Here is a 66368-nt window from a genome sequence, read left to right as displayed (position 1 = left end):
GACTTAAATGATGCTTTCAAGTGGTATTTGATTAAAGTGTGTTAAACATACTAGACTCTTATATGACCTCTATTTTGTATGGTAGATAAAAGTATTTATTTTTATTTGTACAGTTTCACTTTGACAGTGCAAAATGAAACTTATATCTTAAGTGAAACAAATTTTTAGTGTCAGGCAAAACTTATTTTATATAAATTTTGAGGTGCTAAATTGAAATGTAATTTGAGATTACTTGAATGGTTCTTCAGTACTAAGATCCTAAAAAAAAATTTCATGTTGCAAATGACAGAAAAATATTGTTATTACTCTACGGAAAAAAACGGAATCATTTGCTTAAGAGGCTTAAACTGGCAGTCATTAGCCAATTTTGCTCATTATTTTAAAATCACCCTAATTATTAATAAATTAAATTATTTCAAGAATAGTTACAATTCTTTTATTTATTCTTGAATTTTTTAAGTGTAACAACAAAATTTCATTTCGAACGAAAATTTATTTCTTGAAAATTTTGGAGCACTAAATTGGAATATGTTATTCATTTTGAGGCTCACTTAAAAGTTCATCTTTTAAAAAATATTTTATGCTACCTATAACAAACAGAAAAAAATTGCCATTGCGCTGATGGCGCAACTGAAAAACGCACGTATCTCTCATTCGAGAGGTCATGGTTTCAAACAGTTGGTTATAATACTTTTATTAGAAATATTTTTTCTTCTTATACTTTAAATAAGTCCATTGGCAGCTTACAAGGAAATTATTACCCAAGTGCTATGGTAAAAATTACCGTAATTTTGGTGCTTCCTGAGAGCTGGAAAAGACTTGAATTTTGCCATATTCTGGAAGTTTTTACCGGATTTTTTTCCTCAGTGTATGCTCGAAGTAAAAAAAAAAATTAATGAATAAAATTAGCACCCTGAATAACTATTGATCTAAGGATCGGATTTTTATGTACTAACTGAATTTTAATGGTTGGGAGAATTCAACCTTAAATATGCTTATTAATTAGTGCAGACGATATTTTTAATTATGAAATAAGAGATACGAGTCGAAAATTTTTTAAATCAAATATCAGATATGAAAACGTACTTCCTTTAAATAAATGTATTTTTTTTACATTGGGATTTTTAACTGTGAAAAGAACAAAAAATATATATGAGGGTTAATAGTAATATAAATCTGGAAAATATTATTCCAATAGTTTCGTCAACAGAGGTATCGAAATTTAAAGCTTTTGAATATTCATTTTACTTTGCATATGTCTCTGAAACTATTTAAGTTAATCAAAATTTTTTTGCCTGCAGTTATAAAATTCGTTTATTCATAGACAATTTGAGGCAAAAAATGAATCTACAAATTGAAAAATTAATTTATTTTTACTATCGAAAATCTTTTGAATTGTGAGGTACACAAATTCTTACATTATTTTTAAATATTCAGTTTTAAATGACGAAATCCATTACCAGAGGAATTAGTCGAACTGTATTCTCCAAAATTAAAATTCAAAAATAGACTTTTTTCAACGTTTCTTACAGGGTTGTTCAATATTAGGAGAAATTTTACATAAATAATTTGCATTTTACGAGAATACGAGGAAAATCAATAAGTTTTGTTTACTGCGCATAAGCCGCAAGAATATAGAACTCATAAAATAAGTTCAAAATGTAGAGAAAACATAAAAAAAATTACAGAATAAGGAAAAAAGAGAAGAAGAAAATTATTTTTAAAAAATCGATAATAATTAATAAAAATCCGGAAAAAAAGATATAATCTCTTCATCAGCTTACACGATTGTACTCGCAAAAAGGAGTGCTTTCTAATATTGTATCAATATAGTCAAAGCAAAATATATCAATACAATAGTATGAGGAGCACTCAAAAAATATTTTTTGAAACAAAATCGAATAGAACATATTAAGTAATTAATATCACGTTAAAAACAGAACATAAAATGTAAAAAGACACTCATGTACTCGTCTGTGATCAGCTAAGAGCTGAAACTTACTCAAACGAGACTAACCAAAATTCCTCGTAGACTTAACATGGATTTGATGCACAAGTATCTTTACTTGGAGGATTCTAAAAATTAAAGAGCTGCATTCGTCTTTCTTGCTTAATAAATGTTCTGAGCGTATCTAAATTTCCCTACGTTTAGTGAAACAAAGAGCTTCAAAAACTTTCCTAACTAAGCGGAGATTAAGCTAAAATAGAACGGATTAAACTAAACAAACAGAAAGCTTAAACTTCACAGAACAGAACGTTGATCTGAAGAGAGATTATCATCCTTGTATCGAAAACACAATACATAGACTTTTTTTTTTTTAAAGGTAGAAAGAAATTTGGTTTGATATTCAAAAGGTCAAAAATTGTGATTTAATATGAAATAAAACATGTTTTCTTTTCTCGTTTATTAAGAATTCTTGTTTACCTTTTCCCAATTTGATTAATGACACCTGTTAATTTTTCATATTTAGGTAACATTTCGAAATTTTTAGCATCACGGGGATTTTCGAAATTGTTTTTAAATCAATGTAGGCCAAAATTACTGAAAATGCTCTCCTAACTTTTTGCTTTATAATATGAGGTTAGTTATTTTGGATTCATTCATAAAATTCCATTAATGTCGTCAATTGAAAAACCTTATCAAGCAGCGGACATTTGGAGAAAGATTTCTCCCCGTCTCCATATTTTTCCCTCATAAAATATTTGGCAGGTAGGAAAAATTTCTAAAATTGTTCAATCCTTTATATTTCAAATTTTTTTCAAATCAGTATCTTTATTTTATTTTATAACCGTCGTTGAACAGCCGACCCAATTTCATGGATTTACGACTACTAATGTTCAACTCCGTAGCCTTGTAATTTTGAACCAATCCAGAAGACAAGGAAACTCCTGGATCAGTACCCCCAGAGGTATTGATTTGTTGTGGGAACATGGAGGACTTTGAGACTCGACAGATTTAACGTGCATCAGTCACCATTTACTACACGGGGAGTCTTCGGCCGGCGAGGATCGAACCCACAACCTCTTGGATATGGGCCCAGCTCCCTACCGACCAGGCTATCCCGGCCCATTTCAAATCAGTATCATAAAAAAAGGGGGATTCGAAAATCCGGTGCAAAGTCTAATCTGAAAATAACCTTAAAATATCTAGTAATGCCATTTGAGAAGAGCCCATTTGAGTAGAGTCCATTTTTCTATAACTCTAGGAGAAAAAGAATTATAGCATGTCACATAAATTTGGGGTAAGAATTTTTTCCCCCTTAACCGTTTTCCTGTTATAAATTTTTAAAGATCGCCAGTATCTTCATATCTATTCGTTTAAATGGGGGGACGCAAGACACAACAGGGTAGATGGACCAAGACCAACATCTTACTGTTTTACTACAGTAGCCATATTAGTAAGGATCTCTTGAGCACTGGTGTACGTAGTTTTCGTTTTGTAATTTATGGCTCCCGTGTTGTAACTTCTGGCAATTTTGTTACCAAAGGTGAGCATGCACATATATTTTAGCATTACAAATGCAATAGTGCATGCTTAAATGCTAAACCATGTCGCTAAATGGAAAGTATCAAATTCAGCCTATATTTATATTTATAATAAAGCAACTGTGATTTCATTTTAAACTTAAAATAACTACTAAGAGACAAAAAAGGTAGCTTGGTTTAAGCATGGGTTAAAGTAAATATAATACCAGCTTTTTACTCATTGTAAATATTTTACCCGTACTGTCCAACAAATTCGGTCTTAAGGAATTAGTCCCTATGAAGTTCAAACTTTAATACTTAAAACTACATAATTAAACAAAAAAATTATTTATTTTCCGTGTTTTCAGTAGATTTATGCTTTCGTTTTTATTTAATTTTCTTTACCATCCCGCCATGCTCCGTATCTGGAGCTGGATGCAGTATATAATTTTTTTTCTGATTACAGAAATATTTAATCATTTTTTTCCTTAAAATATAATTGCATTTTTAGAAATGGGAAAGTATTATGTGTGCAGCCGATCATTTATATAAACTAATTTGATCTTGAAATTTTCCTTTGAAATAAAAAATATGAGTGGATATAAACGTGAATTTTTATCTCATAAGACATAATGCCAATGAAGTAAGTACATGTCGCACACATGCAACGCTTATAGGTCCCACTGTAGACTGATCGTTAAGACACGGTTCCCAGCAGATCACCGAAATCAAGCATCATTGGCTGCGGTTAGTGTGCGGGTGGGTGACCACTTGGATCAGTCTGCGTAGGGACCGAGGGTGTGCGGTATGGGTCCTCGTTAAACTGTTCTACCGTAAAGTGCTCGACTTCGCGTGCAGGTCGTCGGGCTACCGAAGCGGGGGTGCCATCCCCTCCGCAGAGGATCAAAATTGTGATGGCATGTCTTCGGATCATCCTCAGGGATGTTTCCCAGACCGTCGCCAATAGCCCATTGTGCAGCTCTAGTGCAACGTAAATGAACAACAACAACAGCAACACTTACTAAGGGGTTATTTTCACAGCATCCGATTTACGTATGTGATCTCATGTTTAATTTTTACGATGAGTAAGCAGTTTCACAGCAATTAAAGGCAATTCTCACTGCATGCGAATTACGCGCCTGCGATCGGAAGTGCTAGAACAACATTCAATGTGAATAACACTTCAAAGCTTATGGGGTTTGTTTAAACTCAGCAAATGTTCTCATCATTCTATGTTTTTCACTGTAAAATTCTCCTTTTCCAATCAGTACAATACTTGTAATAGTTCATGGTACTCGCGTGGTTGTCTGCTTATTATACAGACTCCAAACTGTTATTTTAAGTCAAACAATAATGGATGGTATTTTCTGCACTAGAGCGCACTGCAAGCTCTTGAAAGCTGTAGCGTATCTACCACTACAAAATTACAACTACAATTCATTAGTATATAAGACATGTTAACTCGACTTTATGTCGGGGTACCTTTTCATAGATGACGGTTGACATGGTCTAATACTCCTCTCCCCACAAAGCCTATACTTCCGGGTTAATGTTTCCTGTGTATTTTGAAACCATTTGGCTCTCAAATAAAAGGATCGTTATAAGAATCATCATTTGAATACCTGTCATTTCAAGACATAAGAATCGTCACTTGAAAAAAATAATCGTTATAAAACGTCTCTTACCATGTGAACAATATGACAACTTCGAAATTTAAATCTAAATGATTATTTATAAAATGAACTGAATCTCACTGCTGGAACGATATGCTAATATTAAAGTATGATGGTGCATGGCTTGCAACAAGAACAAACGGAAATAAATAAGTAAAAAGAGCCAAATCAGGACTGGAAAAAAAGCGAGTTCTGTCTAAATCTAGATCTCATATCGGTGATCTCAACAGATGGCGTATTTGAACGTTGCTATCGCGAATTGCTTTCGTCTTTCTACCAGACTGATCTACTTTATGACATATAACTTCCGAAGAACAATTGATATAACAATTAATTTGCATTACACAAAAAATATTTCTAACAGTTCAAAGTTCTTAGTTGAAACAAAACATGATTTACACTGCATCCTATACGCACGTAGAAATATTTAGAAACAACACAGGAGACTTCACATTCGCATGAATCACAAATGTGTGTGATCACTATAGACAATCGCAACGCTCGAATATGCCATCTGGGGAGAAGACTGATTCCATGCCTTTAGCCCTTCCCTCTTCTCCTCTTTTCAGTTGTATAGGAATGTACTACGAAATTTTTCCATTTCTCAATACTATTTTTCATATTTAATTGTTCAAAATATTTTTTAAAATTTCCATGACGCTCTCTTTTAGAACTATGTTTATTGTAGTTTTCAGTTCCATATAGTTTATTAACTTAAAAGATTTTAATTTATTTGAAAATCAAGACAAACTAGCGTAATTCCTTCTTTTATGACTCTACACACGCTAATGGCAAAGCATGTGTAGTATTGCCATAAGTAGATAGTTCTGCTCTACGCCAACTGTAGCCCATTTCGATCGTCAATCGCGAATTGCATGCAGTGAAAGGCTTTTCTCACCACATGCATGCCATTCGATTATCATCACCCTCGATCATTATCAAAGTAGAATCAAAATTTGATAGTCGAAATATATTCTTCCTCGGAAAAACTCAGTAATCAGGTTTAGAATTTCTCTGAACGGCAATTCAAGTTTGCGTGAATCGCATTTAGTGAGAATGGTCCTTCAATTCAGATCCCTTTCGAAGGAGCATTCTCTTCAACACATGCGATACGCGATCGCATGTCAATGCAATTCGTGATGCGCTCCCATTTCATCTTACTCATGTAGTTACAAAACATTTACACTCGCATCCAGTTCAACCACATGCAGTGCGAATGCTTCTGAATGAGAACCTTATTGGTGAAACATATATGAGCAGCAGGTTCTTCTTCCCCCACGATATCGTATGGAAATTGTCAATTACGTGCAGCGAGAACGGCCCTAAAAGGAGCTTCAAGACTGCAAGTAAAAGTGCCGTTCACACTAAATGGACTTTTGCCGCTTGTGAAAAAAATTGCAAACAAACTGGAACTTGACTGGGGAGTTCTTTGCGGATAAATATTTTTCACCAATCCGGTGCTTGTAATTTTTTCACAATCTAAAAAAAAAAAAAAAAAAGAAAAANAAATGAAAAAAAAAAAAAAAAAAAAAGGAAAAGGAAAAAAAAAATGAAAAAACTGCATCCAGTACTGAACAGAAATAGGTAGCAAAAAACTATTATTATTTTATCTGAAACTTTATCTGTACTCTCATCGATATAAACAAATAAACTGTCAGTAAAATTTTTAAATTTTCTTATTTAAAAAAAAAAAAATATAATTTCTGGTTGAAAACATGGAACTCTAAAGTTAAAATTTTGGAATATTTCTGAACTAAGATGACTTTTTTGTGTAATTTTAATCGATTGTTAGGCTTCATTTTGAAGTTTATGACATTTTAAAGAAATTCTAGCTTAAAACTACATAATTAANTTTTATCTACATAAAAGAACTATAAATTGGCACAATAATCAGTCTTTGCTTAATTTTATTAGTGTTCGAAAACACAAATTACTTTTGTAACAATTTTTTCACAAAATTTTGACTAATCCCCAAAGCCGTCTGAACCCATGAATTACCAGGCCTCTAAAGGGCCCCGCACCAGTTATATTAAGAAATTTTTTTTGATAATTGGCAATGCATAGTTTTTATTTTAATAATGTGGATAAAAATATATTGGTGAACTTGGGACCCCGCAGAAAGAGAAGATTAAAAGGGCTCTGACAATTTTTAGCAGTCTTTTAGGTAATTTCTGAAAATTTATATCAAACTTTCATTATCATTAATGAAATTTTGAGACATAGGAGTGAAAAAAAAATATTTGATAAAATATCTTGAGCTAGTTGACATAAAATTACCAATAAAAGAATTATAATATCTTTAAAAACTATTTTACTCATAAAAATGTCAATATTAAATGGCATATAAAAATTTTCTTTATATTTTAGTCAAAAGTATTTTATCAAAAAATTGATAACTTTTAAGATTTCATGTTTCTTAATACAATTTTTTTCTAAACTGGATATCAGAGATTTATTTAGAATAAATAGAACCTTTTCGTTAACATATTGCAAAGTTTGAAAAATTATTTTCATCAGTGACGCAGATGAGTTTTAAATTGGAGGTTTCTCATATTAATAATTTATAATATCAAGAATAGAATTTTGTTCTTGAGTTGAATTTTTTTTTTTCACAAATGAAGTTTTTTTCATTACTGTTGTTTCTTTATATTAATTTACAATTGTCCTCTAACATTACTAGTGTTATTTTAAGCTATATTTTCTTTTTTTACTGACTTCTTTCTATACGAACATTGTTTATGCTAGACAAAAGTTAACATATATATTTATTTTGTTGGATTTTTTATAGACTGATTTCTAAAAATCTAAAGTAATTGTTTTATTTCTTATGGCCAACACAGGTAAAGCTAACACAGGTTGATGGTAAAGATGCAATTTTTTTATTGATATTGTAAATATTGCTTTTGATCCCAATAAAACTTATTAATTATTAAATCTGTTTTCCAAAATTAGTTTATATAAATTAGAGATGAGTTAAACGAAAATTTTAATTATAAATTATGAAGAAATGTTTATTACCTATTAATAAGCATTTTTTTTTTCATTTTTAATATTAGCAATAATAGTCTAGTCCAGTTGTCTGGTTGCTAATCCTGAATTATGAAATAGTATGATTTCATAAATAGTTTAGAATTGGCAATTTGATGATTTGCACCATAGATTTGACTTTTACAAAAACTATTTCTCAAATATTATATTTTTGAAATTATTGTTATTAGCATTTAAAAATTATTCTGCACAGTGTTTTTGTTGAAGCATTAATTTAAAATAACTTTTAGTTTTTAGAAACTACTAGTTTGATTTGATTGAAATGTTATACGGGAAATAGCTTTGGCTCTGATTCCCTTGATGATGCATGGTAATTATAATATTCTACAAAGAGCTATCAAATATTTGAAGTATAAGTTATAGATTTTATATGGTTTTGTTCAACTTCGTTTCAATATTTTCCTTAAGAATTTAATTTGTACCATTCTTCCATAGTTAAGTACTGTTTAAATTATAAATACAACATTTAGAGGAAAATATGGTTGAGATAGGAACTATTTGAGTTGTTACTTGGATCTGATAGTTGAACCATTTGATCACTGAGAAGTTTTAATTTCTGATGTTCTGTTAAGTGTCATTGTTTGTAATGTTGCAGATGTTTATTTTCTTGGGAGGTGGGGCGAAATTAATGGACACAGATGCAATAGCTTTCCAAACTTCTTATGTTAAAAAAAAAAAAAATGTTTCAAATGCTAAATATTTGCAAATGATAATTTTATTTAATGTAGGGAATTCTACTTTTCAACTACTATTTTCTACTAAATTTCTTCTTTTAATTTAGTTGAATTTAAATTGGTGATAACTTATGTAAATTTTGAATGTTTTCAATAATTTGGAGGGTGTGTTTGGTACTTTAAATGATTTTTAAATTATTAAGGAGACATATGCCTCACCAATGATGTTAATGCTATTTAACTGGTCTAGCATTTTATATTTCTTCTGATTCCCTAAAAATGTCTCCTTTTATAAGCATTTATGTGCATTTTTTACAACCGCAAATTTTGCACTTACCTTCAAAATATGCTTTTTGAGTTTGAACCGGCAGATTTCCTTTTCATTGAGGGGTATAATTACTATTTTTTAATCTGTGCGAGTCTGAAAGAATTGGTTTTATTCTCTGAAAAAAAGTATAGTGACTTGAGCAGTAAAAGTTCAACAAAGTTCTTCCTTGTTCACCTTTTTTCTTCGTTGAAGGCACTAGGCCACTAAACACATACTATATTGTTTCCGGAATAAAATGCAATTCTAAAGCTGTATACAGTTTTTCCCATGTTGGACAAGCGTATTCTAATTGAGTAATTTATGGGATCATTACAACATTTATTAAGTATTAATTTTCATTATTAGTTAAGAGATGTTTGTTAGCAAATAATACTGTACCTTAATGGAATTTGAAATCTTTTGAATTTTCAGGATTTTAATATTTGGATACTTAATGCCTTCTTTCCATGTTTTGTGTTCTAAGGCTTATGGACAATTAGAGCTAGCAGAATTCTATGATTTTGAAGAAATAGTAGATTTTGAGTTGTAAAATTTGAGGCATATTATTTGAAGTCTTCAAATGTGTATTGAAGGAGACTGATCAGTCCTTTAAGTAAGTGTTTTTTTAGTATTCCGTTAAAATATTTCCACCCTATATTACAAAGGATATATCATTTATTATTCTTGCATGACATTCTGTAGAAAAATTGCTGGTTTAAAAATAGCTGCTAATTGACGTGGAGGAGGAGGTGGAATCATGTTTCATCATTTTCAGAATCATTAGAGAAATTACAAACTAGCACTTCTTGATTGTGTTTCATACTTAAAATATTAAGAATGCAAAAAGGTCTTAAGTTTTTTTAAAAAAATAATTTTTTCTCAAAAATGTAAATTAAGTAGATTAAATTATAGTGATATTTAAAAAAAAAACCCTACTTTACAATGTCTTAAGAATTTATTTGTTGTACAGAGGCATTTGTAGCTATACAGATTGTTCTGTTATTAATGTGCTTACTATTTATTCATAGAACCCTTGTAAATAATTAATAGCAACAAACATAAGTTGCAAACTTATGTAAAAGTAAAAGAAAACTAAACACTATTGTAATCTGATGAATCATTGAAGATGCAGAGATTAANGAGGAGGAGGAATCATGTTTCATCATTTTCAGAATCATTAGAGAAATTACAAACTAGCACTTCTTGATTGTGTTTCATACTTAAAATATTAAAAATGCAAAAAGGTCTTAAGTTTTTTTAAAAAAATAATTTTTCTCAAAAATGTAAATTAAGTAGATTAAATTATAGTGATATTTAAAAAAAAACCCTACTTTACAATGTCTTAAGAATTTATTTGTCGTACAGAGGCATTTGTAGCTATACAGATTATTCTGTTATTACTGTGCTTAATATTTATTCATAGAACCCTTGTAAATAATTAATAGCAACAAACATAAGTTGCAAACTTATGTAAAAGTAAAAGAAAACTAAACACTATTGTAATCTAATGAATCATTGAAGATGCAGAGATTAAAAACTTCTAAATTTATTTGATTGTTTGACGAAACTTGAAGGTGTTATTAATAAAGACTTTTCTTAATTTTCCTTGGTAATTAAATTATCTTTTTCCCTCAATTATTTGATAAATGTTAATGAAGTGTTTCTTTTTCCTCTTTGAATAATAAATTAAGATTTTTGTCAAGTATTCAAAAAATTCATATTACAGGAGATTACATATTACAGGAGTAATTACAGGAGACCTTGTGTATAAATAGACTTGTTTTTTAAACATATGCTGTTTGTAAGCTTAAAATATTTCAAATAAGCACTAATTAAACATTACATTGAATTTTCTTAATAAATACATTAAACCGCATGTTTCTTATCTTAAAAAAATATTGTCATCAATGTGTATATTAAATTCTCAATAACATTATAAATAAATAATCTATCTAAAATAACAAGCTTTTATCACTTTCCTTTAATAGGTAATTCTTCCATTTTTTATCTCATATTCCTTAAGTTTCCCTTATTCATTTTACCACTTGAACAAAAATCTTTACCCATAGCAATTTCTTTTATTTATCATTTTTCCCTATAAATTAATCTTTCCCCCACGTTTAACAGGGTTCCCATGATCTCAAAAAAAAAAAAAGTAAATGAGTGGTAGTTGTGATTATTCAAGACTACTGAAAAATTTTTAAATTTATCTTTCACTTGTTAATAATGAAATTATTCCAGAGTTATCTTTTGCATCCATATATATTTCTTTTAAATTAAATATTTATTGTGATAGCTTGAAATAGGGATGCATAACCTTTTGGAGTAAAGGGCCACTTGCACAGCAGGTTGACTAACAAAGGACCACATATGTGTTTAGACATGTTGATGGCAAATATAGTAATATTTATTTAAACATTAGTGTTCTTTTATCATATTTATTTAAACATAGTGTTCTTTTTGTCAATAAACTTAGCAATACATTTGTAAAAAATTAAAGCCGTTTAAATATTAGAATTCATTAAAAAAATGAGAAAACTAATAATTTTTTTAAAAAATAATTCCACTTTTATCACATTAAAAATAGATTCATCAAAATAAATGAATAAATAAACGTTGGAGAAAATAAATGTTTTTTTTTATTACGTAATACAAAAGTTCATTTTAAAATAAATTCTAATGAAAAAAATAAAAAAACTACAATGCTCACACAATAAAAGTAGGAAGAAATTTAATACATATTCAGTAATATAAATTCAAATTGAATATTTTACTTGAAGAAAATTTATAAGGTTTAAACAAAAGCCTAAAATAAGAACGAAACTGTTTTAGTTCAAAGTGAAATTCAATATTTATTTGGTATTGTATTTTATTATTTCTTTTTATTGATTATTAGATTTTTTTATTTAGTAATTTATTATTTTCGTATTTTTATGAGTCGTATGTTTAACTATGAGTTGTATTTTTAACTATTTATGAGTCGTATTTTTAACTATATTATAGTATTGTTTATTATAAGGAATAGTTAATCCACAAATTTGTCAAATTTTAAAATCCATGTTTTGGAACTTGACTGGCAAATTTACATTCTGGAAGACAAATGGAAAAACGAACTTTGAAGAATTGAAACTAGATTACTTTATACTGAACCACAAGTTTTTGTATTTCTACTTTTTTTTAAAAAAACATGTGTATTCAGACAAGTCAATTTCGTCATTTTTTCCGTACTTTTAGCTCTAAGAACTGAGAAGTATTTTATTTTCATTTTTGCTGTTTCTTTTATAAAGCAGCATTTTAATGGAACATTAAAATGCTGCTTACTATTAATTTATCATACTATTAATTTATTGTCACTTTTTCCCTGTACGGTAATATAGATAACCGGTAACATGGTAAACTGTGATTTTCAGTGTCAAGTTTTGTTTTAGGAACTAAGAATAATTTTTTGTTCGTTTTTCTTTTGTTTTTCTTAATTAACTTTTGTTTTTATAGGCATTTTAATAATGATGAAGCATTTTTTTAATTAATATTTCTAGCAAACTTTATTTTATAGCAATTTTTTTTCTTTTAAAAAATATGGCAATGTGAAAAAGTTAAATTGAGATTTTCATCATTAGATTTTCATTTAAAAAAATAAAAAATGTTTCTTGTTTTTGTTTCTCTCTAGCTTTTTCGTTTGATTTTTTAAAAAAAAAATCTCTTTTTATAGACGTTTTTATTATTCTGCGTCAATTTTTAAGATCATTTCTGTTCGACTTAATTCTTATTTCTTAACTTTTTCTTGAATATATGGTAATTAGAAAACTGAGATATTCAGCTTTAAAAGTTTCTTTCAAGAATTAAGATAAATTTTAATTATTTTGGTTTCAGTGTTGCTATGTTGCTAAAAAATGCTGCTATTTGGCCTCAAATAGTATTTGGCCAAAGTATAGCAATAATTGAAAAAGTAGTGCAACAATTGAAAAACAAAATCACTTATGCTGAACCCAGCACGAATAAAGCATGTCAAATGCTCGATTTAAAAGTCGCGTGCTTATATAAAATTATCGTTTTTTTTTACTACGAGGAAATGCATAGGGGGAAATGCTGCCAAAAAATGGTTGAAAAAAAGAAAGAAATAATTGCAAAAAAACCCATAAAAAATCACTTAGATTTATGATGAAATCGGCACAAATAAAGTGCAACAAAAAGTGATTATTTCAATGGGCGATCTGAAACCCATGTGTCGTAATAATAGTGTAACAAAAATTCATGATTTTTGAAATCACGTTGAAAAGCAGAAATAAATGTTTATAAAATCATTCAGATTTACAATAAAATCGGTTTCTAGAAAGCACGCTCTGATAGAATCTGTAAAAATTAAGCGTGTCAAAACGGCATGACTCAAAAGTGCAATTAAAAATTTTTTTCCGTTTTTTAAAATTTTTGTTTATTTTTACTGTGTTTAGAAGCGCAGGTGAACCGCACTTCAGTAGTTGACAGGCTGCAGGTTGTGCACTTCTAGCATAAAATATCTAGATATATCTCATTTTTACTACTAATTTAAAAAAATTTCCAGGCAGTGGGAACCTTGTTTAAGTAATTCACTACTATCTTATACAGGACTAAGAATCCCCCTAAAAAACATCAGCTCTACATAAATAATTTCCCTGTAAATTCTAATTCTAAAAATCCTTCTAAATAATAATCCTTCTAATTCAGCTCTTCTTAAAAATTTCACTACAAATTCTACATTTATCTTGCTCATTTCATCTTTTCCTTTTTTGATTCATCTTTCCTTTTTTGTGTTAAAAAGTATCACTTCTAATTTGATAAAACTTAAAAAATTCAATTATTGGTTGCTCTTATTCTCATCATTGTATATATTTTATAGTTAACTGATTCCTTTTTATAAAATTGTTTTGAAATTTTATTTATTAAATATCTTTTTTCCTTCTCTTTCCCTCCCTTTTTTTTGAAATAACTTCTTACAATATGTTAATATTTAATTCTTAGTTTCGTAATGTATTGAATTTTGGGACTTTTTAATTTACTAACTGCAATTAGTGTTTTTATTAAATATAACTTTTTCTTTGCTTGTTTGCTTCCTGATTAAATGTAGTTCTAAGACTAATATATCATATAGATCAATGATAGTTACTTATTTCTATACCTTTTTCAATTATTATTCAATTTGAGATAATTATTTGTAAAATATTTGTTTGAAGTATCATTTAATTTCAAAATTGTTCAACTGTTCTTTTTTCATTTGTTTCAAAATTATTCTCAGAGTTCAAGCATTCTACATGCATTTATTGAGTTTAAAACGCATGCATTTAAAATATTATTGGTCCGTAACTTTTGCATTTTAATTTTCAATACACTGTGGTCAAATATTTTTATTTATAATCTGTGCTAAAACAAAATGATTAAAGACAATAATTTTACTTAACATGCAGATTTTTTGTAAAAAAGTATTAAGGGTACAATGCCCGCTGCTAATAAAATCACCGGATAATAAAATCAGCCTCTTTATAAAATCAAATCGGCAAGAACCGAATCATTATAATATTAATGCAAGTTAGAAACATCTTTTAATAAAATCAATGCCGTCGCTTTTTAAAATCAAAATTTTGACTACATAATAAATCAAAGGTGCAATATTTCAGCTTTTTTTGTTCTTATTTATAAAATTTTATTTTTTCGAAGTTTAAAGATTTTTTTAGAAGAAGCAACAGTTACTCACAAACCTGTGAAACAGGTGTGGTTAGCACTTTCCTGCGATATACATAGTGTAAGAGTTAAGGAAAAATGTGGGTGGTAAGCGGCGAGTTCATAGAAATCAATTTATCAATGTTAATTCCTTGACTTGAATGAAGTTTGGAGAAACCTATCTCACTCAACAGGGGGTCGAATTCTTATCTTACTTTTTATTGAATGAACCATAGAAGGGAGAGAAGTTTCTTTTGTTATCTATCTTAACAGAGAACATGAATAGATTTCCAAAAACTGTCTGTGCACATGTTCCATATTATTTAAGCCGTTTGAGTAAATTATAGTTAGAGCCCATATCATTTTTAAGTTTGTTTGATATTTTTATCAGCATGCCGAAACTGTTGTATCAGCATGCCGAAAAGGAAGGATTTGAGTGTTAAAGATAAATTCGAAGTGTTGCAAAACTATGATAAGCTTCCTAAATGTAGTCAACATGAAGCTTCAATTAAATTAGGGATTTCCCAAACTGCTCTTTTCATTCTGAAACAAAGGATAAATATTTCCGAGGAAATTAAAAAGAATGGAAATCTGTCAAGAAAGCATAAACGTAATGGAAAATCGTAGGAAATTGAAATGGCTCTGTTAGAATGGTTCAAAAATGCACGCGAATGAAGAATTCCAATTTCGAGTGGAATTTTATTTCACAAAGCACAGGACTTTGCTAACTTATTTGGTGATTCTGATTTTAAAGCTACAAATGGGTGGCTAACCCGATGGAAAGACCGCAACAACATTGTCTATTATAAATTGCATGGTGAAAAGCAAGCTGTTGATTTTAGCTCTGCCGCCGATTGGGTAAATGACTTGTGGCCAACACTCATCAAAGACTATAAACCAGAGCAAATTTTCAACAGAGATGAAACAGGATTATTTTTCCGAGCACTTCCTGAACATCCACTGCTGTTTAAAAATGAATTGACTGGTGGATGTAAAAAAATAAAGGAAAGACTAACCGTGCTGCTAACATGCAACATGACAGGAACTGTGAAAAAAAACCTTTAGTGATAGAAAAGAGTTTAAAACCTTGATGTTTTAAAAGAGTAAAACACCTGCCCACCAGTTATGCCAACAGCTATAACGCATGGATGACATCCAGCATCTTCACAAAATTTCTTCTCGAATGGGACAAGGAGCCAAAAAATGAAAAGGTCGTCTTACTTTTAGACAATTGTTCTGTGCATCCTGCTGATGAGGTCTTGCGTTTGAAAAACATTAAATTAGTGTTTTTGCCACCCAACACTACAGCTATTATTCAACCCCTTGATCAGGGAATCATAAGATCATTCAAGTTTCATTACAGAAAAATGGTTGTTCAAAATATCATTAGTGACATAGACTGTGACAGCTCTTCGGAACTCTTAACTGCAAGCAAACTATCGAAATCCCTTACTATTTTGGAATCAATGCATTTGATTTGTAACTCATGGGACATTGTTTCAACCCAAACAATATCAAATTGCTTTAAAAAGTGTGGATTAAGCACTGGCGATGGAGCTGATAACTGTTTCGAAGAAATGCTCAGCAATGAAGAAAATGAAATGGACAAGAATTTTTCATGTTACGTAGCTATTAACGATAACCTGCAAACCTGCGATAACCTGCAGGAGAAAAATCTGATTCTGAAATTGTCACAGACATCAAAAATTGCAAAGTTATTTCCAATCAAGAAATGGAGGAATCAGACTCAGAAGATGAAATAAACTCATCAGTGCCATCTTCAATGGAAGTCAGANGTAATTTTTTTCGTTTTCTATATTTATTTTTAAAATAGCAATAATTATTTTTTTTTCTAATATTTTGTTTATGATTGATTAGATATCATTCTAATGCTAAAACATTATTGCCCGAAAAATAATGTTTATTTATTTTCTGCTTCTTAGATTCAGATCATTTTAAGCTTTGTTTACCTTGGAGGTCAATTATACGGAAAAATCAAATATACGGACTTCGGGAAGTTCCGCCAATTCCGGATACGTGACTTTCCACTGTAATTTAGAAAATTTTCCAAGCAGTGGGAACCTTGTTTAAGTAATTCACTACTATCTTATACAATACTAAGAATCCCCCTAAAAAACATCAGCTCTACATGAATAATTTCCCTGTAATTTCTAATTCTAAAAATCCTTCTAAATAATAATCCTTCTAATTCAGCTCTTCTTAAAAATTTCACTACAAATTCTACATTTATCTTGCTCATTTCATCTTTTCCTTTTTTGATTCATCTTTCCTTTTTTGTGTTAAAAAGTATCACTTCTAATTTGATAAAACTTAAAAAATTCAATTATTGGTTGCTCTTATTCTCATCATTGTATATATTTTATAGTTAACTGATTCCTTTTTATAAAATTGTTTTGAAATTTTATTTATTAAATATCTTTTTTCCTTCTCTTCCCCCCCCTTTTTTTTTGAAATAACTTCTTACAATATGTTAATATTTAATTCTTTGTTTTGTAATGTATTGAATTTTGAAACTAATATTCACTGTCATTTTAATTTACTAACTGTAATTAGTGTTTTTATTAAATATAACTTTTTCTTTGTTTGTTTGCTTCCTGATTAAATGTAGTTCTAAGACTAATATATCATATAGATCAATGATAGTTACTTATTTCTACACCCTTTTCAATTATTATTCAATTTGAGATAATTATTTGTAAAATATTTGTTTGAAGTATCATTTAATTTCAAAATTGTTCAACTGTTCTTTTTTCATTTGTTTCAAAATTATTCTCAGAGTTCAAGCATTCTACACGCATTTATTGAGTTTAAAACACATGCATTTAAAATATTATTGGTAGGTAACTTTTGCATTTTAATTTTCAATACACTGTGGTCAAATATTTTTATTTATAATCTGTGCTGAAACAAAATGATTAAAGACAATAATTTTACCTAACATGCAGATGTTTTGTAAAAAAGTATTAAGGGTACAGTGCCCGCCGCTAATAAAATCACCGGATAATAAAATCAGCCGCTTTATAAAATTGTCAAGAACCGAATCGTTATAATATTAATACAAGTTAGAAACATCTTTTAATAAATGCCGCCGCTTTTTAAAATAAAAATTTTGACTACATAATAAATCAAAAGTGTAATATTTCAGCTTTTTTTGTTCTTATTTATAAAATTTTATTTTTTCGAAGCTTAAAGATTTTTTTAGAAGAAGCAACAGTTACTCACAAACCTGTGAAACAGGTGTGGTTAGTACTTTCCTGCGATATACATAGTGTCAGAGTTAAGGGAAAATGTGGGTGGTAAGCAGCGAGTTCATAGAAATCAATTTATCGATGTCTATTCCTTGACTTGAATGAAGTTTGGAGAAACCTATCTCACTCAACAAGGGGTCGAATTCTTATCTTACTTTTTTTGAATGAACCATAGAAGGGAGAGAAGTTTCTTTTGTTATCCATCTTAACAGAGAACATGAATAGATTTCCGAAAACTGTCTGTGCTCATGTTCCATATTATTTAAGCCGTTTGAGTAAATTATAGTTAGAGCCCATATCATTAAGTTTGTTTGATATTAAATTTTATCAGCATGCCGAAAAGGAAGGATTTGAGTGTTAAAGATGAATTCGAAGTGTTGCAAAACTATGATAAGCTTCCTAAATGTAGTCAACATGAAGCTTCAATTAAATTAGGGATTTCCCAAACTGCTTTTTTCATTCTGAAACAAAGGATAAATATTTCCGAGGAAATTAAAAAGAATGGAAATCTGTCAAGAAAGCGTAAACGTGAGGGAAAGTCGGAGGAAATTGAAATGGCTCTGTTAGAATGGTTCAAAAATGCACGCGAACGAAGAATTCCAATTTCCCGTGGAATTTTATTTCACAAAGCGCTGAACTTTGCTAACTTATTTGGTTATTCTGATTTTAAAGCTACAGATGGGTGACTAACCCGATGGAAAGACCGCAACAACATTGTCTATTGTAAATTGCATGGTGAAAAGCAAGCTGTTGATTTTAGCCCTGCCGCCGATTGGGTAAATGACTTGTGGCCAACACTCATCAAAGAATATAAACCAGAGCAAATTGTCAACAGAGATGAAACAGGATTATTTTTCCGAGCACTTCCTGAACACCCACTGCTGTTTAAAAATGAATCGACTGGTGGATGTAAAAAAATAAAGGAAAGACTAACCGTGCTGCTTACATGCAACATGACAGGAACTGTGAAAAAAAACCTTTAGTGATAGGAAAGAGTTTAAAACCTCGATGTTTTAAAGGAGTAAAACACCTGCCCACCAGTTATGCCAACAGCTATAACACATGGATGACATCCAGCATCTTTAAAAAAATTTCTTCTCAAATGGGACAAGGAGCCAAAAAATGAAAAGGTCGTCTTACTTTTAGATAATTGTTCTGCGCATTCTGCTGATGAGGTCTTGCGTTTGAAAAACATTAAATTAGTGTTTTTGCCACCCAACACTACAGCTATTATTCAACCCCTTGATCAGGGAATCGTAAGATCATTCAAGTTTCATTACAGAAAAATGGTTGTTCAAAAAATCATTAGTGACATAGACTGTGACAGCTCTTCGGAACTCTTAACTGCAAACAAACTATCGAAATCCCTTACTATTTTGGAATCAATGCATTTGATTTGTAACTCATGGGACATTGTTTCAACCCAAACAATATCAAATTGCTTTAAAAAGTGTGGATTAAGCACTGGCGATAGTGCTGATAACTGTTTTGAAGAAATGCTCAGCAATGAAGAAAATGAAATGGACAAGAATTTTTCACGTTACGTAGCTATTAACGATAACCTGCAGGAGAAAAATCTGATTCTGAAATTGTTCAAAAATTCAAACATCAGACAAACATTCAGACATCAAAAATTGCAAAGTTATTTCCAATCAAGAAATGGAGGAATCAGACTCAGAAGATGAAATAAACTCATCAGTGCCATCTTCAATGGAAGTCAGAAAAGTACTTAATGTATTGCAGCAAGCTTTAGAATAAAGAGGAGGAAATATCGAAAACTATAAAAACTTCTATAAACTCTCAAATGATGTTGAAAAGTTAATTTTAAATACTGCAACTCAAGCGACCATTGATTGGTTTTTTGCAAAAATTTTGTAAATTTAATCTTATGTAGGATTTTACTTTATTAAAATGATTAAATTAGTTAAAATAAAGCATTAATGTTGTCATTATTTCAGCTTTTAAAGTGTGTGCATTTAGAATATATCGTAAATATTTGATTTTTTTTCTTCAAATGTTGAATCGCCTCTTAATAAAATCAGCTGCTTAATAAAATCAAAAGAGCATAAAACGAAAGCGATTTTAATAAACGGCAGGCACTGTATTAGTTATTTCTCCTTTGTTAAAAAGGGTTTTTCTTTCTGTTATTTATAATTATTTGTTTACTCTTTTTATGAGTATAGAATGCTTTCTTAAAATTTTTTAATAAAGGCATTTTATAGTTGATAAAACTAATGTACTTTTATTCTAGCAATACGGGGGTAAACAAACTGCAACTCTGACTAAGAAGTAAGCAAGATTTATTTTATGCAGTTTATACTTATCTTTGTTGTTTATGTATATAAGTAAATAAACTAGATTGTTTTTAATAAGATTGATTATAAGTATATTAACATTTGGATGACCTATTTGAATGGCAATTTTGTTGGAGAAGGCTTAGTCTATTTTATTTTGGTTGTATTTTACCTTTCTAACTACAAGGAAGAATAATTCTATTTAAATAATTGTCAATAAATACTCATATTCGATTTTCAGTCTAGTAGTGTTTTGGATGAAAATTGCAATACTACAATAGCAAATAAAGTGCTCAGCACTTTAAATACATTTAAAGTGCTCAGTGCAAAATACATTATTTTCTAAACTGTATGATTATAGCGAGTGGTAAAAAGCTTTTTACATACTAATGAAATAAAATCCTGTAAGTTGGGGTGATAAACCTGTGGTTCTCTTACTTTAGATGTGCGGCCCCCTGTAGCATCCGAACAAAATAAAAAATAATAATTTTTCTTTTTTGAAAAATTCGGAAATTTGAAATTGCGCATTTAAGTTGACACATCCACTCTTTACCAATGTAGTTTTTCAATAATCTTTTTTATGGTTCATATTACAAATGTACGCATAGTTTTAAGAATCCCAATCTTTTTAATACAATATTATTATGATACGTGAATTTAAAATTTCAATTCCCACTTTTGACACTCTTCATGTTTGTCAATTTAATTATATAGTCAATGACTTTTTGATTGTTTTTTTTTAAAGTGATTGCAACGCATTTCCACATAGTTTCTAAAATTGCAATTTTTTTTAGTACGTTCATTTAAATCATAGGTTCTCAACCTTTTTAACGTTGCCGCCCCCTTAAGGAGCAAAAAACATTTCAACGCCCCCTTTTGTTATTTAGAGTATGGGGACGGAGGAACGTGTGCTGAATTATAAGAGACAAAATTTTTAAGCGATTTTTTTACGCTTTAAATTTGTTTGGTTTTTTTAAAAAAGAATAAATTAACTCTATAATTTTCTCATGGCAGGTAATCGCAGTCTATTTGTTATGATCAAAATAAATAAGTTTAATGAAAAAAAATACAACAAAGAAACCTATACTTAAAAATAATAATTTTTTCTTAATTAAGATAATTAAAAAAACACCCAAAATAATTTTTTACTCTAAAAAGTAGTATCAACGAAACATTCAAGTAACTACATATGTTAGTGGGATGATTGTACTTAATGGTTCAGACAGTAATTCCTTAATGCTCGGTTCAGCACTTTTAGTGAGATGAAGACGCAAATACCCTCGTTGCACATTTTCGAGTCGATTTTTCCTTTTTGTGACAAGATCCGTAACAGCACTGAATCCATGTTCGACAAATTAGGAGGCAGGGATGACAATTAAAAAAAAAAATTAACGATTGTCTACAGTCCAGGATAGAGACTACTGATGTTACCTTTTAGCAGAAATTCTGTGAGACAATCACCATTTTAAAGTTTCATTTGTTAAAAGTTCGACCAATTCCTCGTAAATCTAAACCTCTGCTGTTTCAATCTTTACAAAAGGGTTCAAAACCCATAAACCCATTGAGGGACTTCTAGGGAACAAAATGTCTTTAAAGGGGTAAAAAAAGTTCATGTGCAAAGAGTCAAGGTTTTGACAATATTCTTATGCGTCATCAGAGAGAATTTCGCCTGCTTGGCTGAACTCTTTCCAACCAAAATACCCTTCCACAAAATGTTTTTTTTTAGAAAGGCAGAAATAACTGATTTTGTAAGGATCAAATTGAGTTTGTCGTTGTCGCCTTGAAATCTTAAATTAACTGCCATTAAATTTTACAGATAAATCAGCCAAAGTCTTTCATAAATTCTAGCAATCTGTCTCTTAGAGCTACATTTCTGTTTTCGAGGAACTCAAGCACACAGTCGAAAAGATTCCAATACCTATTGAGACAGAGGCTTTTGGAAAGCCAGTGAATCTCGGTGTATAGTCACAAGCGTCTGAATAATCAATGGTAGACAGCATTACTGTGGATTTTGTTCACAGCAGATATGGCATATTGCAATGATAGATGCAAACGGTCACTGCGATTTTTTCCTACTAAATGCTGTCTGTCAATCACGCAGTGAACAGTTAAAATATCTGGTCCCACCCTTTCCAAAAGGGCGATAAACCCACGATGTTGACCCACCATTGCAGGAGCCAATCAGTGGCAATGGACTTAATATTCACAACAGAAATGTTTTTCTCTTTAAAATAATCTTTGTCAATATATCACGTTTCAATATATCACCTTTGTCAATATGTCAATAGATTTACCTTTGATATCTATGTAATCAAGCTTCTTGCAAAAAGCATATCTTGAATAATGTTTTCTACCTTTACAAACTGAACCTATGCCTACAGTAGAGCTTACATTACCTGGCAAGGTTGAACTTGGAGGAAAAATTCGATGGATATCAAAAATTTGCATAAAGAAATTTGAACGTCTTCTGCCATCTCATCATTTCGTCACCGTACTGAATCGTTGCTTGTGGGATGTTTTTTTTATTAAATTGGATGCGGCTGGCTGGGGTAAAACTTCCTTGACAACCGGCAGTATCAACTCTACTTCGATGGTATGAGCTTTCCCAGATTTAGCAATAAATTTTGATATATTATAAGGAGCTATCAAACCATTGTCGCATTCTTGTGATGAGGTTGCTAGTAACCCTGAGACCGAAGATGCCTTCAGAAACGTGAAACAAGATGTGTTTGGGAAAAATGACAAATCTATATTTTGTTTATCAGGATAAGTTTTTTTGCAAATGCTGCTGCTAACGGTATGATTTCATTACCTCATTCGATAAAACGTTATTACAAAGTAAACACATAGGTAATTAAAAGTTTAACAATGATTGAACAAATCCCAACTTCAAGCACGTGGCACTGTATTGATGACACTTCTTTTTGTCAACCGACATTGTTAGTGTAAGCAAAATACAAATGATGTAAGAAAATCAACTATTTCTCAAAATTAATAAATAATTTATGATAAAGAACTAATTCGCGCACGTACTTGGCGGCTAATCGAAATTGGGCAAAAAGCCGCAAGGAAGCTTAAGAAACACGGGTCCAGTCAAACATTCATACTCAAAGTGCATGCACTTCAATTTCCACCAAATGGCTTGAATGAGTCAGAGGCAAAAACTACTGACTCGTGCGCTGAGCTGTGTTGGTTCGGATCGAAGAATAGGTGTCTTTTAAGTTCGTTTTATAGCTGGTACAACGGTGTATCGGATAATCCTTATTTATTATATTAATTTAATCTTTTTTTCTTTAATATTAATTTTAGATTAATTTTATTTATTAAATAAATCTTAATTTAATAACTTTTTTTGTTTTAAAATTGAATTTAAATGACAAAACATGCNGTCTGTACATCTGTCTTTATTTCCAGGCAGATATATTAATTTTATTTTTGTAAATACAGTAGAATATCACATCCGTTATTTTAAATAAAGTGTTTTTATTTACAATTTTATGTATTTACAATTAGTATTTCTCAGTTACTGCTGCCATAATGAAACAATTCATGAAATCTTTAAATTAAAAAGCACTCTTTTTATTGCTTAACTATTATAGTATTGACCATTTTATTTCAGTAACAGACTTTTTGTTATTGGATGAAGTTAGTTCTTTAGCTTAACTTTGCAAATCTACTACAGTACAGAACCCGTTATCCGGAAATCAGAAAACCGGAAAACCAAAAAACCGGAACGAAATTCGAGAAATTTTCCCGCCATTTTTTTTGAAAGATATTTTTTTTCCTCATAAGATTTTAGGATTTTTCTTTCTTTTTTGAAGGATGTTTACCTTACATCACTTTGGTAATAATCATTAGTGTATTACTTCATCGTTTTTTCCTCTTTTTAAGATTATTTCCATAATTTTTTTTTTTAGTTGGGTTTAACAATAAAAAAAACGGCTTTTTGTAGTGATTCAGAAAACCGGAAAAATCAGTTATCCGGAATAGCGATGGTCCCGATCGTTCCGGATAATCGGTTCCCTACTGTACTTGCAAATTTTGCCACACGAAACTGTATTGATGGCGCTGGCATAGCTACTGACTTTGAAACACAAATAACTACAAACAGTAATTTCGTATACTAACGTGTTTGTGCAAGCTTAAGATTGATATTTGTTGCGTTGATATTTGTTGAGTTTTAGAAGATATATATATGCTATGTATAAAGATCTGCTCTTACCGAATTTCATCACTGAAGCTACAGCGTGGTACGAAATGTGGTGGAATAGAGAAAATTCTTATGAATCCCTCAAATACGTCGATTTAGTTATTGAGGCCACACCATTTTATCCAGCTGTAGCGGAGGCAATCAAAATTGACCTAACTCTTCCAGCTACTATGTGCACTGTTGAACGCACTTTTAGTACAATGCGACACATCAAAGCATGGAATCGGTCTACAATGTCTCACATGAGATTAAGTAGTTTATGCATGCTTAGTGTGCATAAGAAAAGAGTCAAAGATGACTCAGAATTAATTAAAAAAGTTATAAACAGATTAGGACAGCAAGCAAGAAGATTACAATTCTTGTTTGATTAAACTATTTTTTAATTGTTATGTATCAATAATTACTTAATTATTTGTTTTTGAATAAAAATATTTTTAATAAAAATTTTTTGTAACGAAATTGTTTTTCTGTATCTTTTAAATTGTTTAAAAAAATGCCAGGGGGTGTAAGTGCACCCCCCTGCCGGCGCCCTTGTCAACATATCTGTCTAAATATTCGGGCATGTGCCCTTTTATTGATCAATCTGCTGTGCATGTGGTCCTTCACTCAAAAAGTTAATACACCCTACTGTAAGTAAAAATGCAACAGAAACATCCATTACAATTTCTAAATTTATAAAGTTTTTATAGTTTTTTTTTATTTTCTAAAGTTCTTATAAGTTTTTATTGAAAAGTAAGTCAACAGAGATAAGGCAAAAAATCTTAAATTTGTGAAGATTGGATTATAAATATATGGCATAAAAAAATAATCGTCTTAAGGACAAATTGCTTCAAGTTGTGGAGTTTTGAGAAAAGGGAACTTTTGGATGAGTATATATGATTCTGATAGATATGAGTCTGATAAATGAGCCTAATGGTATCGTAGTGATATGATCACTATCAATTTTAATTTTTTTAAACTAAGTCATTATTTTAGGTGGGGTAGCAAGTCTGGGAATTTCCTGTTAGCAATTAGAGTGTCGCTAGTAAGGGTTGGTGATAGACATTTTTTGATCCGGTATCTTTGGATACGTTTTGTGGGAGTATGAAGTCCCTGATTTCTCACCATTGGTTTCAATGTAGGGAAAGTGTTTAAAGATGGTTTGCCACTGGGTCAATGCTTGGAAGAATTCATTAGAAGTGGTAAAGAAGAGGAATTGGTCGATGGTTTTTGAAAATGTGGTTGTGAGATCTACATTTATTTATTATGTGTTTAGTGTTGATATTTGGTTAATGAAATCTATGTGAAATGTCTAAAGATAGAGATATAAAATGGTAATATCTATCTGAAATTTGATGAACGATTATAAATGTCTCATGTTGTTCAAAGAGCAGTTTTATTCCTTCTTAAAAACATACAGCGCAGACTCCATACTTCCAATTGGGTGTCGCTGGGGAGATAATTTTTTACTCCTTTACGGATTATGTTAAATATTAATGCGATACAATTTATTTTTAAAAATTGTTTCACTGTATGTTTTTTCTACTTATTTACTTTTATTAGAAGAAATAAAATGTTTACCTCAACTTTCTTTCATTTAAAGTGCTAGGTGATTAAATAAATATTTTTATTAATAAAACTGATTTATTTACAGAGATATATAAATTATTATTTATACAATTTTTACTTGCATATATTTTTGAGGGAAACTCAGTTAAAATTCAATCCTATATTTCAGAACTAGATTGGACATTTAATAGTGATGAGGTATGAATTTTTATAAAAATTGTTATGCTTATTTTAAACAGATCGTTAAGTTAATGAAGTCTTAATTTATTCTCTTCAATTGCAGTCATGGCAACATAACATCATATTTTCTGCATGAAAATAATCTAATCATATAAGATAATTGATCATTTGAAGGAATTTAGAAGCAAGAGTATAATTAAGAGATGTTAAATTGTTAGCACTGATTTCTATGTAAAATACTTAAACTTAACTCTGTAATAACGAAAACCTTTATTGCCATTCCACAAAATGTAATTATTAAGGGAAAAAATACTCAATAACTTCAATTTTTTTTTTTTTTTTTTTTTTTAATATTAAGAAAAGTTTGTTAGGGAAGAGAAAAGTTTGCAATAAAAGTTTAAAGAATTTTTTATAGCTTTCAGAATTTTCATATGATTTTCTGACATGTAATAAAAGCTATGCATGTTAGTCTTAGACAAAATATATACTTAATGTACTTTGCATTGTTTGTTGCTAACTGATTTGTAAAAATATTTTTTAACTTCAAACTTTGTTTTGAAATGTAAAATTTATACTGTAGGGAATTACAAAAACATTGTAAATTTTAGCCTCAGAGATCTTTTTTTCTTCTTATTATTTTATCTACATTAAAGATTTTCTTCGATTATTTTTATATATTTGTTTACATATAAGCTAAAAATAGGGAATAAAAAAGAAGAAATGTTTTTTTTGTTGATTACTCTTTGCGTTTTAAATTTCTCAGTCCAAAATATCAGAGTGACTCACATGGTATTTGTTTCTTATATTTGCAGAGCTATTCTCAACTAATACCATAAAAATGTTAAGTGATAAGTTAGGTTATATGTACAACCAAATTTCTTTAATATTTCTGTGCATAGTTGCAAGTTATCACTAAAATTTTATTAAAAAAATTATGTATGTATGGCAAAAAGTAATATTTATTTTTACTAAAGCTCTCAGCATGACAATGACTATGTTTTAATGTAAATATCTTCTTTCTCGCAAAATCTCTATAGCATAAACTTCTGCCTTTCATATGACTAAAAAATAGAGCTGATTGTCATATTTAATAGACGATTCACACTGTTTTAAGGAAGAAAAGAAGCCTAAAATTTTATCATAAAAGGTTTTAACATTTCGCTGCATATTTCAATATTTTCAGCGGGGTTGACATTTTTTCTCGAAGAAATCTATTTCTTCCAGAGCAGTGGAAGAGAGTGAAGAAATTTGTAGAAATGGAAGAAACTAGAGGAAATGGCATAAACTAAAATTGACCAATACAATTCTGTAATGATTGCTATTAAAAAAAACTGTACAAATTTAAGAAAAATTAAATTTAATATTGTACAAAAAAAATAAATTTAATTTTTTTAAAAAAATAACTATTTTCATGCCTTTTTAAAATTTTTTTATTTAATTTTAAAATTTATATAACTTGTTACATTAATTTATTGTGAATTTTGATTTATATTATCTAAATAAATATGTTCCTAAATAATTCCTATATTTTCCTAAATAAATGTATTCACGTATATCTAAATAAATATATACACTTGTATCTAGATTAATAATGAGTACTTATATAATTTTCAGTTTATTGAATATTTTATTTAAAGATCGGAAGTATTTAAGAAAAAATATTATTTTGTAAAATATTCATTAAAAAATTATTACTTTGTTAAAGTTTATTTAATTTGTTAAGTTTTTATTGCAAATTTTTAAGGTATATGTATTTTTTTAATTAATTTTAAATATTAATTTTGTTTCCAATAAATTTTCTTTAAAAAAAACCCTAATTTATTTAAAAGTAAAATGCAAACTAGTTTTCTTCCTAAATTAGTAATCTTAGTAAATCTGAAGAAAATACTTTAAAGCTATTAAAATGTGAAAAAAACCTTAGCTACAACATTTATGTTTTAAAACTTGCAAGTTTTTACTGTTTGAAATAAATAATTTTTAGATAAATTATTATCTTTAAAGCAAATTTGTGGACATCATTTTAGCTCAAATAATACAAAAAATATAAAGTTGCTTACCTCTTAATCAAATTTCTTAAAGTTTAAAAATTCTTGATTTGACTAGAAAAATTCAGAAATTTGTGAACAAAAATTAAGTTACAAATTCTTAAGTTTCTGTTATATATCATGATTGATTTATAATTTTATGACGAGGCATAAAAAATACAATTTTATTAAAAATATTTAATTATAAATACCTTTCCTTTAGCATACTATGTAACAATTATTTTACATATTCATACTTACCAGCATTTAGTTATTATACTTAGTATGCTGTTAATAATTATGAATACAGTGTGCGATTTATAGTCTAATACAATAATACATAATTTGATGACAGCATTTTAAAAGTTCTTTATGCAATTTTTAAATATTATACTTTTATGTAAAACAGTGGAGGAAATTACAGTTGTTTTAATTTCTTAATAAATTAATTAAATTTATTTTTCTTTTCAATTTTTGCTTTATTATTTTCACTTACTTAAAAATAATTAATTAAATGCCTTGAAATAATATTATTTAAACTGGATTGCATTTAAAAACTGTTTAAAATTTTATTTATTATTGCAGTTTTTTTCCACATATATAATTTAGGTTGGAAGAAACCTATTTCTTCCAGAGCTGTTTTTTCTGTGTTTTTTCCACTATGAAAGTTGATAACCCTGATTTTCAGTCAAAATTGTCTATAATTTTGTTATATTTTAATAATTAATGATGTTTTTTTTAATCAATACTACATCAATCAAGCTACTCTAAATTCATTCTGCAATAAATTGCATTCTGATGTCTCATTTTTTTTATATCACAAGATTTCAATTGTTTATTTTTCTTTGCTTATTTATATTTTTTAAATTAAGATTCAACATTTAGAAATTGAAGTGCTGGATATTTAAACTTTACATTTCATCATGAACTTTAAACAGTTCTGAGATACTCATTTTTTATTTACTCCTTTACTTTAAAGGCCCATTTAATATGCTTTCCAGGTATTTTATATTATCAGTTTAATGAAATGATATGTAGACTAATGGAGCGTTTATATGAATTAAAGTTCTATAAATGTGTTACTCTACCTATAAAAAGTGTCAAATTTAGGAAGCGATCTCGTATAAAAAATAAAAATGGATGATCTGCTGTAAAAAGAGGCACTAGTGGGCCTCCAGTTCGAACTCCTGCTGATACACCGGTAACCACAGTTGCTTCACCACCTTCTTCATCCACTTGAATTGCACATTTATGAAGTACTTTGGAAACATAAAGAGATTCTGTTGAGCTTATGCCTCCAAGGTCAACAGATGAAGCATTAAAAAGTGTTTGAATACCAAGATTTTTTAGAATCGGTATAAGATTATATTCTGCTGTGTAACTAAACCTAGGAAGAGTCACTTGAATTGGTAAGCTTCGAAGATTAGAAGAAATATTTGTTATAACTTCTTCTGAAAGTAATTTTTCCATATCTGCTAAGCCATCTCTTTTCTCTGGCAAAAGTAGGAGCATATATATACGATCTCCAGAATAAGGCAACTCCAAAGCTTCTCCTTGTATTTTGCTATTGAATCCATAACGTAACTTTCTTTTTTGCCTCATCATAGCAACAGTTTTTGGAATACGGCCATCATTGTAAAATGTATCTGGGGTTGTTAATCTCTGATCGAATTTTAATTTCCATGTTCCTTTAAAATACACAACATTCATAAGAAATAATTTAGTTAAAGGTTCCAGGGGTTTGTCCAATAATTTTGGAATCTTATTCCTGGTTTTCCACGCGACCCAACCATTTACAGATTCAACTGCTGCTTCAGGATGTAATGAAAAACTTACACTTTCAACAGCAGCATCAAAATATGTTCTACTTTGTTCTTTGTATGAAGATAAAATATTGAATGATTTATCTACAAGCATGGCGTTTGCCATTTCCAGTTGATAAGGTTGAAATGTTTTTACTGGTTTTTCTTTTGAAATTTGAATTATATCCAATAAGATTTTGAAGCGTTCTGCCACTTCAGGTGGATAGTTTAGGGCTCTCTGAATTTCAGTAGCTGTAGCATTTTTTGAGCCAGAATAAACTAATCCCATTAACATAGATATACTAATAGGTGAAAAAAATGTATTTCCTTGTTCTTGAGATAAAGTTTTGATAATTTTAAAACCAAGTTCATTTCCAGCTTGTACAATCTCTTGTAAATCATCTTCCTCTCTAGAATATTTTACTCTTCCATTAGCAGTTGCTATTGCTAAACTCAATGCTACATATATTACGAAACTTTTCATTTTGGAAACCTGAAAGGAAAGATAAATGAACTTTATTAATTTTACAGTAGAATATTTACAAAAATAAATGTATTTTATTATAAATTGATATGATTAAAAAAATATATTTTTTTGTAAGTATAATTATGTTTTTTTTATTATCAGGTAGCGACCGATAGTCAATAACTTTTCTGTTTTTTTTAATAAAAGAAATATAGTAGTAAAGTTATTTGATTGAAAAAAAACAAAACAGAAGATGAGTTTTAAAGATCTTCGTCAGACAGAAGAGAAATTCTACTTTCTTCTAACCGACAGAGAATTATTTTAACAAAATTTTCTTATTTAAGTAACCAATTAATATTTTACGATATTTTTTTGTTTAATTTTTAGAGAAATGTGAAAGTTTTTAAATTTTTTATGATAATTTGGAAAAATTCTGAGAAATACTTTCACTAAAAAAACCCAACAATTTAAAAAAAAAGATAACTTTCCCCCAAGAAACATTAGATATTTTCAATTAAAATATTTATAATTGTTGAATTTGACATTTTTATCTTTGTCTAAAAAAAAAGCCACAATATTAATCTGCAGTATTGCTTTTTTTTCTTTTCTTTAATATAAGGTAAACTATTAATTATAAGGATTCATAATGCAACTTTAAATAAAAATAGAGTTTTAGATTAAAAAACTTTATTTTTTTGTCATTACCTGCAACTACTTTACAAAAGTAGTTAATTACAGTCATTTTTATTAAATGCAATGATTAAAAACTGCAAAATGTAGTAACTACTTAACTACATTTAAGACATGAATTTTGTTGGAGGATGTAATTTGTAATCATGTTTAAAATTAAAAAAAGTTGGTTATTGAATTAAAAACTTTGTTTAGAATAAAAAATTTATTTTTTACAATTTTTCCCCCAACTTCTTATAGCTTTCTTGATAGAGAATATTAAATTTGAAGACATGCTATGAAATTAAATATTTGTGACTTTGTTAAGTGCTTTAAAACTTAACTGAAAAAAACTAAGTGAAGTTCATCAGGGTAATTCTCATTACATCTACTGATAGACTCACAAAAAAGCTATACCAGATTTGAAAAATTAGTTGATATTAAATCTTGTTTTGTTTCTAAAATAAGGGAATCGCCACAAACTAAACTTTAAAAAAGTAGAGCATTAATCTATAAACTAAAAAAAAGTTGTGACTGCAGTAGCTTTGTTACTTGTAGCACCTTAGTTCTCGCCATAGCCTTTGTTTTTATAATAAGATTCCTATTAATCCTAAAACAATTTTTTAAGTGGGTATCAACTTCAAAAGGATTTCTCCAAATTTAAAGGAAAAAACAGTTAAATTTTTATACTAAATATGTAAGTGGCAAGCAATTTTTGTTTATTTAATCCTGTGATCAATTCTGATTATAACTTTGTTAAATAGGCTATAATTTTTAACTATTTCAAATGTTTTTGGCGCGTTTCATATAAGTTAAACGAATTACACACACACTGCGGTTTATCAGTCTGGGTAGCCCAGTGATAATATGCTTCAACTTGGAAGCCTGTGAACTTTGTTAGATAGCAATAAACTGTTTAAAAAACTAAAAAACATGTATTATGTGTTTTAATTTCGTTTTTTTCTTTACTTAATTCGAATTTGTTTTAAGTATAACTTTAAAACTAAGAAGGCTTAACTATTTTTTATTTTATTCGAAGTGAAAGGGCTGAAAACGTGTAATTTTACTCATTGCAAATTTTTAATTTTATCAAACAATGAAGGTACATATAAAGTCAATCTTAGTTAATAAGAGAACACTGAGAACTCTATTTCCAGAGAGCTATGGAATTATTTTCCCATGTCCTGAACTAGTTCCAATGTCATGATATTGAAATGAGTTGATTATAATGCAATGTATAGATTTTATATGAGGGAAAAAAATTAACTTTGTAGATAGACACAGTCTACATTGTCTACAATAAAAAATATACAAAGTGTAACAGGAAAGTTAATTTTCTATAACCGATAAAAAGGAAAAGAAAAAAATTATCAAAAAGAATTTATTGCAAAAGATATATTAGCTTTTTCTTAACATAAAAACCATCAAAATTCTAACCTTGGTCATATTGTTGGTCTATTATTATAGAAGTCTGCACGCTTGATAGGAAGTCAGTGTGCTGAATGTTTTTGTCTGTGGAGGCTTGATGCCAAGAAAGGAATTTCTTCTGGCAAAAAATCAGGTAGAGCAAGATCAAGATTCTGAAGTGCAGGGTCAAACACTTTCCACTGACTTTTCCACTACAGATTTTTTGTGAAATTTTCCTTTTGCAAGTCGCCTATGGAACAACATAATACCAGCACTGAGCATTCCATTTTTCGTATTCTAATTGGTTTATCACAAGTTCTCTATTGTGATGTAGTAACAATTAGTGCTGCAAGAAGTTAATGAGCAGAATTTCTTTCCTTTTCCAAAAGACCATGCTTGTTAAATTCCATGGGGATAGAGTCTACCTAAATTTAGTCTGTTATTCCATTACATTGACTGTTGCTAGGATTCTAGGCCTGAAGTGAGATACCCATTTCTCATCAATGTGAAGAAAGTTGTAACACCCTGGCTCTATTCCTAGGAAGCAGACTTCTTTAAAACTAGACAGCAAAAACTTATCCCATACTATACAAATGTTACAATTCCGGTGGTTTTTATGTTGAGAGGTAGATGAAATGTCATTGTATCTTTAGTTATAAATTTTTCCACATAATTATGTTTGGTTTCTTTTTTTTGAGCTGTAAGAAACTTTCTGAATATTATTTGGGTAAGTAAAAAAAAACAGAAGCAAAAAATGAACATATGTTGAAACAAATTAGGGGCAAGCTCAATTTTTATCAGTTGCTTGAACTTATAAGTACAGTAAGTCTCTGCTCCTTTCCCATATGCTTCCTCCCCACCCCTTTTAAACACCCATTGTGACAGCCATTTTTTATCCTTCATATCTTTATCACTAATAATACTAAAGTTATAAACTTTAAGCTGTTTTCATCCTTAAAATCTATTCTTTAAGAAAGCCAACTAAAGTTTTTCTGTAAATAGTTTTGCTGGAATTCACCTAAATAGGCAAAAAATTGGATTTATGTTATGTGATTTGGGATGTTTTAAAATATTTCTTTTTATACTTTGTTAAAACACCTTTGCTGGATAAACAATTGAAAAAAAGTGTTTTGTTCTATGAGGTTATTTTAAAAAAAAGTTGAAAATGTACCCCTTCCCCGCAATGGCATTTGTTTTATAGATTTTGGTCATAGTCTATAAATTTGATATGATGAATTTCATTCTTATCAAATAATTATTGGTATATTCTTTATTGCAGAATCCCTCATCTTAATGATAAACATCCAGTGAAATTTTCATCATTTCTCCAGAGCAAAATCCATTAATAAATTCAACATGTCTCTTATTGTATGATACAACAATCAAAACTTGAAGCTTCCATACAGCTTTTTTAAAGTAAATAAAATATTTAATATTCTACAAAAGTATGTCTTTAAATTTCAAGTTAGATAATTTTCTTTCATTCTTTTCTCGAAGTACATGCTTGCTTGTTACACACTTGCCGATTGTTTGTCTTATTTCCAATGTTTATCTTTAGTATTATATTTTTTATTTTTAATAATTGAATTCCCTTGGTGTCCTTTCTCCACCAAAATTGAGAATACTATTACAATCATAGTTGAATATAATTAATTCACAATATTTCTTCACATTAAATTGGCTATTGATACATACTAAACTAATGACATCAAATGTTTCTATGAAATAAAAAAGCTTTTTCACTAGTTCTTCATTAGTTGAATAGTTTAATCAGCTTCCAAGTTGATTGTCTCTCTAGCACAAATTCAGCATCACAAGCATAAATATGGTTTTAAAATACATTTTTAGATTTTTCCATCTATTGCAATTTCATTTATTTATAGACTCACATATAGCTAAATCTGGATGATCGTCTAGAAAATGTATGATATGCATTCTGTTTTAGTTTTATATGACTCTCGCAAATATTTCAGTTTATCTTTGAAATCTGCAGCTATAATTATAACTTTTAATCAAAACATTTAAGTTCCATGGCTGTACCTGAATTTACACTTTTGTTCTGTTTGTGTAAATGTAATTCAATGAAATTTCTTTATTGTTCTTACAAATCATTGTAATTCCTACTTCATAAGCCGAATCATAATTTATTAATTACCTCAGATGACAATTCTAAAAGTTCTTCAAAATGTTTCTTTTTTAACCAATAATACTATGAAATACTATAATACTATGATTTATATGAACATAATGAGTAGATTTTTATTTTTAAAACCCAGCTGTGCTAAATGCAGGAGTGGATTTGAGAGAAAGGGATTTTCAGTGAGGAATGGGAATTTAAAGCATTTAATGCATCAATTCAGCTTGTGGAATCTCTTAAAACTTGTGTTGTCCTGATACCACTAACCAAAATATTTCAGGTGCATAGTATCATGTTCTCTTTCTTTGCAAAGATAAAGAAAGATGAAAGGAGAAAGATTTATTCTTTAGTAGTCAACAGATTAATATTTTTAGTTATAGATAGGGCAAAAAAATTTACATTCTTTAAAAATTGTGGAGACTTGTATATTTTGTTTTTGTTGGAAATCAAAGCAAAAAAAATTTTTTCCCTTCAAATTGTGAAAAATTAGTGTCCGGTTTGAAGAGATAGAAAATATAATTTTTGGAGCATAAATGACTGTCCGCATCCGTTTATGGGAGTGTCTGCTTTGTGGAGATGGTACATAATAGTTTATTCTTAAATGATTAATAGGGAATTAAAAATTTGTCTAAAATGAGAGGCATCTTTTTAATAATAATATCCGTAAGGTGAGGTTTCACTGTATATAATGATGGAAATATTACCTGAATATTGTTTTTTTTTTATTTATAATTTAATATAATTTCACTTTTAAATTTGTATTTTTTTTATAGGTTAAATATCTTGAATGGTGTGAAGGTCAAGATCTCATTTAGGTTGCCAGGAAAATATTGTTTTAACCCCTGACAAATTCATTCATTTCTAGAATCAATTAGGATGGAGGGAATAGAAAAGGTGGGTTCGAAAATGTAGTAATGGTTTCTTCTATTGATCTGGTGTAATTGTCTTTAGGTTTCATTAAAAATAAGGATCTTTTAAAGTTTTTTAGAGAAAAGTATTATTTTCCTAAATAGGTGAAAATTAGATTGGAAATCAATTATTGCCTATGAGTCCTGCTTTGCAAATTTGTACTGAACAAAGAATTTTAGAAGCAATGTTCCAATGCACTTATTTTTTCACGAATTCTTTATTTCTGGTTTTATTTTTTCCGATTTTTTATTTTTTTAGAAGAAAACGTTCTGTAATATAAAATGTGTTCCATTTTGATACTCCAGTCATTAGTGATATTTAACCACAAACAATTTTATAATTAGTTTTTGTAAAGGTTAATATGATATTAGTGGGTTGTATCATATTGAACAAGATGAAGGAGAAAAACAAATATCAAAGGACTGTCTTTTGAAGTATTATTGACAAAGCAAGGTGCGTCTAAGTATTTGATATGTAGATATAAAGTTACTGAATGTTAAGATTAACAGTAACACTACAATGCTGTTTTTCATAATTTTATAGAATTTTATTCGTATTAAAATTTTACACATAAAATAAAGAAGAAAAATATCAAGATAATTGCTCTTTTTACTAAACCTTGTCTCTCTTAAATATTCTTATTTATTGGATAATTAAAAATATGAGTTAATAAACTAATTAATAAGATTATACTTGAAGAATATTGTTCAGTGATACAGTTTTGGGGTTGCAGTTAGTGAGAAATGTGTAATAGCACACACAAATTGATGCGAGATAATCTGATAATTCAGAACTTGTGCTGGGGATGCAAAGTCTTCTTAATTGGAGCCAAAATTATGTATTTAACAGTTTTCTAGTAAGTTTTGCTGGTTATGATTAAATATTACTGATAATTGGAAAATTTTAGCCTTACTTCCATTCTAATTGTTCAAATAGTTTTATTTTAAATTACATTTATTTTTTAAATTTTCCAATTCGAAATTGAAAAAAAGAAAAATCGCATTTCTTCTACCTGAGAGTTTTCTATTTTTATGTCTATATTGTCAACAATGCATTGATCTGTTACATATTAAAATTATTTCTATTGGAACTTATTATTTTTTTAGATTTCTTCCACTACCGCAAATCCATTTTCCAAGAAGGTTTAAACTTGGTAATGCCCAGCCACACAAATATATATATATATGAAAAACACCAAGATGCAAACAGTGGCACTACTTTCTTTTTCTTCTAAGAGGACATTTCTTTTTGTTGCATATCACTTTATTTTTTGAAAAGCTAGGAATATGTTGTCAGATCTAATTATATTTATTCATATTATAATTATACTATCGTAGATAGAACTATTTAATTTCAGCAAAATAAGTAATAATAAAACACATATGCTACCATTTTTTAATTTTTTTTTGTAAAAAAGAATGGAAGGATGTTAAGCATGAATGGGTTCAGCTTGATGGTCTGAAAGATGTAGCTTAGTACAATATAAAAATAACTTTCTAGCACACTTGAAAACTCAACTGGAAGACTGGCAAACTAAATACTTCCATTAAGAAGGGATGGTTTTTCATTGATATGCTGTGGAAGCAAAGCTTGCAAACCAAAAGCTCATTGTAACATTTAAACATCATTGGCAGAAATGGTTTTATGGCAATTGGTGCCAAAAAGTAACCATATTGCTAATTCTGTAAAAAAAAAAAGGACAATGTCATTTTTGTTCTTTTTTTCCTATCCATCACTGGTTTCAATGAATGCCCGTATTATTAAATATTTTAATATTGAAACATTATTTTGACTCATTAAAATGCATAAATTTTAAATTGTTCGAGAATGCTATGAAAACATTTGTGATTATTTTTAACTGAATATGTTAATGTATTTTTTTTTTATAGTTGCTGTGAGGAAACCAAAGGATGTTATGGAAATCATTAAAAAGTAAGTAAGAATGGTCTCAGGCAGGGATGCAGGCTGTTCCAGTTGAAATTTGCTCTAAGCAAAGTGTCTAAAGACCCTAAATGTTTAAAATTTTCAAAATAAATTTTATTTTTTAAAATGTGGCCTTTTATTTATTCATACTTAGCACATTAGTAACACAACAATTGACATTTTTTAATTCGTTAAAAGTTCCTAATATTTTAAAATTGCTTTCGTGTGGTATTATATCAATTTAACAAGTCACAGCAATTTTTTTTAAAAAAGTTAAAAAAATTTTATATGAAATTGAATGTCTATTTTTGAGTTGACTTTTACTAATAAAAACTTTAAAAATGTCTTTTTTGATGCAATTTATTTCTTTTTTCATCTCACAGCAGACATTGTTCCCAGTAGAACACTGAAGTCAAGCAGCAGTCAGTGAGCGGGTGGGTGACCTCTTTAATCAGTCCGCAAAGGCACTTCGGGTGCGCGGTATTAGTCCTCGTTAAACTGCTCTTCTGTAAAGGGCTAGACTTCTCGCGTAGGTCGTTGGGCTACGAAAACGCAGCCATCCTCTCTGCAAAGAATCAATATTGTGATGGCAGGTCTTGCCTTTTGTGCAGAACTAGTGCAAAGTAAATAATGTACTACTACTATTTGTTTAATTTTTTTTATTTCGGTAGTGGACAAGACTTTTTTGACCTGTCTGATTACGCTATTGGTTGGGAAACAAGGTATGTTTATCTAGATAAAATACATTTTTTTCATCTGATTTCGCAACTTTTAAATTATTGCCTTCAAAAACTAGGCTTTCCGTTCTATTAAGGTCCCGCAGTGGACTGATCATTAAGACACGGTTTCCAGCAGATCATCGAAGTCAAGCATCACTGGCTGCGGTCAGTGTGCGAGTGAGTGACCACTTGGTTCAGTCTGCTTAGGGATCGAGGGTGTGCGGTATTGGTCCTCGTTAAACTGTTCTACCTAAAGTGTTTCACATCGCGTGCAGGTAGTGGGCTACCGAATCAGGTGTGTCATCCTCTCTGCAGAGAAACAAAATTGTGATGGCATGTCTTCGGATCATCCTCGGGGATGTTTCCCAGGCCGTCGCCAATAGCCCATTGTGCAGCTCTAGTGCGACGTAAATTAACTACAACTACAATTAAAATTGCATGCAATTATAAAGCGTTTTCATTCNCGGGTAACTGGTTTTTTCGACTTGAAAAATTTCTTTCAGACTTGTTGAAAACCTGTTGTGTAAATTAAAAATGTTGATAAAGGGCCAGCATTGTAATATATGAATTCATGAAGCACTCGAACTTTTGTGTTTGTTTTAAGAATTGCTTGGTTGCTATTCACGTAATGAAAAATGGGACGAAATGCACAAAAGTACTGAAAAAAAAAAGAACTTTATAAATTTGGATACAAGTGACACTATTTGTACACAATTGATTTGATCGTTATTAGTTTCTGGATATCTCAAAATGTCTAATTCCAATAAAGGCAGATCACCAAAATCTTAGGACACAAAATCGCAATACCTAAAAAAAAAAAAAAAAAATTCCTCGCAGAGGCGAGTATATGGTTAAAAAATTAGGCACAAGTTACACCATGCTGCACATATTTTTTAATTGATCTCACGATAGTTTACTGAGAATGAAAACAAAGGTAGATCATTTAGACGTTACAAAAATTGCGTCGGATGTCATGAAAAGCGAACAAAAAATAATAACGTAAGGCACACCATTAAACAGCTTTTAATAAAACATTACTTTCTGGGCATCTTAAGTATTTTAAAAATTTCTTAGTCCAAAAAACTATACCGAAATCACGTGATTAACACTTTTATAGGCCTGAGCGAAATGTTGAAAAAATTTAAAAACTAAAGTTCAGATAAAAACAAAAAATATCCGATAATCTAAAAAGTTAATAAAAATAATTATTCAGAGAAAGGAAAAAATGGACGAAAAGAATTATTTAAAGTAAGGGAAAGAAAAACCAAACATTTTTAATAACAAACGATTCTGTAAATAACGCTTTAAAAATCGTTTTATAATTTTCACTAATTTATCAAGGTAGTGCTTGAAAAACAAACCCTTCTATAGCAAAATTTTTAGTTTATGAACAATATGAAAACAACTCGGTATGTATTAACAAATTCTTTATTAAAATACAAAGATAGACTATGCATACTGTAACACGTAGAATCGAATCATATTTTCTTATTATCAAAGTCGTTAATAAATATTTCAGTTGGAAAAGAGCGCTTTTCATCATTCCTATGAATACCCGGTGTTATGCAACCAGGAACTATGTTAAAACAAACCAAAACTGGGTTTTAGTATACTAGCAAAATGTTTATATGAAATATAGTTTTTTTCTTTTTACCACAAATGATTTTTATTTTTGGAAAGGGCGTTTAAACCGTTCAGTTAAAAATGCAAGCAATTTTATTCTCGTTAAAAAAAAAAAGAAAAAAAAAAGCTTAGGAACCCGGTTTTCCCATGATTTAAATTTGTTGCAACCTTTTGGTCGCACTTCCTAAACTTCATTACGCAATACTATTGTTCAATTTGAACAGAACCATAGTTCCATTTAACAAATTATCAGGTTGCAGCAAATTTACTCGGTTATATGGTTCCAGGGCTGGTAAGCAGAATTAGTGTGGCAAGGCAGCGGACACCTCAGTTTTATGCATATTAATAATAACAATAATAAATAAAAAAAAAACGAAAGAAAAATAGTAAATATACAATTATATAATAGGATCTGCAGATAAATCTTATTGTTTGTCCAATGTGTTACAAATGATTACCGTGGTTTTTGCGATTGAGGTTCCCGTTGATTTGAGAGTGTAGGTGTGTTTAATTCAAAGAAATCATGATTTTGTGTTTGATTTTGTAGCTTAACCCTTTGACGCAGAATATTTATTGAACATATTTTTCGTACTTTTTTCGTTATTTTGTATTAATTTAGTTTAAAATAAGTGTAAATTATTATATTTTGTATTTTGCTAATTTATGGTTATGAAATACCGGTTAATCTATCTACCCGTTAATCGGAATAAGGTAAAATCTTCTAAACACAGTTTTTTTTCCAGACAGCAATTTTTCGAATTTCTGCTCATTTGCAGTTATTTAGATTTAGGAGAAACAGCTTTCATTATTGAAATTTTTTTAATGTACAAAATCAATTATTGATATACTTTCAAATATAAATGTAAAATTATTTTTATTTATTTTATTTTAAATTTTAGCACAAATATAATTTCGATAATCTAACAGACTTTTTTAGTAACTATTAGTCTGTTTTTTATAATTAAAAAATACCAAAATATATTTTTGCTTGTAATTAGTGCGACAGCAAAAATATATATTTACATATAAAGGACACCGGTGTCCCTTCTGCGTCAAAGGGCGTGCATAGTGCATAGCGATGTAAATCTGCTTCTTATGCTGTAAACCTCATATTTCTTTATAAAGCAACCTTTGCATAGTGTTTTTTTTTTTTTTTCCCAAAACTATTTTATTGTTTCCCTACGCAACTAGAATCTTCGACTGTTTATTTCTTTATTTGTAACAATTTTCATTGTTTCATGAACAATTTTCATTCTGTCTGAGTGAAATTTCATTTCAACAGGTGTTACGAATTACATGAACGATTATTTACGTAAAAAAGTAACTATGTTTGAAAACTATGCTAACCGATGTAAAATTTTATCTTTGGAATAAAATTAGCATATCACTATATTGCTCCAAGCTCTTCAAAATTTGATTATCAATAGCAGTTTTTGAATTTTATAAGGGCGTTGTCCGATTTTCAGCCAAGAAACTGTTTTCACCTTAAATTGTCACCTACAAATTAATTTTATAAAACAATTAAGTCTGACTGAAACGTAACTCGTTCCGAAAATCTCATTTTTTTCTATCTCACAATTTTCCAGATAACAATGTTTCCGGAAAGCAGATTATTCCTAAACTTCTGAGAATAATAAAGTCTTTATTAACTTCGAGTTTCTGATCAATTTTAATGTTGTGAAACGATAATTAAAATGTCAGGGAACGAAATCCCTTCCACCGAGAAAAACTAGCAGGTTTATGTGTTTCCTTTTTGTATATTATTCGCTAAAAAATAGGAAAAAAAAGATATGTAAATTTAAATTAATTTCATCGTCGAAAGGAGTACGAGGAAACCTTGTCGTCACAACTGTACATATCGATACAAAACAACAAGGGTTTTAATAAAAACATTAAAATTTGGTTAAAATCATTGAAATGGGAACAATTTAATATTCGTTAAGTGTAAACATCATTATTTAGAATTAGCGAATAAATATAGAAAAAAAAGTATCTGCTAGAAATATAGCTGAAGGCGATGAAATAAGAGGAAAATATACGAGAAATATATTTATAAAATAATTATTTTAGATGGAAAAACCATATGAAACAGTTTCAAAATCAAGGTTTTCTTGTGGCTTCAATGCTTAAAGAAGTCATTTGACGTCACTTGGTCTTTGTTATGGAAATCTGTTTTCGAATTCAGTTGATTCAAAGTACGAACATGTTTTACGATATTCACCACTACCGATTCATCTCATTATGGGCATTATATTTAATAAACAAAGTTTCAGGTTTCGAAATTAGAAAATTTATCATTTGTTTTGACAAAATTAGCATCAGCTTTTAATTTTCTGACTCATTCGTAAGAATAATGTAAATAATTGACACGTAATAAAATAAATAAGTTAATAGAAAAGTTAAGAAAATTAATAAAAAAAAATATAAATGAAGAAAAATTATTGTTTTTTTTTCCTTTTTAGAAGCACCAGAAAAAATTGTTTTAAAAAAGTGTTCCCGAAAGAAGTCTGATTTTCATGTGTAAAATTAAGTAAGTTTCTATTTAAATCGGTTCTATAGCCTGTATTGTAACTTGTTTTTAAACTAAAAGCTATTTTAAATTATTATTTTTACTAAATGAGGTGTGCGGGGTGGAATTTCATAAGCTACTGTTAACAAAATTGAATAAAGTAACAACTGAATGATAGGGACTTTTACAATATTTTTATGTGATATTAAATATTAATAGAAAATATGATAAAATAATGCATACATTAAAAATACATTGCTAAACTAGGTTAGATCTTGTCATGAAACTTTAAAATTTAATAAGCTATAGCTAAAAGGAGAAACTATCTATTAATGGGTTAGAGCACTCTGGAAACATCCTCCTTGAAGAGAGAAGGCATCTGCACGTATCAATGTAGTAGTCCGATGTAACGAACATAAACAGCGCAGTGGGGTGAGAATACGAAATGTGCCACTAAATCCGGGTTACTAAACTGCAGTGAGGGTGTTTAATGAAAGATGTCACTACTTTCGGACTTCTGAGGAGTAGGATTTCTCGCTTATGGTAACCTGTTCGGAGTTCGTCTTTTCTAAGGGGTGTAAACTCTAGCGGCAATAAAAGAAAAGCTTATTTAAAAAAATTTTTAGCTCTACAAATAAATGAATCAAATTTCAGAAAAATCTCCTTTATACATTTTGTGATTTGTGGAGATTAATTTTTTTAAAAGCGATCCAAAACAAATTGATGGCTGTGTAACTTTTCTTCGAGGAATCTTTTATTTAAAGAGTATGAGGTAACTTGTAATAACTTGCTATTTTTAAGCAAGGGTGAGAAATTAAATACCTTTCAACTACACATGTGAATAACTTCAGAAGTAACTTCAGGGTTTTTTGATATATCTATTCTTATAAGAATGATGAAATTTTTTTTAAGTTCATTATTTCGCCAAAAACAGCCCGAAAATTCCTTCTAATAATAATAATAATAATAATAATAAACTTTTTCATAAAATGAATTAATGAAAGGTTAAAATAGTTTCACACAAACAAATATTCAGCTTTAAAGTGAAATAAACGAAGTTTTACTTTATATGAAAGGCAAAACTCTCATTCATTCACTCACTTATCACAAATTTTTTCTCTTCTTCTGAAGTTAGAAAGCTAAAATTATGCACATGTTTTTGTGATAAAAAGAAAAACTAAAAAGGTTAAATTTCGATATTTGTAATTATTGGTGAAATTAGGGGTAATTAGCCTAATAGACAGTAATGTTAGCTAACATGATTTTATATTAAGACATAAGTTTCACATTTGAACCATTTGCTTCTTATGAGTAAGCTGAATAATGTTGTAATACAGCTTCCAATGCTTGTTTTTTGCAGCAATCACAACAGCACAAAGTCGCAGTAATCAATATGAATAATGTTATCGATATATGCAGCTTGTATTTGATCTCATTCTGGTTGTAAACCTTGGAATAATAGGTTTTATTTAAATATTGATGTCTTCTTAAAAGTCGTTTAGATATTTCCACAAATGAAATATGGTATTCAGGTCTGGAGATTGACCTCTGTAAATCGTCAATATTGTTACCTACAAGCTTTGAAGTGTCTTGGATCGTTGAAACACTTGCTGAAATACCCAGTTTATGGCCTTAGGGTTGCATACGCTAGAAGATTAATACACAATCACAAAGCGATTCTCAATGTCATCAAAAATACTGATAGCTTGGGTCCTCTATTTGAAAGGCACCCCAAACCATAACATTGCCTCTATCATGTATGTCAGTAGGAATTTGATGCTTTTTTATTTACATATTTTTTAATGACGAAACACACTTTGTATATTAAAACATTATTTCTTCTCGTTGGTCTCGTTTTGTTGCAAACTGATTGTTTCTTATAGAATTATTAATTTTCAAGTTATATTTGCTAAAAATTATTTGAATTTTATTAAAATAATAATTTGGATGGATACTTTTGAACACGAAAAGATAGTAATTAATGTGCGACATTTTTCGTAATTAACCCTACTGCGCAGGTTATGTTCGTTGCATTGACCTACTAAATTGATCTGTGAAGAGGTTTTATCTCTTGTAGGAGGTGTTGATTTGAGTTGCAGTTTTCCTGATGTTCTACGTTAATTTGTAATTTATTATACAGTCTCCTATCTCCGTTGTTTTTCTAGGTAAACCACTTTTAGGCATATATTTTTAATCACATCCATTTCGATTATTAGTAACTAGGTCATTTATACTCGACTTTTGAAATGATAATAAAGGTGAAATTTTATTAGAGATTCTGCCTTCTTCTGATAATTTTATTACTCTTTAACGCAACTCCAAACATACATATATATAACCAAATTGAAAGTTCTGTTTATGCAAACTGATGCAAATAAGTTTTCAGAAGAAATTAAAATTGTTTTTGCCAACAAGCGAAGTTGAAGAAATTTATTGTATTATGTTATTTAAATATACTGTTATTTCAAGAATAATAGTTGGCTGAAAGTAAAAACTCATTTGAGTTTTTTCTTCTTAAATTATATTGAAAAAAAGATCGTTCTGTGTTCGTTGCGTCCCATACAGTTTAGAACCGAAGTGCTCGAGACAATATAATAATCAACCATATTTTTTTCGAATGAGAAATTTTTTTCGATCAAACTGTTCCTTGGTATTGTTTCCTCACTGTTGATATCGTTTCCACAGTTCCGTGATATTGTTTTTTATTGTTTTTTTAAACATCATATTTCTTCTTAGTACTGTTTAAGTTTTTATTTCTTCCACAAGATAGACAGCACAATACTGAGAAAAAACTTATTGCTGGATCAAAATTGTTATGAACAATTTGATAAAATTATTATAAACGATAGCTTAATTGTAATTTAAGAAGTCATGAAGAATAAAAGAAATTTAAAATTTAGAATGTAAACTAAAGCTTTTTTAATAGCGTTCAATGCTTAGTTGATTATAGGGGCAGCAAGTTATTGAAATCATGTAAGCAGATGTGTCGTGGCTTACACTACGAATAAGTATTGGGAAGAGTGAGATGATATTGAGAAAGAATTAGCGTCTGGATGCAAATTTTATTGAATATTATTTTAATCGAGATAGTAAAAAATATGCCTGAAAATTCGATATTTGCCCTCCACAACAATAATTTTTTATTATTGTAGTGATATTTTTTTAAAAATCACTCTGCATTATTTATTGTATTTGCAGTGATGGAAAGAAGTGGCATTTTAATTATTATGGCTGTTATGACCCATATTAGCTTAAATTACAAGAAGAGATTAAGACTAAAGAGGATGTACAATGCGGGAGAAAATGGTCCATTCTGAATAATTTTTATCTAGTTGGATCATCACGTTCTAGGATTAAATTTTAATGGTTCAAGGGGTTGACCTTAAATATGCTAAATAATTAGTGCAGACGATATTACTGAATGAACATACTTTTTCTTTCTACGGATTCGGATTTCTGCCCCCTAAATTGTAGAGGGTTGCCACAATTTGGGAAAATGGAAAGATGGTCCCAATAAAAATTGTTTTGGATGTTTTGGTTTCTCGAGTAAGAACCAGAGTGATACGATTTTCCTTATAAAGTTTTTTTTTAAAATTAAAATAAATTTATCGACTGTTAGGTTATAATTTCAAGATTGCAATTTTTTGACGTTTTTTATATTTTCATTAGTTTTGTCATAAATTATTCTGCCTTGAAAAAGAAATATTCTTCAGAACTGTATAATATCAGATTCTTAAGAAGAAAACATCAATATAAGTACTGTACTAATTAAAGAAACTTCGGATGAGGTTATAGTTTTGTTGAGAACTGTATGTTTCGTGCTATCGATCTAATGAATCTTATCTTACCTATCGAATGTTTCTTAGCTTATAACAATAAATTCGTAGATTTTTTTTGCATTGTATTGCACGATTAATTTTAATGTAAATAGAGAGAGAAACACGAAAATGTAAGGGAAAATATTTAAGAAAAAAATACTAGTTTTATTTAACTTTTATAGTTTTATTTATTAATTTTTGATAGTTTAATTTAATAATTTTTTTTTAATTTTAAAGGTTTTTATTTTTAATTTTAAAGATTTTTACTTTTAATTTGATCACAATCTAGATTTGGTATAAAATATCAATGTGAACAATTTTATTGATAAGTTAACTTAATTTTGTGTATTTTTAAGAAACTTCATTACGCAAAATATTTATAAAATATTTACAAAATTCGGGACATTTTATTAATAAGCTGGTTTTGTAAGAAGAAATTTTAAATAATAATAGTAATTCACTAACAAGTGAAAAGGTAACCTGAAAATATAGCATTAAATAGACTTTACATAAAATAATTCGTGTTTTTCTTCATTATTGCTTTATACCAATATAATATTGAGAGTTCAAAGAACTTAATGGTTAAGTTGTTTACATGCAGGCTTTTATAGCAAGCATTTAACTTAAATTGTAAGTGAAATGTTAAACTATAGGCAGGAGACATTTAATAGTTACACAACTAAAACGAATAGCTTTATTATTTCAAGTTAGCAATCTTATTTAATTTTGTAAAAAATATTTTATGAAAACATGCTATAAATTATTAATTATGACTTACCTTTATGGTAGACGTCTTAGACGATGTTTAAAGTTGTTCTGTATCGAAATTGTTGCTTGGAACTTCGACTAACAAGTATGAAGGAACCGGTTCGGTATTATTTTGTTCAACTCATTTTGATTTTTTGTTTCAGTTATTTTAAGATGAGATAGATTATATTTCAAGGTTACAAACACTATATGGTTTATACTTTTTTTTCACTTCCTATTTCCACAAAGGTTATAATTTTGTGCAATAAGGTTAATAAATTTTAGGTCGTTGCGAAATGATTAACGATCGTTTCGTTTTTAGTCTGCATTTTCTACATTGTATACAATTGGGAAGAAGAGATTTGTGTATCGGAAATAAAAGGCACTCTGGCTATTTCTTATGATATTAAGATTTTTTGCAGTTTCTTAAGGGTTTTATGTTTTTTTTCCAGAAGTATAAACATAGAAAATACATCAGGTTTTGTAGGAAAAGTGCATAGAGAGTTGGACCTAAATAGAAAAAAATAACCTAAATCATGCTACAATATTGAGATTTAAAGAACACATTTCATATTCATCTTATAAATATACTTTTCGTTCAAACAAATAAATATAAAAAAGAAATTCCTGCTTCTCGCAAAATTACCATTGTAAATACTATCTTACAACAATGGAAAAGACAATTTCAGTTTTTTGGCATTTATTCAAATTTCTTAAATATTAAAAAAAATTATTTTAAAACTTTGGAGACGTTTTTAACTAAACCAAAATGCAAGGCATTTAAACTATTCATTCAGTAATTTTACCGTTTGCTGTAACAATTTACCGGAAATTTTGGTTTTCAAAATTATAGTTCTCATTACTACACATTTAGTAAAAAAGCAAATCTGAAAATTAAATTTAACCAAAAAAATGCTTTTTTTTTGCCATGCTTTAAAGCATTACGATAAATTTCCAAAATGTTCATCAGAACTGACTGATTTTACCGTTTATTTGGTAGTTATAACCTTTTTGTATTTATGCCTCTTACCAAATAGATTGGTAATAATTCCTTTCTAATGGTTTATTTAAAAAGGCGGCTTATTTAAGTGGTTGATAGGAGTTAGATGACTCGATCTTTTATGAGGGCAATGGGCTTTATTTATTTACTTACATATGTGTTTTTTTTGTAAGTACAAATGACGGCTTAAAACTTTTTAGCTTGTAAAACGGATGGCACAATTTTGCGAAAGATAGCAAGAATATACACTTAGTGCCAATCGGCCAATTGCTCAGAAGCGTGGAGGTTGCGGATTCAATATCTTTGTGTTGTTTTTATTATTTTTGCGCTACTTGTTCCGTAATTTGACATGAGACGAGCCATTCTGAGACGAGCCATTAGACGAGCCATTGAGCACATGATTTTGTATACATATCAAAACCAAATTTATTTATTTACTGTTACACATCTATGGTTACGCTTTAAATAAAATCTGCTACTTCTATTTTATATACCGTTTGGCGAAAAGAAGAGACTGATGTAAAAAACAATAAAAAATATTATTATTAAAAGTATTTATTTATTGTTACTCATGCATTTACAGGCTTGTGTGCTCATTACAAAGTACAATTTATTATAAACCCTTGTCAAAATGAAGAACACATAGAAATGAAGCCATTACAAGATGCATCTATTGTAACGAGGAGGTAGCAGTTTCAAATCCCGCCATGTCCCAGGATAAATGTTTGTGATGTCTTTTGCTATTTCGTGCTATCTCTTTAAAAGGGCATATAAGCCAAGCTTTGTAATGAGCACACAAGCCTGGGTATTAAGAATTTTACTAATGTTAAGACCTGAACTAATATGACGTCAATAACTTTCATCAAAAGGAAAATAATTTAAGTTTCACTAATTTAATTCGATTAATTACTAACCATCCATTAAATTGTCTAACAACAAACAAATAATTTAAGATCTTTACTAATATTAAAATTTTCACAAATATGACGTAGATAACTTTTATCAAAATTAAAGCAGTAAAAATTTTACTAAATAGTAATTGCTATTAATTCTTAACAATCCACTAAATTTTCTAACAAAAAAATTTCGTATATTTTTTTATCTAAACAAATAATTTAAGATCTTTACTAATATTAAAATTTTCGCAAACATGACGTAGATAACTTTTATCAAAATTAAAACAACACGCATTTTACTAAATAATTGCTATTAATTCTTAATAATTCATTAAATAGTCCAACAACAGACAATTTCTCATCTTTAATATATTATTTATATATTTCTTTGGTTTATATTTTTCTTAGAAACGGATTTTCAATTCAAAGAAAAGTGGTGAGGGCAAATTTTGTATTCCGCCTAGGGCCTAGACTTTTTTTTTTTATTGGGCCTCGATTTTATATCACACAATGTCGGATAGGTTTGTTATGAAATGAACTTTAACGAAAATTGTTTTTCGTTCAGATCGTGCAGAGTAAAAATCAAGTAAATTGACCTCAATCTAATGATCTAGAATTAAAATTTGATGAAATACAGGATGTAACTTTTTGCTTACTTTAATCATAGTTAATTAATAGAGTTTTGACATCCAATTACTGGGCTATTTAAAGAGTAATGCAGAGGTGTAAAAATTATTCTTCTCTTTTCTCAAAATAACTTTTCAGTGCAAACTTTAGAATGCATGACAAAGAGCCGTTCTAACCTTGCGTTTTTTTCATTAAAAGCAATTTTTATAAAATTAAATATTTAATTTTTAGTATTGTGGAAAAAATTATTTTAGAACACCACATGATATATTTTTCCTCCACATGTTTTCTTCTAGACGTTTATTTTCTTACTTTCTTCACTATAAATGTTACTGTNAAAAAAAAAAAAAAAAAAAAAAAAAAAAAAAAAAAAAAAAAAAAAAAAAAAAAAAGAGAATGTGTTCCATTGAGTAGTAGAAGATTACATATTACTTTTAAATGAAAATCATTTTTCTAAAAATATTTCCTAAAAATAAGCTTTTTATTTAATAATTTTAGTTAATTTTTTTACGGAAGTCTATATTTTCTCTTTTGGACTGTGTTGGCCTCTAACAAAGTAGGGATGCAAGGGTCACATGACCCCATAAGGACATTTTCTTTCGTTTTCCTCTTTTTTTATTTTTAATTATTTATTTTAATTATTTATCTTTAATTATTTTGCATCTGACTTCGTCCAAGTACTGACTAAACTTAACTCTTCAGCAGCTGAAAAAAGCTTGCCTTTAAAGAAAAAGTTATTTTGTAGTTTATTTTTAAATCTTTATCTTCAGATTTTTGTCGATTTGGTATAAAAATAAAATTTTCGTTTTTTTCTCGCTCCTCAAACTTAGTTTATAACGGAGCTTGCTCTATGTTGATCTTACATTTAAAATAAAAGGCTAATTTTAATTATTAAAAAAATCAAACGTTACCCCCTGCTGGAAAATGCTATTTTTTGCTGGAACCAGGTATTATATTATTTTGACCTGCTCGAAATTTTGCTAGGTACTTATATTTCGACTTTTCATGTCAAGCATTTTATTTCATTCTTCCCTATTTTGGGTATACGACTACCAATGTTCAAGCATAATGTTAATGTACAATGTAACAAGCCGGATGTGGAATTCGTATCGACTAGCCATCGCTGGGATTCGAACTCGGTTCACCTCATTGGGAGGCGAATGCTCTATCACCTGAGTCATTGCGGCTCTGTGTCAAGTATTGTACAAATAAAGAATACCACATGAATAAAAACATAAACATAAAATGAATCAATTTTGCATGTGATAACGTAATTGTTTGCCAAGTGCCAAATTAAAAATTAGAAAAAACGTATTGGTTACTCGAAACTTTCCAGTCGCAAAATTCTCACCAACTCTGCATCTTGTCTCCTTTTTTTTTGGATGAAGCAAGAATAACAACTTTTATCAGAATCTACTTTTAAAATTTGCGATTTTAGAGCAAACTATGGTTTTAAATTTGCGTGCTTTGGAAAAATAAAAAAAAAAAAAAAAAAAAAAAANAAAAAAAAAAAAAAAAAAAAAAAAAAAAAAAAAAAAAAAAAAAAAATAATGAAAATAGGATTTCTGTTCTTTAATATTAAACCAGATTTAAATAAATGCCCATTGCAGAAAATTAAAAAGAAAATTATGCAGTGTCATCCATACAACATTTTCCACCTGATGCTTTCTTTGCATGTTTTGGATAAAAATATTATTTTTATTAAAAAAAAATGATTATATAAATTATTTAATATTAAATAATCATAAAAAAATTATAATTTATTATGATAATTATAGATAATTTGTCCCTTATAAGTAATTTTTAGAAAATATGACAGCCATTGTCTCATATGAGACCAGTTTTGTATGAATCTTGTAGTTCAAAAAATAGTAAACAAATTCCATAAAATGCCCGTCATATGTCATTTTCCCCTAGGGCTTTATACAGTTTGTTTTGAACAAAGATGAAACTATTTAAAAATATTTTTCAAATAGTTTTTGGTTATAACTCTTTTTACAAAATATGTCACTTATTGTATTACATTAAACCAGTTGAAATGAATTTCGAGGTGTAAAAAATAAATTACTAATAAAATTAATTACTAATAATATAATTAACTAATTAATTTTATTATGTATAATGACATTTTTTCATTATACTCGATTTTTTATGTTTTTAGACTAATACGCTTATTTCACTTATCTGAGGAAGAAATAAGGGTGCTATGAAATCTGAATGAATACAGAACGCTCACAGGTTCGAATAAACAGTCGTTATTTTTAAGTTTTTTTTATTTTTTATTTTGAAACATTATATTGGATCACTTCAGGAGAAATTTTTACTATTTAGATAGAAACTATATGATTTTTTAATAAAAACTCCATTTCAAATTCTAAATATGTTTGTCCAATGTAATTTTCCACCATCTGTCTATTATGGATAGCATATTATACTCAATAATGAATTAGTAAAAAATATATTATCAAAACAGTATTAAACTTATAAAGGTATTTTAACAGAAAAAGAGAAAGCCATTATTCGATATGCTCTCAATTTCAAAGCCAGTTTTATACGACACTTTAAATTAGTGTCTTAAATATCATGTATCGGACAAAGTAGATTTTTTTAAAAAAATACTCTATGAACAATTTTTTGGTACATATACATATTTTTGGCAAATATAACGCCATATTTAATTTCCAATAAATAACGTGGTTCAAAAAGTTGTTTAAAAAATTCATACAGAGTCCTCCGACATGTGGCATTTTCTGATTAATATCTGCTTTGACAAACATAAATTATTTAAAAATTAATCCTTAAATACTTTTGAATATAAGGAAATATTTGGGAAAGATGACGATCATTGTTCTATTTAAATAGAGTACCGTCATTCGGGGCTACTTTGTGCAGCGGGGGCTACTTTGTGCAAATTCGAATNGGATCATCCTCCGGGATGTTTCCCAGACCGTCGCCAATAGCCCATTGTGCAGCTCTAGTGCGACGTAAATGAACTACAACAACAACAACTATTATGAATATTATACTCAATAACGAATTATTAAAAAATATATTATCAAAACAGTATTAGACTTATAAAGGTATTTTAACAGAAAAAAAGAAAGCCATTATTCGATATGCTCTCAATTTCAAAGCCAGTTTTATATGACACTTTCCATTAGTGTCTAAAATATCATGTTTCGGACAAAGTAGATTTTTTTTAAAAGTATTTTATAAACAATTTTTGGTATATATACATATTTTTGGCAAATATGACGCCATATTTAATTTCCAATAATTAACGTGGCTCAAAAAGTTGTTTAAAAAATCCGCCATGTGGTTTTTTTCTGATTAATATTTGCTTTGACAAACATAAATTATTTAAAAATTTCTAGCATCTTATATTGCATATTATATCGGAAATATTATGTTGCATCTCCCCAGAAGATATTTTTTTTCTCTAGTTAACTAGTACCTGAATTATTAATTACTAAAATCTGTATTTCAAATTCTAAATATCTAATGTTTTGTTACTTTTTTAGAAATTTCTTTTATTTTTTTCGCTACAAAAAATGCTTAACAAACCGGACACAATATCAGGAATGCGAGTTTTGAAGTTATGTTTTTTCTGAAATATTGCTCACAGAAATTTTTTAAAGTTGCTGATTTTTATATTTTTATTTAATTTTAAATGAGATTTATATTTTTTTTCTCTAAACTTTTTTTTAGCCCAACAAACTGAATATAGCCATGATCCCGAGTGGTATTTTTTATGTATTTTTTCAGTTTTATTTTGACTTTTAACAAACCCGTTTTAAAAATCCACGTAATCTGAATGTATTGAGTAACAAGAAAATAAGAAAGATTCATAAAAAATAATTTTGTTGTTAAATTTTTAATATTTTTTTACTTTTTAATCATATTTTAAAATAATCTAAGTTGTTTCTGTGGTAGACTTAGTTTTTAGTACTGTTGAGCGAAGACAATCTGATTTTAAAAAAATAATAATTAACATATTTTAATCAATTATGTTTCAACGTTACTCGTTGCGGTGCACTTGATTTTTTTGTTGGATTTAGGTTACCGCTAATAAACTAATGAAGAGTTAGAGGTGCGCATGTGTAAAAATTTATGGTTAGCTCCAGTTAGTTGTTAAAATTTAAATTTTAACCGGTTTGGAGGATAACCGTGCAATTGACGGATCCTTTAACTTAAAAAAAAATTTGTTTAAAAAACAAGCAAAATTTAAGAAGCCTCGAAATTTCAAAAGAATTTTGTTATAGTTTATAATAATATTGTCGTTTACAAAATGATATGAAAACTTGTTATGAAGGCATATAAAAGAATTTTTCCGAATTAATTAGAAGTTTAAAAAATTCCATGAAAAACCCAAGATTCGTATCTGGGACATTTCTAAAATAATAAGGCATATTACCATCTCAACATCATATAATTTTATAATTGGCTACACATTCTACGTTTTTAAATTTTGGGTGTTTTGCACAAAATTAAATTCTCTAAAAAATGTTCAATTAAAATTTCTTAATACATAAAGGCATTTTGAAACATATGACATCTATTCTTTGATATTTAATCAGTTTCAAATTTGAAGTGCAAAAACAATAAATAAAATAAAATAAATAAAATAAAACAAATAAAATAAATAAAATAAATAAAATAAAATAAAATAAAATAAATAAAATAAAATAAAATAAAATAAAATAAAATAAAATAAAATAAAATAAATAAAACAAAATAAATAAAATAAAATAAATAAAATAAAATAAATAAAATAAAATAAAATAAAATAAAATAAATAAAACAAATTAAATAAAATAAAATAAATAAAATAAAATAAATAAAATAAAATAAAATAAAATAAAATAAAATAAATAAATAAATAAAATACATAAAATAAAATAAAATAAAATAAATAAAATATGTCTGCCATTAGATATCTTCCGAAACATTTTCGAGTTTAAGTGTTTTTCACGGAGTCAATTGTTATTGAATGTATTATATGAATATTTCTTGACATATGGGAGATATTTGGAAAATATGACACACATTATCTCTTATAAGATCAGTTTTAAATGAATCTTGCTGAGCTAAGAATTATAAAAATTATGATTATAAGAAACATAAATTTAAAATTATAATTCATCAAAAAATCAATCTCAGAATTATTCCACCTCTTTATATTTTCCATCTTAAGTTTAATTTTCTCATTTTGGAAAAATAAAAATTTAAAAAAAATATATATATATATATATATATACACATATTTTTTGACACATACGGTCATTCCCGATGAATGCGTCTCCCTATTATTTTTATTATGATACAACTTTCAAACGATTCTCGTAACGCATAAAGTGTCCACCGAACATTAACGAACTAAATTAAACGAACCTTAGGAAATGCAAAAAGACAGAACAGGGCTCAATTTTATTTCCCCCCTGTTTCAATACATAATATTTTTACTGGTGATTTTAGATTCACCATTTTTATCTGATTTTGAACAGTTTAAGGCTTTTCTTAATTATTTTTATTAATATTTCTAGGCATTTATTGTTATTGTTGTCGTATGCCATTAAGGCAAAGGGGATGCGCTTCTTCTTGTTTTTTTACAGTAGTGCAATCTATGGTCAAAAATTGGTCACAACCCGTTTATAGGGCGGGCCCATTCATACATCCATTCATTCATCCACAAACTGTAGTTTTGACCTGAATCAGAGACGATCAATCTGAAATCCCGTACCCTCCGAGGTATAATTTGTTATAGGAACATGGAGGACTTTGTGAACCGACAGATTTAACGTGCACCAGCCACCATTTACTATGATTATGAATTTTAATTTTGAATCCAATCCAAATGACAAGAGAACTCATGGATTAAGTATCGAAAGAAATTCTCCTTCGTGGAGGACTTTTTTGATTGAACTAACCCGCATTTACGTTACATTGAGGGGAAGACCNAGGGACTCCAACCCATCACCCGTCATCTACCACTGAGAATATTTCACGTCAGCACTGTGATCGGTGCAAGCCGTATGCGGAATTCGTATCGACCAGCCATCGCTGGGATTTGAACACGGTTCACCTCATTGGAAGGCTAACACTCTATCCCGAGCCATCGCGGCTCTATGTCAAGTATTGTGCAAATAAAGAATACCACATGAATAAAAACATAAAAATAAAATGAATCAATTTTGCATAATATAATAATGTAATTGTTTGCCAAGTGCCAAATTGAAAAATAAAAAGAAATGAATTGGCACTCCCGAACTCAAACCTTTCTTATCGCAAAATTCCCACCATCTCTGCATCTTGTCTCTTTTTTTGATAACGTAAGAATAACAACCTGTCTCAAAATGTACTTTTGAAATTGGTGGAACTAACCCGCATTTGCGTTGCATGGAGAGGAAAACTGAGAACACCTCCCACGGTTAGACCGACGGGAAGAGGACTCTAACCTGTGATCCATCCACTACTGAGGATATTTTACGCCAGCACTGTCATTGGTGCGAGCTAGGTGCGGAATTCTTGTGAAACAGCCATCACAAAATTAAATTCTTAAAATTAAATTTAAGTTACTTATAGATTTTATCAGTATTGAAAATCTCTTGGGCATTTACCAAATACCTTGCTAATGTCTTCTTCCCTACCTCAGACTACATTGCCGCACACTGTTGGAATCTTGTTTCATAATTTCAATTCTGATAATGAAAAATTTTTTTTTCACCCTTGTCACACCAGCTTATCTTATTGCCCTGGAATCTTGTTTCATTCATATGAATGTCGATTTCCCAATTAACGACATGAGCTCTTCGCTTACTCTTTATAGCACGTGGAAATACATTTTGCCCTGATATTTCTCTCTCTGCTAAAGCTGTTTTTCTAGTTTTATTTTTTCCTCTATATTTATTCTTATGCTTGACTCTCGGTCATCGTGGTTTTTCTAGTTTTGTTTTCCAACCTTCTTTGCCACTTTTTCATACGTAATTTTTCTTTCACTGTTCCAAATCTCTTTTGTTTTCCTGATTCACGTCTGGCAGGTCTTGCGAATGAGTGCCTATTTCTGAACACTCGAAGCGTGTTGACTTATTAGCTTCTTAATAGTTTTCAAAACAAATAAAATTTTCTTAGCAATAAGTATATCTTTCCGCTTCAGTTTCTTCAGATTTTTCATATTCAATGCAAAATCATTTATTTCTCACTTATGAATTCTTTTCTTTATATTTTACACGCTGAATGGATAGAACTATAAGCTAAGCCTGGTGCAAAAAAAGTATCTCGAAGGGCTAGTATAACGTGCTACAGAATATTTCCAATAATGAAAAAAAAATGTTATGACTCGCCCCAGATACGAACCATGAAGTATTTAATGGTGACATATTTTGAACTGGTTTTAAAGGCGACATGTTCTGCAACGCTCCCAACGTTAACGGTATTATTACGTAATCAAGAAAAGTTTATTAGATTGCACTGTTTTTTTTATATCGAATTTATATAATTTTACATCAATGTTTCTTATATCAACCATCCAAAAAAATTTTGTTTTTTAAAATGTTTAAAATGTTATAAAAATCTTGATTTCAAAAAATATTATTTTTTATCTCCTCACTCTTAGAAAAATAATCTCTTTCACGGTCTCAATATAGTATGAAATATGTAAATATATAAGTTAATCTCACAAAAATGGGGATTTTAATTTTCCTAGTGTACTTAGAGCTTGTTTTATGATTTATGCGCATTTTGAGATTGAATGTGAATTCATTTTAGCAGAATAATAAAAGATTATTATTTTAATTCATTTCAGCAAAATAATAAAAAATAATTATTTTTCAATTTTTATTTATTTTATGAAATTAAAATATACCACATGTCATTCTCTCATTTTTCCCCGCTATTGAATTAAAATTAAAAAAAACTGTTTTTCAGAAAATAAACAGTAAACTTAAACATTTTTTTTTATATTTTAGAACATCAAAATAAAAAATTCAGAAAATCAATTTATAAATTCAATTTTTATAACAAAAAATATTACAACAGCACTATTTTAAAATTTGTTTCGTCGATGATGCATCATTCTCTTACAGCAATGTACTGCAAATATATATATTATAAACAAATAGATTTTTCTTAAAGATATTTCTTAAAAAATGTGTTCTTTCATCATTTCAGTTAAGTTGAAATTTATTTGCATATTTAAGCCTGAATTAGACTTAAATATTAACCTATATTGCCTAAATTGGGTAACTTATAACCTATAGCTTTCTCTACATACCCTACAACTAGTTGATAATAGAAAAATTAAAAGCAGGTCTAGAGATTAAAATGGAACGTTAAATATTGAACAAATGCCGGCAATTTTTGAAAAAAAAATGTATTTAATAGGTTGTTTTGTGAGTTTAAATCAGAAGATTTGGAGAGAGAAAATAATATCAGAGGGAGTAATGTGTTTTTGGGGTGAGAATGGTCCTAGGTTTGAATCTAGATTTAAACATGTAAATATTTCCATCTACCAGCTATTTGCAAATATAGTCAAGGAGAAATCATATGCTACAGATTAAGTTAAAAAAAGAATTGTTTTTCGCAAGTTCTTTTCTGTGCCAACATCTACAGTTTAATTTTATTTATTTATAAATTTTTTTAAAAGTTTAATTTAATTTAATTTAATTTAATTTAATTTAATTTAATTTAATTTAATTTAATTCGAATTTTTGAAATGGTTTATTAGAAAAATTAAACTCATCAAAATTTTTCTGTCAAAGAGAAAATGGAGAAGCAGCGCAAATTCTCATAATATGTAGAAGAAGAACAAGAAACAAACAATAAGCGAATAACAGAATTATCTTCAGATAGTTAAGTTTACTGATTCAAAATAAATTCATGTAACAATTTCAGTTCACAATTATTATTTTTCATCAGTTACTAATTTGACATTTCTTTAAATGCAATTATTGTTTTTTTCGTACACCGGTGACAAGATTTCGTTGCATTGCAGTTATCCTTCATGATTTCTTCGTACTATTCTTTTTGCAGACTAGTTTGTTTTTATCACCATTTGCAAAAACCTGCTAAGGTTGCATGTAAAAAAAAGCAGACTTGTATGAGATATTGCAATTGAATTTTAAAATTTGTTTTACATATTTTCATTTAATTTGCATGAACACTTCATTTTTAACATTTTGAAGTACACTCTCTTTATCGAGCCGTTTAATAAGCTTTTCTTACGTAATTGATTCTTGACCAGTTCAAAATATGTCGCCATTAAATTCTTCATGGTTCGTATTTGGTGCTCGTCATAACATTTTTCTTTAACGTGCATCACCCCATTTACTACACAGGGAGTCTTCGTCCGGTGAGGATCGAACCCACGAACTCTTGGACATGGGCCCAGTACCCTACCAACCAGGCTATCCCGGCCTATCTTCCGAAATTTGATTTCTTTTAAAATTAATAATTTTATGGACATTTTCCAAATATTTAGTTAGAGGTTCTTATAAAACTTATTGAAGCTTTTATTAAAGCCAACTTTTTCTTGTAACATTTATTTTAAATTGCGACATTAATGTAAGCTTGCAACATTTATGCAAATTTGCGAATTTTTTAAAAATTTTAATTTTCTATATTTGAAAACACCTCTAAAAATTTTAAGATTTTAATTTTTTTAAAAGAAAAATTCTGATTTTTGAAAACATTTTCAATATTTTTTTTTAAAACTGTAGCTAATCATCCTTTTTAATCACTATCGTTAAACAGCTGAACCATATCTTATTTGTGGCTCTCTCAGTGCTCAATTCCTGAGCCTCATAATTCTGAGAACACAGGGTAACTCCTAGAACAAATGTTTGGACAAACTCGCCTTCGTGCAGGACTTCCTGAATTAACCTAAACTCTAAACAGAATTGGTGTTGCATAAAAAAACTAAAAAAAACTATGAAAATTCTTACGGTTAGCCACGATCTTCCAAGGGGGATATTTTTCTTTAGCAATGTGGTTGGTGTGAGCGGGTAGCAATACGGGAATTTTTTCCCTCATCGCATTTTGTACTATGAAAACCTTTAAAAATTTCAAAATAAAATTTTTTTTTGGATTTTAAAATAAAGGTCATCAGTTTTTAAATTTTCTAACCAACCCTCTTTTATTTATTTGATACATGGAAAAAGCCTTATATTTAAAAAGAATAATTTTAACACTAGTTGATTCATATAAAATGATCTCTTTATTTGAGCGTCAGTTGCGCATTTTTTTGAGCGTCTGCGCATTTTTTTGAGCGATTTGCGCATTTTTTTATAAATGTTCGCATTACGGTATTTATTTGGAACTGGTTCAGATGAATGAACGGGTGTCAATAAGAACATGTTTATTAATAAAACGCCTTTAATTAATAAATTTAACGTCTTTAATTAATAAAATAAAGCTGATGAATCTATTGAACTAAAACGTTTTTAATGAAATAAAATAATGCTGAATGTTATCATATTTCTAACCTTTCTGCTTGAAGATTTTAAACAGACTTCATTGATTTGTGTGCTAATTATTAAGAATAATCAATTTCAAATAAAAATCAATAGTATGTCCTTTTCTCCTTTGTCTTAATCATAAAATCGAAATTTTCTGGAACAGTATTAGCCTATAATTATTTCTACATCTATAATGTCTCTAGTCGATTTCTCGCTAAATGAATGTGATTTATGAAGGAAAATGTGTGAATCTGTTGAAAATAAATTTCTTCTTGCCAAAAGTATAATTAATATTTGTATTTTAATAAATCGCTTCATTAAAATTTAAATTTTCGTATTTTTTTAACAAGTAAAAAAATGTGTTGCGGAATGAAACAAATGGAAACAATACAAGACTTATATAAATTGTTTGACAAATTTATGTTTTTTTTCTGAGAAATAATTTAAAACTAACGCTTAAAAATTAATTTGCTACTTAAAAAGTTACATTAAAAACTATTTTTTTTAAAAAACTTCTCTTGGAATATAAAAAAAGAAATATTTAATCTTAAATAGGCACACAAATTTTTATTAATATTTCCCAGTTGTTGGATATTTTGAATTTTTTCTGCTGTAATTGCGCTATGTACAAAAAAAAAATATTTACATTTAGAGTTGTATTGACATTGTCAAGATTTTTTTTCTTGGAAAATGTATATTTTTTAAAATATGTATTTCATACAAATTATGCTCTAAAATTCAAAATATAATCAAGATTCAAAAAATTGAAATTTTTAAAGAAATAATCATAGGGTAAATTTTAACTACGTGTTTTTAAAAATAGTTTTAACTAATATCCTCATTTATAATCTGTATTTATTTTAAAACTAGATACATAAGATACAAGAAGGCAAATGAAAGTGCTTTTTTACATATATTGGGTATGCAAAAAAATTTCGTTTTTAAGATCTACAGTCCCTTTAAATTTTATATAAATCTGAGTATTGATTTAGATAAGTTTTTTGAAGAATTAAGTGTTTTAATTATGGTACGCATAAGAGATTTGTGCTGTAATCAACGTTACTTTAACTGAAAGAATTGAGACAATAAAATGATTAATCCTATATGGAGAAAAAAATTCTGGCAAAATTACCGCATTGCAATGTAATGTTAGTTCTGGTAAAAAAAATCCTCATAATTTTGGTTAATAAGACCGAAATATACGGCATTTTATTTTTTACTTTTTCTATTCATATGGTAAAGGTTTTCCCGAAATTACGGTTTTCAAAATTATAGTTCTTATTACCACACATTTAGTAGAAAATACAAAACTGAGAAGTAAATTTTACCGACTGAATGGTTTTAATTCCAGTCTCTAAGGTATCATGATAAAAATTACTAAATATTGCCACATTTACCAAGTTTAATCATATATTATAAAACTATATTTTATAGTTAATTTTATCATCAAAGAGCTTCGGTAAAAATTACCGAGATTTTGGGTGTTCCCATAAAGCCAGAAACACAGTAAATCTTACCATATTCTGGTAGTTTTGACACTACTTTTTTTCTCAGTGCATTTGCAAATTGTTAAGGAGAGTGAGTTTTAAGATCGTCTCTGATGAAAAGCACCCAATTTCTAAATAGGTAATCAAATGCTTTTTTGCGGTGTGCTGTAATCAAGTGGAAATTCCATACCTGCCAACTTTTAATCTTTTCGAGCATGATTTTCCCCAGTGGTAGTAAAATTGAATTTGTATTACAATTTTAGGCAGAAATAAATGCTGTATTTTGAGAAAGCTTATGCGAACTACAGCGTCAATATTACATATTAATATACATGCTTGATTATTTAAAAAATAGCGGTGGTCAAAACGATAATAAATTAAGTCTATAAAAGCAAGGAATATTTTAAAAGCATACATTTTACTACCACTTTAAATATAGAAATAAAATTTTACGCCAAATGCGTAAAAGTTGGCAGGTATGAAATTCTAGAAACGTTGTTGTTGTCATTTATCCTAACTGATCTAGCCAATAGACTAGACCAGCTCCATGAGCTTGTATACGTTCGGAAAATCCTAAAGTTCTCCTCCCAAGTCCCTGGCAGGAACTGTAACTTGTTAATTACCTATCTGGAAAAAACACGAAGGATTAATTTGTAAAAGCGTCACATTTGAAATAGGAGAGGCTTAACACTCACTATATTTCCCCACGTCCCTTAATTTAGCTCAGGGTTCAAATTGCTATCGGAATTTTACGGATCACTAGTATAGAAAGTGGTGCTCAAAATATCAAACCTATTTAATTGTCAAAGGAAACCAAGAGGAATTGAAAATTAATGGCTAAAAATACTTCTAAGATTGTTTTTTTTGTAATAATACTTAATTTTATGTTTCTCATCCCACCTTCATTACAAGTGATTTGACAGTTGTTTTTTTCGCACTTAAAAATTTATTTATGATTCCTAATGAATATACTGCTTGACAAGAATTCTGAAAATATTAATTAAGTGTGGTCATTACAGAACATCCAGTATAGTTTAACATTAAAACCACCATATTCATATTTTTGATTGGTTAAAAATTCTCGTTGAAATTTTATTTTGAAATTGAACATTGTTTCTTTTTATCTTTATTTTTTGACACAAACAATAAAATAAGTTTAATTTGATTTTTTTTTCTGCAATCAATTTAATAATTACTACATTTATAAAAAGTAACAATAAATTTTTAAAAATAGCTTCTAAAATTTGATGTTTATAATCCTTTTTCAAATCAGAGAATATAAATTTTTTTTAAAAAATAATTGCGTTGTTTTAATTTGTAAGAGAAATAAGTGGAGGTTATAAAATTTTAAAATTTATTGATTGTTTGAACTGTTTTTCAACCGGATATTTTTATTCATTTGAAACATATTATTTTAAAATGATAGAGCGTTTTAAAACTTCTGCTATTTTGACACTGATTAATTATTTTGGCTGTTATCACACTCAGAACTACTATTTCTTAACTTCTTGAACTCAGATCTTTCTAATACATGAAACTTTCGGTACTTCAAAATGTATGTAATAGTTTTCCAAGGTTTAATTGAATGTCTAGTACATTCAAAGGAATAAGTTATTGTTATGATAGCATGTTTGGTTTCCTTATCAATTTTGTCAACAACTAGCATTTAGTGGAAAATATTTCTCGGGGGAGAAATTTCAGCTTTAATTGTTTTAAGAATTGCTACGAAATTCTGAAAATTATTCGAATTCTTATAAACTCTGTTCTTAAGTTCATAATTTAACATTATTGTTTAGAAAATACAATGAAATTTGATTCATTATACTTTTAATGAATTAGTTTAATTTCCTTAAAATGATCATCTTATAACATAATTTTTTTCCTAAAAAATGCATGAACTTCGATGGTGCAAATAAAGACCTTTGCAATAAATAAGCCATATTTTGATAAACCATATTTTTACCAGAAATAAAATTTTTTCTTTAAACGTTTTCCAAGCGTTGTTTCTAATCGGGTTCTTAACAATTTTCTAGAATTCTTCCCCATTAAAGCTGCAAAACTCGGATTTGTCATATTGCTTACATAGAAATCATGTTATTTTCCCCTGAAACGCTCTTAAATGAACAATATGAAAATATGGCTTATTTATGTATTGCCTTTTATTATATGGCTTATCATTATCATTATGGAACTTATTCATATAATTATATGACTCATTATTATCATTTTTAAAATCATTCAATAATAATAAGCAACTAAAAATTTAAAAGAGGCACTTTTATCTTAAAATTCGTCATACAATTAAGTAATTAATTGTGCAATAAAATAAATAAATATAAACCAATCATGTAAATAATATGCTAATAATAACGAAAAATTCACAGCTTCATTAGGAGCTATATCTTATAAAATTATTGCTAAAATTTTAATAAAATATAGTAATAATTTTATAAATGAAATAATTACTAATTTAAAGAAAAATTACTATATTTTTATAAAATTAAATAATGCCACAGCATTTAGGAAAAAATAGTAAGAAAGTTTCAAAATTCCATTTTAATTTTAAAAAAAAATAGTGAAAAAAAAACTTGAATTATTTACATAATGCTATTATTTTTATGGTTTTGAATTAATATTCTCAAAATTAGATAACTTTACTAAATTATTCAATTATTTAATTCTTTATTTACTTATAAATTATTTACACTCTACAAATACCATGATTATCACTCGCGTTGAATTTTTCTTGTCCTTTAATTGAAGATTAATTTCTTTAAAAACTCTTTTGCGGTCAATAATCGCAAAAACACTTTTCTCTGCAATTAGGTGACGAATTTCAAATTTATTATATTTATTACTCATTAACTTAAAAAGCCTTCCTTATTTTCAAAAAGTCAAAAACTGTTGTAAGCAATTTTCGTCTATCAATTTCCATCTTTTTAATCTCCTTTCTGCTATAAATCATGCTTAATGAGTCAAAAAATACTAAAAACGATTTATTTAACAGACATATATTCGCTGTTGCTTTATAATAATAGTTATTTTACGATTATTATCGGGTTTATTTCAACATTATCACATATAAGAAATGTACTTGATTATTTAAAGCGTAAGTAATTAATTTTTAATTGCATACATGACATAAAGATGCGAGATATCAAGAGGTATGGAAATTAATGAAAACTTGAAAAACTTTTTTCATAATGTGTGCTGCACTTTTGAAACACTTTCTGATACTTATCAGAACCATAAACGTGAAGTTACTTAAAAAAAAAGAAGTTTAAATTATCTTTAACCCTTTAATGCAGATTTTTATTTAAAACATTTTTCATACTTTTTTCTCCTTTTCTTGTAGTAAAGTAAATCAAAATAAGTGAGAAATATTATATTTAGCATTTTAACAATTTATGTTATGAAATAGAGCATGAGACATCGGTGTCTTTTTTTCTGCATTAAAGGTAAAATCTTTCAAAGGCGACTCATTTTTCCAATTTGCAACTACTTGCAGTTATTAGATCTAAGAGAAACATTATTCATTATTAAAATTTCTGTAATTTCCGAAATTAATTATTGATAAATGTTTGAATATAAATGAAAATTTTTTTTCACACTACTTTTTTGGATTTTATATTTTATTTAGAAAACAATATATAAAATGAACACCAGTGTCCCATTTGCTTCAAAAGGTTAAGGTTTTAAATAATTGATAAAATTGCTTCCCAGTAAAAAAATTTAAATTCCAAATACTTCATAAAAATCCTATGTACACGATTGTACTCTGAAACTACGGGGTATGGAAAAAAATCGTAACAAAAAAAGATTTAAAAAACTTGTTTTGACTACATAAATTTGTCAGTTAACTTTTACTTAAAAACCACAGGAATAATTATTACTAAATTCCTGTTCTCGTTGAATGTAGGAAAAACAAGTGATTAATGCAATCAAAGGGTGAGTTTCAGTACGTTGTGCGTTGCCTTTAAATTTCACAACTAAACAAATTGGTTCCTTGTGAGTTTTAATAATACGCAATAATAGTTCTCATGTGTTACAGGTAAATAATGAATTATTGAAATAATATAAATGTTACTTCTCTTTTGTAGAACAGTTTTTTGACATTCCGCCATTCCTATATAACTTTATTTTCATGAAATTATGAAATTGAACTAAAGCTTACACCCAATGAAAATTTAAATAAAATCCAACTTTATGTTGAACATTAAGACTGATTTAAAGCCTTGTTGATAGAAATTTAAGGTTTTTAACAATTTTCCAACTTATTTTGATAGAGAATTATTGAAAGATAATTTTATTGATCAAAAGGCGTGTTTGTTTCCACAAGGATCAATTTTAAAGAAGTTCACTTATATCTAGTGTATAAGTTATGTCAAGTCAAAACTTTTTTAGTACGTGCATACCGTACATATATATATAAAATAAATAATACCAAGAAACAGAAGAGATACGATATTACTTGATTAAAACTCGTATTGGAAAAAACATTTGACATGCTCAAATATAAGCACCCATTTACCAGATCTACCAGACGTGAATGCGATGAAACAAAAGTGATTTGAAATATAAAACGTAAAATTCCCAACGGAAAATGGAAAAAAAAGGTGAGAAGCAACTAGAAAAACCGCAAAAAAATATGTACAAGAACAAACAAGAAAAACCACAAAGGCCGAGAGGGTCAAATCAGAGTAAAATGTACTTCCACGCGCTATGGAGAGAAACTAATGTCGTTAGCTTGGAACTCAGCATTCATATGAATAAAAAAAGATTCCAGGCGAGATGA

General features: G+C 28.5%; 1 protein-coding gene and 1 long non-coding RNA gene across 4 annotated transcripts; one reads left to right on the top strand and one right to left on the bottom strand.

Moving 5' to 3' along the window:
* Positions 1-6762: 6762 nt before the first annotated feature.
* LOC139426970 (uncharacterized) lies at positions 6763-37823 on the top strand. 3 transcript variants are annotated; one of them, XR_011638117.1, is made up of 6 exons: positions 6763-7302; positions 9704-9780; positions 20379-20416; positions 34007-34143; positions 35638-35758; positions 37663-37823. It is a non-coding gene; the product is annotated as an uncharacterized lncRNA (long non-coding RNA). The 3 variants fall into 3 exon arrangements; XR_011638118.1 differs by having other exon boundaries at positions 6765-7302; positions 9701-9780; XR_011638119.1 differs by lacking the exon at positions 20379-20416 and having other exon boundaries at positions 6777-7302; positions 9600-9780.
* On the bottom strand, positions 28549-47248 carry LOC107437117 (intracellular coagulation inhibitor 1). Its single transcript, XM_016049018.4, has 2 exons — positions 47144-47248; positions 28549-30678 (listed from the first exon to the last, which is right to left on the bottom strand). Exon 2 carries the CDS (start codon positions 30667-30669, stop codon positions 29452-29454), a length of 1218 nt encoding a protein of 405 aa, XP_015904504.1. The 5' UTR covers positions 30670-30678; positions 47144-47248; the 3' UTR covers positions 28549-29451.
* Positions 47249-66368: the final 19120 nt, after the last annotated feature.

Source organism: Parasteatoda tepidariorum, chromosome X1, assembly GCF_043381705.1.
Source record: "Parasteatoda tepidariorum isolate YZ-2023 chromosome X1, CAS_Ptep_4.0, whole genome shotgun sequence".
NCBI lineage: Eukaryota > Metazoa > Arthropoda > Arachnida > Araneae > Theridiidae > Parasteatoda > Parasteatoda tepidariorum.
Note: the sequence above shows the minus strand (reverse complement) of the source record. Positions and strands in the feature narration are given on the sequence as shown.

What these genes read in the sequence shown, in the direction of transcription:
- LOC107437117 (XM_016049018.4), bottom strand. Translation starts at nt 30,669, where the DNA reads ATGAAAAGTTTCGTAATATATGTAGCATTGAGTTTAGCAATAGCAACT.